The sequence below is a fragment of the Arachis stenosperma genome, chromosome 1, assembly GCF_014773155.1.
Source record: "Arachis stenosperma cultivar V10309 chromosome 1, arast.V10309.gnm1.PFL2, whole genome shotgun sequence".
In the NCBI taxonomy this organism is placed as follows: Eukaryota; Viridiplantae; Streptophyta; class Magnoliopsida; order Fabales; family Fabaceae; genus Arachis; species Arachis stenosperma.
Genome location: NC_080377.1, coordinates 60877316 through 60949404, shown reverse-complemented (window position 1 = coordinate 60949404; position 72089 = coordinate 60877316). Strand labels below are relative to the sequence as shown.

At 39.0% G+C, this 72089-nt stretch overlaps 1 non-coding gene and 1 pseudogene across 1 annotated transcript; both read right to left on the bottom strand.

Annotated features, from left to right (window-relative positions):
* Window positions 1–28578: 28578 nt before the first annotated feature.
* Window positions 28579–67228, bottom strand: LOC130980240 (ATP synthase subunit b', chloroplastic-like; annotated as a pseudogene).
* LOC130949759 (small nucleolar RNA R71) lies at window positions 57141–57248 on the bottom strand. The gene has a single exon (XR_009073455.1). It is a non-coding gene; the product is annotated as a small nucleolar RNA R71 (small nucleolar RNA).
* Window positions 67229–72089: the final 4861 nt, after the last annotated feature.

The window sequence follows — 72089 nt, the reverse complement described above, 5'->3', positions numbered from 1 at the left end:
ACTAAAAACTATATAAAAACAATGCCAAAAGCGCATAAATTATCCACTCATCAGTTACCAAATTTCATTTCCCCCCAATTTCATAAAACCTAGAATCTCAAAGCTGGGTTCTCTTCATTTTCCTCCAATTTCATGTGTCTGAATGTTGTTCTCACTCCCACTTTCGAAGCTGTAATACCACCTCTCGCTCCGCCTCTTCGAACTCTCGTTCCGCCTCTTCGATCTCACGATTCGTGAACCGAAACCACAATCCGGTGTTCTCACTTTCACTCCAGCTCATGTTGTCTCGTGGTGCACGAAATTGCAATAACACTTTTGCAATCCCGCACAACTAACCAGCAAGTGCACTGGGTCGTCCAAGTAATACCTTGCGTGAGCAAGGGTCGATCCCACGGAGATTGTCGGCTTGAAGCAAGCTATGGTTATCTTGTAAATCTTAGTCAGGATATCAGAAATTATCAGGATTGATTGTAAAAAGCAAAAGAACATGTAATGGTTACTTGTATTGCAGTAATGGAGAATGGGTTGAGGTTTGGAGATGCTCCATCTTCCGAATCTCTGCTTTCCTACTGTCTTCTTCATCAAACACGCATGTCTCCTTCCATGGCAAGCTCGTGTAGGGTCTCACTGTTGTCAGCAGCTACCTCCCATCCGCGCAGTGAAAGCTAATGCACACACTCTGTCACAGTGCTGCCAATCACCGGTTTGGTTCCCTCCCCTACCGGAATAGAATCACTCTTTTGCGTCTGTCACTAACGCCCAGTAGGTTACAGGTTTGAAGCACGTCACAGTCATTCAATCATTGAATCCTACTCAGAATACCACAGACAAGGTTTAGACCTTCCGGACTCTCTTGAATGCTGCCATCAGGTCCTGCCTATACCACGAAGATTCCGATTAAAGAACCCAAGAGATAACTACTCAATCTAAGATAGAACAGAGGTGGTTGTCAGGCACGTGTTCATGGTTGAGAATGATGATGATTGTCACGGATCATCACATTCATCCGGATTAAGAACAAGTGTTATCTTAGAATGGAAGCAAGCATGATTGAATAAGAAACAGTAGTAATTGCATTAATCCATCAAGACACAGCAGAGCTCCTCACCCCCAACCATGGGGTTTAGAAACTCATGCTGTGGAAGAAAATGTGTACAATGTCATAAGGTCACATCCCGTACTGATACAATGTCAAAAGATCCTATAAGTAGTAAACTAGTGTCCTAAGGTTTACAGAATTGAGTAAATGACAGAAAAATCCACTTCCGGGCCCACTTGGTGTGTGCTTGGGCTGAGCATTGAAGCTTTTATGTGTAGAGACGTTTTCTGGAGTTAAACGCTAGCTTTCATGCCAGTTTGGGCGTTTAACTCCAGTTTTTATGCCAGTTCCGGCGTTTAACGCTGGAATTTCTGTAGGTGACTTTGAACGCCGGTTTGGGCCATCAAATCTTGGGCAAAGTATGGACTATTATATATTGCTGGAAAGCCCAGGATGTCTACTTTCCAATGCCGTTGAGAGCGCGCCAATTGGGCTTCTGTAGCTCCAGAAAATCCACTTCGAGTGCAGGGAGGTCAGAATCCAACAGCATCTGCAGTCCTTTTCAGTCTCTGGATCAGATTTTTGCTCAAGACCCTCAATTTCAGTCAGAAAATACCTGAAATCACAGAAAAACACACAAACTCATAGTAAAGTCCAGAAAAGTGAATTTTAATTAAAAACTAATAAAAATATACTAAAAACTAACTAAAAGATACTAAAAACATACTAAAAACAATGCCAAAAAGCATACAAATTATCCGCTCATCACAACACCAAACTTAAATTGTTGCTTGTCCCCAAGCAACTGAAAATCAAAATAGGATAAAAAGAAGAGAATATACTATAGACTCCAAAATATCAAAGAAACATAGCTCCAATCAGATGAGCGGGACTAGTAGCTTTTTGCCTCCGAACAGTTTTGGCATCTCACTCTATCCTTTGAAGTTCAGAATGATTGGCATCTATAAGAACTCAGAACTTAGATAGTGTTATTGATTCTCCTAGTTAAGTATATTGATTCTTGAACATAGCTAGTGTATGAGTCTTGGCTGTGGCCCAAAGCACTCTGTCTTCCAGTATTACCACCGGATACATACATGCCACAGACACATAATTGGGTGAACCTTTTTTTGATTGTGACTCAGCTTTGCTAAAGTCCCAATTAGAGGTGTCCAGGGTTCTTAAGCACACTCTTGTTGCCTTGGATCACAACTTTATTCCTTTCTTTTTCTTTTTCTTTCTTTTTCTCTTCTCTTTTTTTTCGAAATTTTTTTTTCACTGCTTTTTCTTGCTTCAAGAATCAATTTGATGATTTTTCAGATCCTCAATAACAGTTCTCTTTCTCCTCATTCTTTCAAGAGCCAACAAATTTAACATTCTTAAAAACAACAAATTCAAAAGACATATGCACTGTTCAAGCATTCATTCAGAAAACAAAAAGTATTGTCACCACATCAAACTAATTCAACTAGTTTCAGAGATAAATTTCGAAATCCTGTACTTCTTGTTCTTTTGTGATTAAAGCATTTTTCATTTAAGAGAGGTGATGGATTCATAGGACATTCATAACTTAAGGCATAACTTTAATTTTATTAATTATGAATTAAGAACAAGACTAAAAAATAAATATAAGATGAAACAAAATAAAAAAACGAAAACAATAGGCTACTAATGATAGAGGTTTTCACAGAGTTAGGACTCAACAACCTTGATTTTGAGAAGTGGATGCTCCCTCAGCTTGAGAGGAGAGCTTTTGGCGTTTCAGCTCTTGGAGTTCACGCCCCTGCTTCTCTTGTTCCTTCAGCAATTTGCAGAGCATGCAGTTCTGATTCTGCTGTTCTTCCTTCAGTTGCTCCATAGTCTCTTGCAGCTTGTTAATAGATGCTTCTAGGCTGGACCAGTAGTCAATTCTTGGGAATTCAGGGAGGAATTCCTGCGCCCTCCTCTTGATGGAGTTGTCTTGCACTTGTCCTTCCATTGACTTCTTGGTGATTGGGTGTTCAATGGGTATGAACTCATCTACTCCCATCTTCACCCCAGCCTCTTTACAGAGCAAGGAAATCAAGCTTGGGTAAGCCAGTTTGGCCTCAGTGGAATTCTTATTTGCAATGGTGTAGATCTCACAAGCAATCACATGATGAACCTCCACTTCTTTTCCAAGCATAATGCAATGAATCATTACTGCTCTCTTGATGGTGACCTCAGAACGGTTGCTAGTGGGCAATATGGAACGCCCAATGAAGTCTAGCCAACCTCTTGCAATTGGCTTGAGGTCTCCCCTCTTGAGTTGGTTTGGGACACCCTTAGAATTGGTTATCCACTTAGTTCCAGGGAGGCATATGTCCTCTAGAACTTGATCCAACCCCTTATCTACTCTCACCATCCTCCTATTAAAGGAATCAGGATCATCTTGTAGTTGAGGCAACTTGAATATTTCTCTTATTTTGTCCAGATGGAAGTATATAACTTTCCCTCTGACCATGGTTCTATGGGTATGGTAAGCAGTTCCAGTCATTCTCTGCTTATCTGTTAGCCACAGATTTGAGTAGAATTCCTGAACCATGTTCCTTCCAACCTTTGTCTCAGGATTGGTTAGAACTTCCCATCCTCTGTTTCGAATTTGCTCTTGGATCCCCGGATATTCATCTTCTTTCAGATCAAACTTAACTTCCGGGATCACTGACCTCAGACCCATTATTTTATGATAATGGTCTTCATGTTCTTTGGTTAAGAACTTCTCTTCATTCCAAAGATTCTTTGGATTAGTCTCTTTCTTTCCTCTTGAGTTGGTTTGTTTTCCCTTGGGAGCCATGATCTTGATAGATTTTGGCTTAGTGATCACGGAAAAGCACACCAAACTTAGAGGTTTTGCTTGTCCTCAAGCAAAAAGAAAAGAAAGAAGAGAAGAGAGAGAGAGAGAGAGAGGATATTCGAATGGTGTGAGGAAGGAGGGGTGAGGAACGTTCATTTATAGAGTGGGGGGGAGGAGATTTTCGAAAACAAAAGAGAGATTTGAAAAGATTTTGAAAAAAATTTGAGAAAAGGGTGAGTTTTTGAAGAAGATTTGAGATTATTTTGAAATAGATTTGAAGAATGGTTTTGATTTGTGAAGATTTGAAAGTGAATGATGAAAGGTTGAAGTGCATTTATGTAGAAGATTATGGGTAAAAAGAGGAAAGTTTGAAAAAATTTGAGTTGAAAACGAAAATGTGGTCCCCCCACCTTTCTGGCGTTAAACGCCCAGAATGGTACCCATTCTGGCGTTTAACGCCCACTTGGCACCCTTTTTGGGCGTTTAACGCCCAGCCAGGTACCCTGGCTGGCGTTAAACGCCAGAAAACCTTCCTCACTGGGCGTTTTTCTGAACGCCCAGTGATGCTGCACACCTGGCGTTAAACGCCCAGAATGGTACCCATTCTGGCGTTTAACGCCCAAAATGGTACCATTACTGGCGTTAAACGCCCAGAATGGTACCCATTCTGGCGTTTAACGCCCAAAATGCCTCTTACTGGCGTTTTTTCGCCAGTAAGCTCATTTCCTCTGCTTTTTGAGCTGAATCCTTCTGTAACTCTGTGAATTCCTTCATTTTTGATACTTGCCTCTGTAAGAACAATTCATACAACTTCCTAATGACTGGGTTGCCTCCCAGCAAGCGCTTCTTTACTGTCTTTAGCTGGACTTTCACTGAGAATCACTCAAGTCTCAGTTTTGAGCATTCCTGCTCAAAATTTCCGTCAAGATAGTGCTTGATTCTCTGTCCATTAACAATGAACTTCTTGTCAGAGTCAGTATCTTGAAGCTCAACATATCCATATGGTGATACTCCTGTAATCACATACGGACCCCTCCACCGGGATTTGAGCTTTCCTGGAAACAGTTTGAGCCTGGAGTTGAAGAGCAGAACTTTTTGTCCTGGCTCAAAGACTCTGGTTGACAATCTCTTCTCATGCCATTTCTTTGCCTTTTCCTTATAAATTTTTGCATTTTCAAAGGCATTGAGTCTGAACTCTTCTAGCTCATTCAGCTGGAGCAGTCTTTTCTCACCAGCTAACTGTGCATCCATGTTTAGGAATCTGGTTGCCCAGTAGGCTTTATGTTCCAGTTCCACAGGCAAATGACAGGCCTTCCCATATACTAATTGGTATGGAGAGGTGCCTATAGGAGTCTTGAATGCTGTTCTGTATGCCCACAGAGCATCATCCAAGCTCTTTGCCCAATCCTTTCTTCGGGCTATCACAGTCCGTTCTAGGATTCTTTTTAGCTCTCTGTTAGAGACTTCAGCTTGCCCATTTGTCTGTGGATGATACGGAGTTGCCACTTTATGGCTGATTCCATATCTAACCATAGCAGAGTATAGCTGTTTATTGCAGAAATGAGTGCCCCCATCACTGATTAGCACTCTGGGGACGCCAAATCTGCTGAAAATGTTCTTCTGGAGGAATTTCAGTACGGTCTTAGTATCATTAGTGGGTGTAGCTACTGCTTCTACCCACTTAGATACATAGTCCACTGCCACCAGAATGTAAGTGTTTGAGTATGATGGTGGGAATGGCCCCATGAAGTCAATTCCCCATACATCAAACAACTCTATCTCTAATATCCCTTGTTGAGGCATGGCATATCCATGAGGCAGGTTACCAGCTCTTTGGCAACTGTCACAGTTACGCACAAACTCTCAGGAATCTTTATAGAGAGTAGGCCAGTAGAAGCCACATTGGAGGACTTTAGTGGCTGTTCGCTCACTTCCAAAGTGTCCTCCATACTGTGATCCATGGCAGTGCCATAGGATCCTCTGTGCTTCTTCTCTGGGTACACACCTGCGGATCACTCCGTCAGCACATCTCTTAAAGAGATATGGTTCATCCCAGAGGTAGTACTTGGCATCTGAAATTAATTTCTTTCTCTGCATGTAACTGTACTCCTTGGGTATGAACCTCACAGCTTTATAGTTTGCAATATCTGCAAACCATGGAGCTTCCTGAATGGCAAAGAGTTGCTCATCTGGGAAAGTCTCGGAGATCTCAGTAGAAGGGAGGGACGCCCCAGCTACTGGTTCTATTCTGGACAGATGATCAGCTACTTGATTCTCTGTCCCTTTTCTGTCTCTTATTTCGATATCAAACTCTTGCAGAAGCAACACCCATCTGATAAGCCTGGGTTTTGAATCCTGCTTTGTGAGTAAGTATTTAAGAGCAGCATGGTCAGTGTACACAATCACTTTGGATCCTACTAGGTAGGATCTAAACTTGTCAATGGCATAAACCACTGCAAGTAATTCTTTTTCTGTGGTTGTGTAATTTTTCTGTGCATCATTTAGAACACGACTAGCATAATAAATGACATGCAGAAGTTTATTATGCCTCTGTCCCAACACTGCACCAATGGCATGATCACTGGCATCACACATTAATTCAAATGGTAATGCCCAATCTGGTGCAGAGATAACTGGTGCTGTGACCAACTTAGCTTTCAGGGTCTCAAATGCCTGCAGACACTCATTATCAAAGATAAATGGAGTGTCAGCAGCTAGCAGATTACTCAGAGGTTTGGCAATTTTCGAAAAATCCTTGATAAACCTTCTGTAAAATCCTGCATGTCCCAGAAAGCTTCTGATTGCCTTAACATTGGCAGGTGGTGGTAATTTTTCAATTACCTCTACCTTTGCCTTATCCACCTCTATTCCCCTGCTTGAAATTTTGTGCCCAAGGACAATTCCTTCAGTCACCATAAAGTGACATTTCTCCCAGTTTAAAACCAGGTTAGTCTCTTGGCATCTTTTCAGGACAAGTGATAGGTGGTTAAGACAGGAGCTAAATGAGTCTCCATATACTGAGAAGTCATCCATGAAGACTTCCAGAAATTTCTCTACTATATCTGAGAAGATAGAGAGCATGCACCTTTGGAAGGTTGCAGGTGCATTGCACAGACCAAAAGGCATTCTTCTATAGGCAAACACGCCTGAAGGGCAGGTGAATGCTGTTTTTTCTTGGTCCTGAGGATCTACTGCAATTTGGTTGTAGCCTGAATAGCCATCCAAAAAGCAGTAGTAATCATGGCCAGCTAGTCTTTCTAGCATTTGGTCTATGAATGGTAAAGGAAAATGATCCTTTCTGGTGGCTGTATTGAGCCTTCTGTAGTCAATACACATGCGCCACCCTGTGACTGTTCTTGTAGGAACCAGTTCATTTTTTTCATTATGAACCACTGTCATGCCTCCCTTTTTGGGAACAACTTGGACAGGGCTCACCTAGGGGCTATCAGAAATAGGATAAATAATCCCAGCCTCTAGTAATTTAGTGACCTCTTTCTGCACCACCTCCTTCATGGCAGGATTTAGCCTCCTCTGTGGTTGAACCACTGGTTTGGCATTATCCTCCAACAGGATCTTGTGCATGCATCTAGCTGGGCTAATGCCCTTGAGATCACTTATGGACCACCCAAGAGCTGTCTTGTGCGTCCTCAGCACTTTAATCAGTGCTTCCTCTTCCTGTGGATTTAAAGCAGAGCTTATAATCACTGGAAAAGTGTCACCCTCTCCAGAAATGCATATTTCAGAGATGGTGGTAGAGGTTTGAGTTCAGGTTTGGGAGGCTTATCCTCCTCCTGAGGAATTTTCGAAAATTCCTTTACTTCCTCTAGTTCTTCTTGATCAGGTTGAGCATCTTTGAAGATGTCCTCAAGCTCTGATTCTAGGCTTTCAGCCATATTGATCTCTTCTACCAGAGAATCAATAATGTCAACGTCCATGCAGTCTTCTGGTGTGTCTGGATGCTGCATAGCTTTCACAGCATTCAACTTGAACTCATCCTCATTGACTCTCAGGGTTACTTCCCCTTTATGTACATCAATGAGAGTTCGTCCAGTTGCTAGGAAAGGTCTTCCTAGAATGAGAGTTGTACTCTTGTGCTCCTCCATTTCCAGCACCACAAAGTCAGTTGGAAAGGCAAATGGCCCAACCTTGACAATCATGTCCTCTATTATGCCTGATGGGTGTTTAATGGAACCATCAGCAAGCTGGAGGCATATCCTGGTTGGTTTGACTTCTCCAGTCAACCCAAGCTTTCTGATAGTGGATGCAGGTATTAGATTTATGCTTGCTCCAAGATCACATAAGGCTATCTTGGTGCAGGCACCTTCTAATGTGCAGGGTATCATAAAGCTTCCAGGATCTTGAAGCTTTTCTGGTAAGCTTTTCAAAATGACTGCACTGCATTCTTCAGTGAGAAACACTTTTTCAGTTTCTCTCCAATCCTTCTTATGGCTTAAGATCTCTTTCATGAACTTAGCATAAGAGGGTATTGCTCAAGTGCTTCTGCAAACGGAATCTTTATTTCAAGAGTCCTTAGATAGTCTGCAAAGCGGGCAAATTGCTTATCCTGTTCCGCTTTGCGGAGTTTCTGAGGATAAGGCATCTTGGCTTGATATTCTTCAACCTTAGATGCTGCAGGTTTATTCCTTGCAGAAGTGGTTGAAGAAGCCTTGTTAGGGGGATAATCATCAGAACTCTCAGGTGCCTGATTCTCCTTGGGCGTTTGAACGCCAGGAGTGGATGAAGTTTGGGCGTTAAACGCCAACTTCTCCCCCTTTTCTGGCGTTTGAACGCCAGAACTGGGCAGGGAATGGGCGTTTAACGCCAGCTTTCCTCCCTGTTCTGGCGTTTGAACGCCAGTATTGGGCAAGGAATGGGCGTTTAACGCCAACTTTCCTTCCCTTTCTGGCGTTTGAACGCCAATAATATTCCTCTCTGGGCTCTTACTGTCCTCAGAGGGATTTTGAACAGTGGCTTGGTCATCCTCTGTCAACTGTTCCTTAATTGACTTCTTGCTCTTTTGAGCAGTGGCATTTAGTGTTTTCCCACTCCTCAGTTGAACTGCTTGACATTCTTCTGTTATTTGTTTAGATATTTGCTGTTTTGCTTGATTCAACTGCAGTTCTATGCTCTTGTTAGCAACCTTAGTATCATGGAGCATTTCTTTAAATTCTGCTAACTGTTCTGTCATCAGGAGCAACTGTTGAGTAAGCTCATTCATCTGTTCCTGAGGATTAGGATCAGTGACTGATGCCATGACCTCCTCCTTTGGAACGAACTCATTGCTAGAATACAGATACTGGTTTCTAGCAACAGTGTCTATAAGCTCTTGAGCTTCTTCAATTGTTTTCCTCATGTGTATAGATCCACCAGCTGAGTGGTCTAAAGACATCTGAGCTTTTTCTGTAAGCCCATAGTAGAAAATGTCTAACTGTACCCACTCTGAAAACATTTCAGAGGGACATTTTCTTAGCATACCTCTATACCTCTCCCAGGCATTATAAAGGGATTCATTATCCTCTTGTTTAAAGCCTTGGATGTCCAGCCTTAGCTGTGTCATCCTTTTTGGAGGGTAAAAATGATTCAGGAATTTGTCTGATAACTGTTTCCATGTCTTTATGCTTGCTGTAGGTTGGTTATTTAACCACCTTTTAGCTTGATCTTTTACAGCAAATGGAAACAGTAATAGTCTGTAGACATCCTGATCCACCTCTTTATCATGTACTGTGTCAGCAATTTGTAAGAACTGTGCCAGAAACTCAGTAGGTTCTTCCTGTGGAAGACCGGAATACTGGCAATTTTGCTGCACTATGATAATGAGTTGAGGGTTTAGCTCAAAGCTGCTTGCTTTGATGGGAGGTACACAGATGCTACTCCCATATGCAGCTGTACTGGGGTTGGCATAGGACCCCAGAGTCCTCTTGGACTGATTAATTCCACTTAAGTCCATAATGGACAAAAGGGAAATGAGAATAGTTGCAAAGAGATAAATTTTGTTTATTTTTTTTTTTTGAAATAGCCGAAAAAAAAGAAAATTAAAATAAAATAAAATAAGATAAAAGAAAAATAAAATAAAATTCGAAAATCAAAAATAAAATAAGATCAGAGCAAATTGAGAACTGAATCAATTAGTAAAGAAAAGATTTTGAAAACAGCAATTAAGAAGATATGATTGAAAACTTTTTATGAAAAAGATTTGATTCTTAAAAAGAGGAAAGAGAAAAACACAAAAAGACACCAAACTTAAAATTTTAGAAAATCAAACACTAATTTTTTTCGAAAATTTTAAAGAGAAAAACATAAAGGGGACACCAAACTTAGAACTTTTATGAATCAAAAAGGGACTAAGAACATGCAAGAATCGAAAATTAAAAGAAAGACAAAAGCATGCAAATGACACCAAACTTAGAATATGAAACTAGACTCAACTAAAAGACTCTAAACCAACAAAAATAAAACAGTCCTAATCTAAGCAACAAGACAAGCCGTCAGTTGTCCAAACTCGAACAATCCCCGGCAACGGCGCCAAAAACTTGGTGCACGAAATTGCAATAACACTTTTGCAATCCCGCACAACTAACCAGCAAGTGCACTGGGTCGTCCAAGTAATACCTTGCGTGAGCAAGGGTCGATCCCACGGAGATTGTCGGCTTGAAGCAAGCTATGGTTATCTTGTAAATCTTAGTCAGGATATCAGAAATTATCAGGATTGATTGTAAAAAGCAAAAGAACATGTAATGGTTACTTGTATTGCAGTAATGGAGAATGGGTTGAGGTTTGGAGATGCTCCATCTTCCGAATCTCTGCTTTTCTACTGTCTTCTTCATCAAACACGCATGTCTCCTTCCATGGCAAGCTCGTGTAGGGTCTCACTGTTGTCAGCAGCTACCTCCCATCCGCGCAGTGAAAGCTAATGCACACACTCTGTCACAGTGCTGCCAATCACCGGTTTGGTTCCCTCCCCTACCGGAATAGAATCACTCTTTTGCGTCTGTCACTAACGCCCAGTAGGTTACAGGTTTGAAGCACGTCACAGTCATTCAATCATTGAATCCTACTCAGAATACCACAGACAAGGTTTAGACCTTCCGGACTCTCTTGAATGCTGCCATCAGGTCCTGCCTATACCACGAAGATTCCGATTAAAGAACCCAAGAGATAACTACTCAATCTAAGATAGAACAGAGGTGGTTGTCAGGCACGTGTTCATGGTTGAGAATGATGATGATTGTCACGGATCATCACATTCATCCGGATTAAGAACAAGTGTTATCTTAGAATGGAAGCAAGCATGATTGAATAAGAAACAGTAGTAATTGCATTAATCCATCAAGACACAGCAGAGCTTCTCACCCCCAACCATGGGGTTTAGAAACTCATGCTGTGGAAGAAAATGTGTACAATGTCATAAGGTCACATCCCGTACTGATACAATGTCAAAAGATCCTATAAGTAGTAAACTAGTGTCCTAAGGTTTACAGAATTGAGTAAATGACAGAAAAATCCACTTCCGGGCCCACTTGGTGTGTGCTTGGGCTGAGCATTGAAGCTTTTATGTGTAGAGACGTTTTCTGGAGTTAAACGCCAGCTTTCATGCCAGTTTGGGCGTTTAACTCCAGTTTTTATGCCAGTTCCGGCGTTTAACGCTGGAATTTCTGTAGGTGACTTTGAGCGCCGGTTTGGGCCATCAAATCTTGGGCAAAGTATGGACTATTATATATTGCTGGAAAGCCCAGGATGTCTACTTTCCAATGCCGTTGAGAGCGCGCCAATTGGGCTTCTGTAGCTCCAGAAAATCCACTTCGAGTGCAGGGAGGTCAGAATCCAACAGCATCTGCAGTCCTTTTCAGTCTCTGGATCAGATTTTTGCTCAAGACCCTCAATTTCAGTCAGAAAATACCTGAAATCACAGAAAAACACACAAACTCATAGTAAAGTCCAGAAAAGTGAATTTTAATTAAAAACTAATAAAAATATACTAAAAACTAACTAAAAGATACTAAAAACATACTAAAAACAATGCCAAAAAGCATACAAATTATCCGCTCATCAATCTTCTTTAATCTTTACGTAATAATTAATTTGATGTATAATTATTAGTTGATTTAAGTTTTTAATTGGTTATTTAGTAGTTAGGTTTGAATTTAGATTTTCATTTATCGATCTCGAAACATGTTTATTTTCTTATTAAGTTGTTAAAAATCATACATTATTAGGTTTTCATATCCTCTGTTTTCTAGTTGTTTTTTCTTATTAAGTTAGGATTCTAATTTCTAATTTCTATTTTGTTTGATATTATCAATTGGAAAAACTCATATATTGATTCTAGATGAAATTGTTGTATAGAGTAGTAATTAATTTGATACAAAATAAGAAGATTTAAAAAAGATTTTATGATAACAATTCTAGTTCAAATGAAATCAGACATGGTGGACTTGTTGTCAAACAGTGATAAGGTATGGTCTCTCACTCTTTCTTTAATTTATTTTCTATTTTTTCCCTTGAAAAATAGCAGATTAGGTATTTTCTTTAAAGCTGCTTCTGTTGTTATTCAAATCCTTCTGAATTTATTGTTTGTATTTACACAATTTTTCTGATGTGCTGCTGCGATGAGTTATGTTTTTTTTTAGTAGACTCTAGTTATGTTTTCTTCTCTTTTACCTCTTTAGTTTTGTTTGAATATTTTGACAAATAGAACTGGAATCTGTGTAATCTTAAATCCTCAATTTGATTGCTCCTGGCATAGAAGGACTCGTATATAGTTCTTTAAAATTGGACAATTTAATATCACTCTTAATCGGGTTTGCCTCTTTGTTAACTTTTTTTCCTTCCAATTTTCTATTTCTGTTTTTGTTAACCAATCTTTGCATAATGCTACTAGACTTGATTAATTAGTATGAGAGGATCAGAATGTTTATCTTGTTCTTTCAATTTTTCAAAAAAAAATCCAAATATTAAGGAGCTGAGTCCATGAAGGTGAATGAATGATAAAGTAATTAAACCTGTTGCTATACACAAAAAATGTGAACAGTTGAGCTAATTATATATGTGTCACACTTTTCTCATAGTCATTATTTTAAGCTACTTTTTAGAAGGTAATAATAGAAAGCTAATAAACTTTTTTGCTATAGCAATTATGTTTTGCAGCCAAGCTAAACTGATAAATAATGCTTTAGTTTCTATGATGAGAATAATGAAATATAGATGGAGATTCAGACTTGAGAGTACAGAAATTTAAAGATAAATGGATTACAATAAAGAAATAATATTGTTGAAATATAATAGTATGAAATAAATTGTTGGCATGTAGCTAGTGGGATTCACACTCTTATATCTTACTAGAAAGAGGTTAATAGTGTAGTGACCCGTGAACCTATCTTTAGGCTATTTTGTCATGTTCTTTTCAACTTGTATATTTATGTTGGATCCTAAATTGATGGTACTTATTGTTCCTTATTATTCACTTTGATACTCTGCATTCTGCAATGTTTGAGTGATCAATTCATCAAGTATGTGCTGTGCACTCACCTTACCTCATCTCCACAACTCTACACTCAAAATCAAAATCATTCATTCCCTGCTTGTAGCTTCTTGTAACTAACAAAAATTATTACTACATCCAGATTAATTGATAAATTTATTATCTAATATTTGTTCAACCTATTTAATTTCGGTTACTCCTTTCAATTTTTGCCACATAAGTTTCAGATTTTACACAGATTCGGTTACTCCTTTGATTTGGTGTTATAGTGAGTTGTCCTTGTGTTGGACTTTTGGTTGCTTGTAATTATTGCTCAGTCTATGAAGGTGGAAACTTTACTTCGAATTCCAGACCACCTGCAGAGGTGATTTCATGATTATTTTTCTAGGATTAGTATAAGGACTAAGTTTTTTATGTATAGTATCACTTTTTCTTTTCTTTTTTATATGGAATGTTTATAGAGTTTAAGTGTTATAAGTATTTTTTCTTTTTCCATTTTATTTGCATCACGAAGCAAATTTGTACAATGATTATTGATTAATGAAATAGGCTATAAAAGTTTCATTTTGTAAATTTGTGAATTTAATGAAATATTTCATGTTGTAGTAATTAATTTTAGTATATTTATATTATGTATAATATAAAACAAAAAATAAAAAATAGTATAATATAACTAAAAAAATGTTACTAAAGATCTTTTGTAATATTTTTTAAGTGTTACAAAAAATATCTATGGTAACATTTTTTGAAGTGTTACAAAAAATATTTATTGTAACATTTTTTAAGTGTTACAAAAAATATCTATGGTAACATTTTTCTAAATGTTACAAAAAATATCTGTGGTAACATTTTTCTAAGTGTTACAAAATATATCTATTGTAATATTTCTTTAAGTGTTACTAAGAAAGCTCTATTGTAACATTTCTCATAATATTACTATAGAAGATCTATTGTAACATTTTTATTAAATGTTATTAAATCTTTAGAAAAATGTTAGTAAAACTCTTTAGTAACATAGGGTATATTTAACATTTGTTAAAATGTTACTAATATACATAGTTAACATTTTAAAATGATTTATTAATATTTTTTAAATGTTAGTAAAAGTCAATTATGTAGTAGTGACTCCACTTTAAAGAAGTCGGGATCGAAGATTAGCTGGCAGACAGATAACCCTTATTCAAATAAGTAACTGCCCCTAAAATCTCTCAACTCACTTCCAGGAGCCATATCTCAACTTTCCTAAGATAAAGGGACGGTTATCCACCTGAAAAGGTGGAACTACTCCAACGGTGATTATTGGTTCACCACTATAAATACCCTAACACCTCTCAGGTATCTCCAAGTTCCAATATTCTCTAAACCTGCTAAAACCCTTTGCTGACTTAGGCATCAGAGTGTCTTTGCAGGTACCACCCCCCATTCCTTCATACACTCAAGTCGGACGGCGGCTCCTAGACGTAAACTAAGTCAGAGACCATCTCATCTTGATGTTTGGGCCAACCTTATAAGCCCAATCCATTAAGTGTAGGTTACCCACGTAACATTGGCGCCGTTGCCGGGGACATGAGAGATCAACTAGTAATGGCGGAAGAATTGCACGAAGATGGCAATACAGCATCCAATTCCGAGCAAGAGAACTAGGATGTTGGAAATGACGACAGGGATATAATCACTCATCAAGGGGTGACTAACCAGCATAGAAAAGGCACTTCAGGGGTAAAAGACCCGAAGGTAAACTCCTCTGAAGGGTGCGAATCAGGGAAGGAAGGACAGCCCCATGCGGCTGACTTCATGGGATTGTTCCACGGCCACCAGGGGCGCCTGGAGCAGCTGGAGCAAGAGCTAGAACGACACCGAGAAGCAGAGAGAAATTTGAGAAGTGAGATCAAGCGATGAAAGGAGCTTGAAGAAAAGCTCCTGAGACTAGAGTCTGCGCTTCGAAGTTGAAACTCTCGCAATGACCGAGAAGACTCTCCCTTGGGAGGGGAAGATCCATTCAGTGAGGACATAATGACGGCAAAAGTTCCAAGGAACTTTAAAAGCCCCGATATGAACCTCGACAATGGAACTACGAATCCAAAGCATCATTTAAGCAATTTTAAAAGTCGGATGTACCTAGCCGACGCTTCTGATGCTACTCGCTGCAAGACTTTCCCGACAACCCTAACTAAAGCAGCGATGAAGTGGTTCGATAGTCTCCCCTCGAGGTCAGTTAGTAGTTTCGACAACCTCTCACAGAAGTTCCTCATGCGATTCTCGATCCAAAAGGATAAAGTAAAGCACGCACCGAGCCTCCTGGGAGTAAAACAGGAGGTCGGAGAACCTTTAAGGGACTACATGGAAAGGTTCAACAAAGCGTGCTTGGAGATTCAAGACCTGCCCACGGAGGCAGTGATTATGGGCCTAGTAAATGGACTCTGAGATTCTTTCTTTGATCTTTCCAAGATCTTCGTCTACTTTGCGGAGGTTATATAGAAGTCGGATTTGGTATTTGGATATTCTTTTCAGTAACGATTCAATCAATGTAAATTGATAAATCAAAATCATCCTTACCTAAAATTTGGATAAAAAATGCATTTCTTTTGGATTTCGAATAGTATTCTCTATAGGATTCTGAAATGTTTATGTAATGTAGTAAGAGGGGGATTTGAGATTCATCAACACTGAGTATTTGACTTTTGGAGAGTATTGTTCTAGATAAGTAACTCAGGTTTAGATGTATATATAGGGAAAGCCGTGTGCAATGAAAAATGCAAGCACGGCTTGGGGAGAGATTTTTTATTGTTTTCCTTTTTCAATTCATTAACAAATCCAATTTCTACTCCATCCGACTAGTTCTGGGTTCGAGTCCCGGGCAACCCATATAATATATAGAATATATATATATATTAATTAATTAATATGGATATCATTCTCCCAGTCCATCTCGAAAAGGCACCCGACCTCCCTGAGTGATGTACAGGAAAGAGCTGAGAAGTACATCAATATGGAGGAAAATGCCAGGCTCCGAGAGCCAAGTTGGCGACTTGGGCACTCTCACTCATCAAAAGAGAAAGAGAAAGAGCCCAAGAAAAAAGAGGAAGTCGGCCCTGAAAATCCTAGGAGATACCACTCCTATACTCCTCTACGAGTTTCCCTAGTTGATGTCTACAGAAAAATTTGTCATATTGAAAGACTACCACCCCCAAGGCCCATCAAAAATAAAAGGGGGGGGGAGTCGTGGCGACTACTGTGAGTACCATAAGATATATGGTCACTCAACAAATGATTGTTACGACCTCAAAAATGTGATAGAAAAGCTGGCTAGAGAAGATCGACTAGACAGATATCTCATGGAAAGGTCGGACCATCACGACAAAAACTTGGTGCGGTATTTTATAACCCACACTACTAACCGGCAAGTGCACCGGGTCGTACCAAGTAATACCTTACGTGAGTAAGGGTCGATCCCACGAGGATTGATGGATTAAACAACAATAGCTGATTGATTGGCTTAGTTGGGCAAGCAGAAATTGGTTTTGAGATGTTCAAAAGGTTTAAGTTCGAATTCAAAATATCAAAAGTATAGACAATTAAATAAATTGGGAATAAAATATGGAGAAAATAGTTAAGGCTTCAGAGTTATCTATTTTTTTCGGATTTACTTTTCTTACTAACTATTTTAATTATGTAGGATTTAATTTATGGCAAACTATATGTGACTAGACCTTAATTTCTTAGACCTTTCTAGTCTCCTCTAAAATTCATTAACTGCCAATTTCTTGGTCAATTAATTCCAATTAGAAGCTACATGATCAAATTCCAGTTTGCATGCCACATAAATTCTAATTACCCAAAAATAGAAGGATTATATGTCACATATCCCGTTAAATAATCCAGATAATTAAAATTTAGGAGAATATGTTTTCAAGCTGTTGTTCAAGTAAAGAGCTTTTCCAAGTTTTACAAGAACTCAAATAGAAAGAGGGTCATACTTTCGTTCCACCCAAATTCATAAAATAAAGAGCGAAAATAATTCTTAAATTATAAATCCATGCATAAATTAAAATAGAAAAAGCAATAAAATCAATCCATACAAATAGACAGAGCTCCTAACCTTAACAATGGAGGATTAGTTGCTCATGGAATGTGAGATGTAAATTTGTATATAATTCCCTAATCGAATCCCCCTAATGTAATCTCTCTAATAGAAAAAAAGTCTCCCCTTTTTATAACTAATCCTAATTAATTTAAAATCTAATATTTAAAATTAAGATAATATCTTTTCCTATTTTAAAATCAAATTTGAATTTAAGTCAGAATTAACTAACTCCTCCGCGTCTTGTAACGTGGGGACCACTTGGCTTCACTGGATCTGCGCCTAACTTGGGTGCTAAAATGGGGCCCAGAAATCACCCCCTAGCAGTTTTTGCATTTTCTGCACGTGGTGCATGTCACACGTACGCGTCAATGGTCTTTTCCGCAAGTCGCGCGGACGCGTCGGTCACGCGTACGCGTCGCTGAGCAAATCTTCAAATCACGCGTACGCGTCAGTCAGGCGCACGCGTCGCCATGGATACCTCCAATTCACGCGAACGCATCAGGCACGCGTGCGCGTCGCTCCTCGCATCCATCTCTTTTGATTCTTGTGTTGCAGAAACTCCATCAAATCCAGCCGAATGTTACCTAAAATAAATAAAATTGCACAAAACTCAAAATAGCATCCATAGTGGCTAAAATATAATTAATTCTTAATTAAACTCAGAATGATTGGAATCCATAGGAACTCAGAATTCAGATAGTGTTATTGATTCTCCTAGTTCAGTATGTTAATTCTTAAACACAACTACTTTTATGAGTCTTGGCTGTGACCCTAAGCATTTTGTTTTCCAGTATTACCACCGGATACATAAATGCCACAGACACATAACTAGGTGAACCTTTTCAGATTGTGACTCAGCTTTGCTAGAGTCCCCAGTTAGAGGTGCCCAGAGTTCTTTAGCACACTCTTTTTACTTTGGATCATGACTTTAATCGCTCAGTCTCAAGCTTTTCACTTGACACCTTCACGCCACAAGCACATGGTTAGGGACAGCTTGATTTAGCCGCTTAGGCCAGGATTTTATTCCTTTGGGTCCTCCTATCCATTAATGCTCAAAGCCTTGGATCCTTTTTACCCTTTTATAGTTTAAAGGGTTATTGGCTTTTTCTGCTTGCTTTTTTTTCGCAAGCTTTGTGTTTTTCACTGCTTTTTCTTGCTTCAAGAATCAATTTTATGATTTTTCAGATTATCAATAACATTTCTCTTCTTTCATCATTCTTTCAAGAGCCAACAATTTTAACATTCATAAATTTCACTATCAAAAATATGCACTGTTCATGTCATGCATTCAGAATTACAGAAAATACCACCATATTTAAGTAAATAAGGCTACTCTTTAAAATTAACTCAATTTCTCATGCAATACATACTCTAAAATTTTTTTTCAAGCTCAGTGGGCAATACATGAGACACTTTCCAAATTAAAGCACTTAAGGAAAAACTAAACTAGTCCTAGGATTCTCACTAATAAAGGATCATGCAACAAACAAAGCAAAATAACAGATAACTGGAACATAACATAGAAAAAGAGGGGAGGAATAAAGATGAAAGGAACTCAACCACCTTAGTTATCCTAGCGGTCGCTTTATTCTTCAGGTTGTGTTCCTTAGTGAAGATGATTCGCCTCCCTTTTATGCCAGAAAACCAATAAGCGCAGCGTCAACACCAAACTTAAAGGTTTGCTTGTCCTCAAGAAAAGAAGAACTGAAAAATAAAAGAGATAAATATTATGAGGAGAGAAAAATAAAAGGATAAAAGAATATGAGAGATTTTGGATTGGGAGAGAGATAAAGAAAACTGGGCGGCGCAAGCGACGCATACGCGTGCTGCACGCGTATGCGTGGGTCGCGAATTTTTCATAATGATGCGTAAGCGTCAAGCACGCGTCCGCGTGCCCTTGATTTTGTGCGATTTGCGCGAAGCCAGCCACGCGCCCGCGCGACTCTCTGTTCGCATGGCTTGGGAGCCAAATTTTCATACGATGCGTTCGCGTCGTGCACGCGCTCGCGTGGATGGCCATATGTGCAACTGATGCGAATGCGTCAGTCACGCGTCCGCGTGCCCAAATTTGTGCTTTTAGCATACTTCCTGCCCCAAGCCAGCACAACTCTCTGCCGAAACACTCTTTTACATCGAATTTGCAGGTCACGTGTTCTCGTCGGGGACGCGCCTGCGTGAATGGCGAAAATCACAAACGACGCGAACGCGTGGGGTACGCGAACGCGTGGGATCGTTTGTGCGAAAGGCTCCATTCTGGCGCCACTCCTGCACAACTCTTGTCAAATTTTATTTTTCACACACATGCATATGACGCGTACGTGTCATGTGCTCTTCTTCTCTCTCTTTTTTTATCCGGTTCCTATTCTAAAATAGCTGCATGATCAGAAAATTAGTAAGAACTCAATAAAAATCAAATAAGCAAGAAAACTACTACTACGAAAAATAACTAAGAATGAAAAGGAACGATCATACCACGGTGGGTTGTCTCCCACCAAGCACTTTTAGTTAAAGTCCTTAAGTTGGACATGTGGTGAGCTCCTTGTCATGGTGGCTTATGCTTGTACTGATCCAGGAATCTCCACCAATATTTGTAATTCCAATGGCTACCAGGATCCCAAACTAGGCGCCTAACGCCTTTGAACAAGTTGAAGTAAGTGACAAGGCCCCAAGAGTGTTGATTGTGGGAATGAATTCCAGGGTCCTAAACCTTGCTTTTACACTCGTCTTCTTCTGGATCACCATTGTTCCCGCCGGGTGCAAGCAATTTGAATTCTCATAGAGATATCCAAACAACCTTCTAGGCCCATTCAAGTGAGCTCTACACCAATCCTTGCACTTCAATTTGGATCATGCAACCATATTGAACCTTGCTTGACATCTCTTGCCACTAACCATCTTCCTCTTACGCTTAATGCCACAAAGAGCTCTAAGTTGACCATCTGTCTCTAGTAGCCCATATTCAAATGGGAAAGCAAAGGTTAAGGATAGGAATTTTACCCACTTAAATGTTGTATTGGATGATGATGGCTTTGGAAGAGGTCTTGCAAGCTCCACTCCCTTGTGTTCTTCTTTGAATTCTTCTACCTCTTTGCAAGCTTCCTTAATTTCAACCTCTTCTTCTTGGTAGCTTTCTTCTAATTCAATCTCTTCTTCATTGCTTACCAAGGGCATGGGAGGTTGTGTATCTTCGTCTTCTTCTATATGTGAGGGTGGAAAGTTCTCTAATTCACTGGAGTATAAACTCCTTTGATTGGTTTCCTCACTTTCTTCCATAGGATCTTGCATTGTATCTCTTGGGAAGGAATTTGCTTGTTCCCCTTCCTGGTTCTTGATCATCGTCTGCACATAATACTCTACATTTTTGACACTCGTCTTTATATCATGTAGGAATTCATGCATGAGGAGCTCAAGATCTTATGGTATTTAAGATGAATAAGGAGATTGTGGCTCTTGATATGCATAAGAAAGAGATGCTTGTTCTTGATATGAATATGGAGGTGGTGGCTCTTGATAGTTGGAACATGGAGCATTAAAGTCTCTTTGGTTTTGACCTTGCCAACCAAAATTTGGATAGTTCCTCCATCCACCATAATATGAATCACTACTCACACCACTACTCGGGTGTGAGTAGTAACCCATGTGATCTCTCTCCATTATTTGTTCTTAGCACAAAACACCAAAAAGGATTAAACGCACCATGTGGTAAATAGGAAAGCAAAGAAGACAGAACATATTTTATTATTATTATTATTATTATTTTTTGAAAATATTTTTTTGAATTTTTTTTGAGAAAAATTACTACGGGGACACCAAACTTAATTTCAAACTTAATTTCTATCCTTGTTGGAATTTTCTCAAGTGTAGTATCAAAAGGTTGTTATTTTCACTTAGTTAACCCTTACTAAATAAAGGAAAGTCAAGTGATTGAGCTAACTCTTATTCACAAATCCTAATCCTCTCCCTTAGGAAGGACTAGCGTTAGTAAATAGAGAATTAGCCAACAACTTCCAATTTAACTAATCACTTGAGCATTCCAACTCAAGTGTCTCCTTTTAATCAACCCCCATGTCAAGTTGGGAATCTACTCTATCAACATGCATACCATCTTCATTGTTGGGAGAAGGGAGTAGAAAGGAGACATGATAATAAAATTGAAAGTAATTAAATAAATAATAAAATTAAATGAAAAAGTACTCTTTGAGAAAGCAGTTAAGGTTTCAGAGTTATCTAATTTTCGGATTAACTTTTATTACTAATTAATTTAATCATGCAAGATTTAATTTCATGGAAAACTATATGTGACTAGACCTTAATTCCTTAGACCTTCATAGTCTCCTCTAAAATTCATTAATTGCCAATTCCTTGGTCAATTAATTCCAATTAGAGGGTGATGATCAATTTCTAGTTTATATGCCAAAAGAATCCTAATTATCCACAAATAAGGGGATTATATGTCACGTTCCCCTTTAAAAACAAACAATTAAAAATTCAGTATAATATGTTTTCAAGCTGTTGTTCAAGTAAAGAGCTTTTCCAAGTTTTACGGGAACTCAATTAGAACATGGGTCATACTTCCATTCCACCCAATGTTCATAGAATAAAGAACGAAAATAATTATTGAAATAAAAATCAAGACATGAATTAAATTAAAAAGATCAAACGAATCAATCCATGAAAATAGACAGAGCTCCGAACCTTAACAATGGAGGATTAGTTGCTCATGGTTCAGAGAAGAAAAATAAGGGTTCTGGAAAAAAAGGTGTACTCCCTTTTCTAAATGTACAGAGTTCCTATTATATCTAATCCTCATAAATTTAAAATCTAATTATCTAATAATAATATCTTTTCCTAAAAATAAGATTTGAATTTAAATTCAAATTAATTAACAAGTCTTCAGCTGATGGGTGGGGACCACTTGATTTGTCCATTATGCAGCTTCTAATCTGTGTTTTCTGGGCTGGAAACTGGGTCAAAACGCGGCCCAAAATCCACGCCAGCAATTTCTATAATTTCTGCAGATCGCGCACGTCACGCGTATGCGTCAGTCACGCATACGCGTCACTGGTCTTCTTCACAAGTCACGCGGACGCGTCGGTCACGCGGATGCGTCGTTGAGCAAATCCTCAAATCACGCGTATGCGTCAGTCACGCGTACGCGTCGCCATGGATACTCCCTGATCACGCGCACGCGTCAGGCACGCATGCGCGTCGCTCCTCGCAGTTATCTCCTTTGATTCTTGTGCTGCAGAAACTCCGTCAAATTCAGCCGAATGCTACCTAAAATAGATAAAATTTCCCAAGACTCAAAATAGCATCCATAGTGGCTAAAATATAATTAATTCTTAATTAAACTCAACAATTTAAGTACAAATTCACTATGAAAAGATAGGAAAGATGCTCATGCATCACAGCACCAAACTTAAACTGTTGCTTGGCCTTAAGCAACCAAAACTAATATAAGCTTAGGATGTAAATTTGCATGAGAATAAGAGTTCGATTAAGCCCATGTCTCTTCTTATAGTGGGGTTTACAACTGCAATCTTGAATAGTTTTGGCATTTCACTTTATCCTTTGAAGTTCAGAATGATTGGAATCCATAGGAACTTAGAATTCAGATAGTGTTATTGATTCTCCTAGTTCAGTATGTTAATTCTTGAACACATCTACTTTTATGAGTCTTGGCCGTGATCCTAAGCATTTTGTTTTCCAGTATTACCACTGGATACATAAAATGCCACAGACACATAACTGGGTGAACCTTTTCAGATTGTGACTCAGCTTTGCTAGAGTCCCCAATTAGAGGTGCCCAGAGTTCTTTAGCACACTCTTTTTACTTTGGATCACGACTTTAATCGCTTAGTCTCAAGCTTTTCACTTGACACCTTCACGCCATAAGCACATGGTTAGGGACAGCTTGATTTAGCTGCTTAGGCCAGGATTTTATTCCTTTGGGCCCTCCTATCCATTAATGCTCAAAGCCTTGGATCCTTTTTACCCTTTTTTAGTTTAAAGGGTTATTGGCTTTTTCTGCTTGCTTTTTTTTGCAAGCTTTGTGTTTTTCACTGCTTTTTCTTGCTTCAAGAATCAATTTTATGATTTTTCAGATTATCAATAACATTTCTCTTCTTTCATCATTCTTTCAAGAGCCAACAATTTTAACATTCATAAACTTTACTATTAAAAATATGCACTGTTCATATCATGCATTCAGAATTACAGAAAATACCACCATATTTAAATAAATAATGCTACTCTTTAAAATTAATTCAATTTCTCATGCAATACATACTCTAAATTTTTTTTCAAGCTCAGTGGGCAATACATGAGACATCTTTCAGAATTAAAGCACTTAAGGGAAAACTAAACTAGTCTTAGGATTCTCACTAATAAAGGATCATGCAACAAACAAAGCAAAATAGTAGAAAACCGGAACATAACATAGAAAAAGAGGGGAGGAATAAAGATGAAAGGAACTCAACCACCTTAGTTATCCTAGCGGTCGCTTTATTCTTCAGGTTGTGTTCCTTAATGAAGATGATTCGCCTCCCTTTTGTGCCAGAAAACCAATAAGCGCAGTGTCAACACCAAACTTAAAGGTTTGCTTGTCGTCAAGCAAAGAAGAACTGAAAAATAGAAGAGATAAATATTATGAGGAGAAAAAAATAAAAGGATAAAAGAATAAGAGAGATTTAGGATTGGGAGAGAGAGAGAGAGAAAGAAAACAGGGCGGCGCAAGCGACGCATACGCGTGCTGCACGCGTACGCGTGTGTGGCGAATTTTTCATAATGATGCGTAAGCGTTATGAACGCGTTCGCGTGCCCTTGATTTTGTGCGATTTGCGCGAAGCCAGCCGCGCGCCCGCATGACTCTCTATTTGCATGGCTTGGGAGCTAAATTTTCATATGACGCGTTCACGTCGTGCACGCGCTCGCGTGGATGGCCATATGTTCAACTGACGCCAATGCGTAAGTCACGCGTCCGCATGCCCAAATTTGTGCTTTTAGCATACTTTCTGCCCCAAGCCAGCACAACTCTCTACCCAAACACTCTTTTACGTTGAATTTGCAGGTCACGCATTCGCGTCGGGGACGCGCCCGCGTGAATGGTAAAAATCACAAACGACGCGAATGCGTGGGGTACGCAAACGCTTGGGATCGTTTGTGCGAAAGGCTCCATTCTGGCGCCACTCCTGTGCAACTCTTGTCAAATTTTATTTTTCACGCACATGCATATGAAGCGTACGCGTCAGCGACGCTTGCGTGTTTTGTGCTCTTTTTCTCTCTCTTTTTTTTATCCGGTTCCTGTTCTAAAATAGCTGCATGATCGGGAAATTAGTAAGATCTCAATCAAAATCAAATAAGCAAGAAAACTACTACTACGAAAAATAAATAAGAATGAAAAGGAACGATCATACCACGGTGGGTTGTCTCCCACCAAGCACTTTTAGTTAAAGTCCTTAAGTTGGACATGTGGTGAGCTCCTTGTCATGGTGGCTTATGCTTGTACTGATCCAGGAATCTCCACCAATATTTGTAATTTCAATGGCTACCAAGATCCCAAACTAGGCGCCTAACGCCTTTGAACTCAATTAGAACATGGGTCATACTTCCGTTCCACCCAATGTTCATAGAATAAAGAATGAAAATAATTATTGAAATATAAATCAAGACATGAATTAAATTAAAAAGATCAAACGAATCAATCCATGAAAATAGACAGAGCTCCTAACCTTAACAATGGAGGATTAGTTGCTCATGGTTCAGAGAAGAAAAATAAGGGTTCTGAAAAAAAAGGTGTACTCCCTTTTCTAAATGTACAGAGTTCATATTATAACTAATCCTCATAAATTTAAAATCTAATTATCTAATAATAATATCTTTTCCTAAAAATAAGATTTGAATTTAAATTCGAATTAATTAACAAGTCTTTAACTGATGGGTAGGGACCACTTAATTTGTCCATTCTACAGCTTCTAATTTGTGTTTTCTGGGCTGGAAACTGGGTCAAAATGTGGCCCAAAATCTACGCCAGCGATTTTTGTAATTTCTGCAGATCGCGCACGTCACGCGTATGCGTCAGTCACGCGTACGCGTCGCTGGTCTTCTTCGCAAGTCACGCAGACACGTCGGTCATGCGGACGCGTCGCTGAGCAAATCCTAAAATCACGTGTACGCATCAGTCACGCATACGCGTCGCCATGGATACTCCCAGATCACGCGCACACGTCTGGCACGCGTGCGCGTCGCTCCTCGCAGCTATCTCCTTTGATTCTTGTGCTGCAGAAACACCGTCAAATTCTGCCGAATGCTACCTGAAATAGATAAAATTGCCCAAGACTCAAAATAGCATCCATAGTGGCTAAAATATAATTAATTCTTAATTAAACTCAACAATTTAAGTGCAAATTCACTAGGAAAAGATAGACAAGATGCTCACGCATCACCCACCACCGTAGACCCCGGAAAGACATATACATATAATCTCGGGTGGATTCGGTGGAGGCGGCCTCACAAAGTCATCTCGCAAGAGGCACATGAAGGAAGTCTACCAAGTCGGGGTGAAGCTCCCGACCTCCCAACCATCTCTTTTACTAAAGAAGAGGGGCAAGGCATCATTCCTAGACATGATGATCCAGTTGTAATAACCATGATCCTTGCCAATGCCCATCTTCACAGAACCCTGGTGGATCAGGAAAGCTCAGCCGACATCTTGTTCAAACCGGCATTTGATAAGTTGGGATTGGATGAAAAAGAGTTAAGAGCTTACCCTGACACCCTGTATAGGATGAGGGATGCACCAATAAAACCACTAGAATTCATACCCCTACACACAACTTTTGGAAAAGGGGAAAAATCCAAAACTCTGAGTATTGACTTCATAGTCGTCGATGTGGGTTCAACCTACAATGCCCTAATAGGCAGAACTACCCTAAATCGGCTCGGAGCAGTGGTGTCCACCCCCCACCTTTGCATGAAATTCCCAACACCAGAGGGAATAGCAACCATTAGGGGAGACCAGAAATTGGCAGGAATGCTACAATGAAAGCCTGAACCTGAGAGGAAAGGATAAGGAAGTGCACACAATTGAGCTTAGAGGGATCAGAGCTAAGGAAGAGTTGCGACCACAACCCGGGGGAAAAACTGAGGAGGTACAGGTAGGAGAAGAGGAAGGAAAAAACACTAATGTAGGAGCCAACTTGAAAGAAGATTTGAAGCAGAAGCTTATAAGGCTCTTACAAGAGAATTCCGACCTCTTCGCTTGGAAAGCCTCCGACATGCCATGGATAGATCCCGAACTCATGTCACATAAACTGTCAATATACTCCGGTTCGTGACCTGTTCAGCAAAGAAGACAGAAGCTCAGACTTGAACGAGCTCAAGAAGTGGAAGAGCAAGTAAAAGACCTCCTAGAAGCCGGCTTCATCGAAGAAGTCAAGTATCCGGCATGGCTTGCAAATGTGGTGCTGGTCAAAAAGCAAAACGGCAAGTGGATGCTGTGCGTCAATTAACTGACCTGAATAAGGCATGTCCTAAAGACCCATATCCACTTCCAAACATTGATACCTTAGTAGACTCCAGCTCGGGGTATCAGTACTTGTCGTTTATGAATGCGTACTCGGGATATAACCAAATTCTGATGTATAAGCCGGATTAAGAAAAGACATCTTTAATCACACCAAAAGCCAACTATTGCTATGTGGTCATACCTTTTGGATTAAAAAATGCAGGGGACACATATCAAAGGCTGATGGATAAGGTGTTTGCACCTCACCTTGGGAGTTTAATAGAAGTCTATGTAGACGACATGCTAGTGGAAACCAAGGATGAGGCCAACCTCTTAACCGACCTCTCACAAGTCTTCAACACCATTAGGATGCATGGGATGAGATTAAATCCTGCAAAATGTACCTTCGCAGTGGAGGCAGGAAAATTTCTAGGATTTATGCTTACACAAAGGGGGATTGAAGCCAACCCTGACAAGTGCAAAGCAGTCCTAGAAATGAAAAGCCCGACATGCTTAAGGGAGGTCTAACAGTTAAATGGCCGACTTGTCGCCTTCTCCAGGTTCTTGGCGGGATCAGGATTAAGATCCTTACCACTCTTCTCTCTACTAAGAAAAGGATGCCAGTTCGAATGGACTCCGGAGTGCGAAGAACCATTCAAGGAATTCAAAAGATTTTTAAGCCAACCTCCCATTCTGACCCGACCTAAAGTTGGGGAAGAACTCGTCCTGTATTTGTCCGTAGCCGACAAAGCTATAGCATCAGCTCTAATACAGGAAGACGAGGTCAGACAACATCTTGTGTACTTCACCAGTAAAGTCCTACAAGGCCCTGAGTTAAGGTATCAAAAACATGAAAAGTTTATGTATGCCTTGATTGTAGCCTCTCGAAGGTTACGGCCTTACTTTCAAGTGCACACAATAAGAGTTTGAACGAACCAGCCAATGAAGCAAATCCTTTAGAAAACGGATATTACGGAAAGAATGGTTCAATGGGCCATAGAGCTATCCAAGTTCGACCTCAAGTACGAAACTTGGACAAAAATCAAAGCCCAATGCCTCACTGACTTCGTGGCAGAATATGCAGGAGAGCAAGAGGAAGCCTCCACAGCATGGGAGCTATACATGGATGGATCCTCCAACAAAGTTGGAAGCGGTGCAGGCATAATACCAGTCAACCAAGAGGGAACTCAAGTGGAAGTCTCCATCAAATTTGAATTTCCAGCTTCTAACAATCAGGTAGAATATGAAGTCTTGATTGCAGGATTAAAGCTGGCAGAAGAAGTCGGTCTGACCAAAGTAGTCGTGTTCAGCGACTCTCAGGTGGTGACCTCCTAACTAAACAGAGAGTATCAGGCTAAAGACCCCAACATGAAGAGGTACTTAGATAAAACCTTGGAGTACCTTGGACAATTTACTGAGACCGAGGTTAAACACATAACTCGGGATCTCAACAATAGAGCAGACGCCCTCTCCAAGCTAGCTAGTACCAAGCCAGGAGGGAATAATAGAAGCCTAATCCAAGAAACTCTCCAAGAACCCTCAGTTACAAAAACAGAGGGCAGACAAGATGTCCTTGAAGTATCCGGATTGGACCTCGAATGGATGAACCCACTAATCGAATATATAAAATTCGACATCCTACCCAAAGAGGAAAAAGAGCCTAAGAAGATCTAGAGGGAAGTACTTTGTTGAAAAATATCCTTTATAAAAGGGGGATCTCAACACCATTATAGAAGTGTGTCCCGACCTCAAGGACGACAGAAGTCTAGGAAGAAATCCATAATGGTATCTGTGGAAATCATCTCGGAGCAAGGTCTCTGACTAGGAAAGTCATACGAGTCGGGTTCTACTGGCCCACCTTGCAAAGAGATGCCACTGAGTTCGTAAAGAGGTCTCAACCATGCCAAATGCATGTAAACTTCCACGTCGCTCCCCCCGAAGAGCTCATAAGCGTAACTTCTCCATGGCCTTTTGCAAAATGGGGATTGGACCTGTTGGGACCCTTTCCTCAAGCGCTTGGACAAGTAAAATACTTAATAGTGGGAGTAGACTACTTCACGAAGTGGATCGAAGCAGAATAATTGGCCACCATCACCACCCAGAGAAGCCGAAAATTCCTCTACAAGAACATTATCACAAGGTATGGGCTACCTCACTCCATCACGATGGATAATGGCACTCAGTTCACCGATTCTACCTTTAGGAACCTGGTAGCCAATATGAAGATCAAGCATCAGTTCATCTCGGTAGAACACCCACAAGCAAATGGACAAGTCGAGGCAGCCAACAAAGTTATACTGGCAGGGTGAAGAAAAGGTTGCAAGATGCAAAGGAAGCATGGGTTGAGGAGCTCCCTCAAGTACTATGGGCTTGGACCACACCTTAGTCTGCGACAGGAGAAACATCCTTCCGACTTGCTTATGGCGTAGAAGCCATGATACCAGTTGAAATCAATGAGCAAAGTCCAAAGGTAAGCTTCTACGACGAGGTTGGCAATATACAGGGCACAAAGAAGAACTCGAACTACTCCTCGAAGTCCGAGAACAAGCCCAGTTAAGAGAAGCAACTTTGAAGCAAAGTATGACAAACAGATACAACAAAAAGTCATTCGAAGAAGCTTCGCCCCGGACGACTTGGTCTTGATCAGAAATGGCATTGGAGTTAACAAGTCTGGGGATGGAAAGCTTGCTGCCAACTGGAAAGGGCCATACAAAATTAATGAGGTCCTAGGAAAAGGCTACTACAAGGTTACCGACTTGAACGGCACTGAATTACCTAGGTCGTGGCATGCTTGTAATATGAAAAGGTACTATAGTTAAAAGCGAACTCCACTCCCTGATGTAATCTTTTTCCCGACTTCATGGTTTTTTCCCAAAAAGAAGGGTTTTCCTGAAGGGAATTTTAACAAGGCATCAAAGTGGATGCTAAGGGGCAACAATTTTCAACCCCTTAGTAGCAAAAAGTACCTTTATGAATAAATAAAGATCTTTTTTCTACATCTCTTTGTAAATTCCATTTAAATTACTATCATTTTTCTACAAAACGCGCCGAACTTAAGCTCGACAAAACGTGAAAATCCCGTGACTGACTTAAGTGGTCGTCAGGATAAAACGACGAGGTACAAGTCGGCGTAAAGAGGTTATACAAGTAGATCATGATAACTCAAAAATATCACGACCAATAAGTCAGAAAAACTGAGAAGAATTAAAATGTATCGCGAAAATAACGTAAGTTATGAACAATTCTACTAAGAAAAATTTGAATTCATAAGGAATACCAAAAAGAGATCAAAAGGAAAAAACTTCAAAAAAGGCAGGAACTGTCTCAAGTCTTTGAAAAATCCAAAAACTTAGACAAAATACAGCCTGCAGGATAAAAGGTTTTTTCAGAGAAAAAAGATAATAGAGGTTTTCTATAAGAAATCTAGCAAAAAAAATATGGCAATAGCATAGGCACGCAGTATATTTCTTAAAAGCCCTTATCCAAAAAGGGCAGATTAATGAAGTAACTTTTTAGTTAATGGCCATAACAGGCCAGAAAAGTCAATAACAAACCATCACAAAAACAACAAAAGAAAAAATTGTTCAACAAGGGGCCCACAAGTCGGGCTCCAAATAGCTCAATTCAATTAAAAGAAGAAAAATTAAGAGTCACCCGAAGGGAGAAAAGTCGGATCAGCAGCAGGGGAGGACGGAGTAGTCTCTTCGGCAGCAAGGGTCGGAACATCCAGAGACGTCGGCTGAGACCCCTCCAGTTGTTCCTCATGAGAAGGAAACTCACAATTCTTTGGCCACGAGTCTTCAGCTCAGAGTCTGTCTCGGGTTGGGGAGGAGAAACATAGCCCCGTTCACAACAATCTTATCAGGATCAAGAGGGGAGAGATCCAGGCCAGGAGCAATCACTCCGACTTGCTCTTTAAAAATTCTCCAGGCCTCTTCCGAGCTCTCCGCCATGGAGTCCTCTAACTTTTGATAAGCCTCTCGACCTTTCTCCAACTCCCACTGGAGATTGATGTTCTCGGTAAAGACCCTCACATAATTCTGCTCCGCCTTCTCCTTCAGGCTCTCCGCCATGGCACACTAGCCCATCAACCTCTTCTCCCTCTCCTAGAGTCGGGTCCTCTCCTCCTGCAGCTTAGCAACCTCTTCCTTAAGCTTCTTCTCCTCTTCCTGATAAAGGAAAATTCTCCCTTCCAACTCCTCAACCTTTTGGGTTGAGCCCAAAGAGCTAAGGGGAGTTTTTTCCAAAATATCAAGGAGCTTCGTGCATACTCCAGCCGCCTAAACACTCTCCTGAACTAAGATATTAAGATGGTTTTGAATGGAAGCATCATCCATATTAATTCGCGTATGAGGATAGATGTGATTCCGAACGAACTTAGGGCCATCAAAATTAGCTTCCTCAGAAGAAGAAGAGCAAGACTCTGAAGTCTTGCGCTTCTTCTTCTCGGGTGCAGGAGGAGTTTGGATGGGGGGACAAAGAGAAGAGGCAGGACCAGAAGTTACTAAAATGGGACGAGAAGAGTTCCCCAGATCACGATGAGGAGGAGGAGGAGGAGGCCCTGGCGGCATTGACCCGAGCCCGAAACCTCCTCTTAGCATCCTGGACTTTCAAGTAGGAGGAGCTAGAACCTTTCTTCACCATTTCTAAAAAAGGAGAAAACAAAGAATTAGTCTACAAATTGGAAAAAGTAGGAAATAGCAAATAGGAGGATTACAAGTTGGAAGGGTATCTAAATCGACAACAAAGCTACCTAATTGGATCCGCACAAAACTCGAAGACCCTTGAAGAAACTCCTTGGTGTCCAGATTAGGGACCCTTCCCCAAACTTCTCAGAAGAATCCTACAACAGCCTCCTCAACCTCATCTAAGTCATCCAGACCATACTTCTCCATAGGAGAAGCCTCTAACCAGTATAGAGGAAAGCGGGGAGAAGAATTTTTGTACAGGAAAAAGGGATGGTGACCCTCTACGGCTTGAACTTTAAAGAAAAAGATTTAGAAATCATGAAAAGATTTATCAAAAATGGAGAAAACTTTCTAACCTTGAATGGCCCGGAAAGAAATCAACTATTGCTTATTATTTTGCCCACTGAAAGGCTTGGTCATATGAAAGAGATAGAAAAAGATCTTCAAAGAGGTTGGGAAGCCCAGCTCTCGACTAACAAGCTGGTAAATTTTCATAAAATCCCAAGAATTGGGGTGGAGCTTAGTGGGAGCAACTCGGCAATGGTTCAAAACCTCTATCTCAAAGTCAGAAAAAGGTAAAAAAAAAAACCCAGACGGATGAAAAGACTCTCATACATAAAAAAGAAATGAGGGTCAGCATCGGTAGCCCTCCCAAAACAAACCCGGTCTTCGGGACCTGGGGCCAATAACTTGTACTTAAGTTCATCCTCCTCTAAAAGGCAAATCCTATGAAGAACATGAAGTTTGGAGAGATAGTTGGTATCCACTAGGGGTTCTTCCCCAAGAACAGTAACATCCATCCATTGTGAAAGAAACTCGAGAGAAGACATCTTTTGCAGTAAAAAGAAGTAGGTAAAAAGACAACGAGACCTACAAAGAAAAACGAAAAGGAGATCAAACACAGTGACCCTAAAGGATCAAAGCAAGCCCCACAATAAAGCAGAATCACTAGGCTTATGGATAGACTCGCTATGAACACGCCAAAACTCCTTTAAAAATACAAAGTAGAGAATTCAATAATGAAGAGGAGAAGGCTAACCTTTGTATATGGAGGTAAAAGCAAGCAGGAACAACAGTGAAGCACTCCAAGAAGGAAGAGAAAAAGCTTTCTCCTTGAGAAAATGAGGATTCTGGGTAAGAGATTCCAGAAAATGAAAAAAACAGAAGAAAGAGACGGAAAAGTATTTATAAATACGCCAGGGGAAAAACAGTAAAACGAGGCTATCATTAAAGATATGCACTGTTACCAAAGTAACTGCTCCCCACGTGTAAATACGAAACCCCTAATAGATGCGACGTTTGATTAGACGCAACTGTTGAAAATTTTTAAAATCACGTCGGTTCTCACTTCACATCGGCTACAAGCCCGAGTTCAAATACTCGAATCCAACTCATACCTAAAAGAGATTGGATTCAAGTAGGGGCACTGTTCATACCCTGACCCAACATTAGGGCCCAAGTCCAAATGAGCCAAAAAGGCCCAATCCAAAGATTGGCCTTCGCTACTCACCGGCCTCCTCAGAAGAGGTCGGGTTCAACACGCACTCCACTTTAAGGAAGTCGGGATCGAAGATTAGCTGGCAGATAACCCTTATTCAAATAAGTAACTGCCTCTAAAATCTCTCAACCCACTTTCAGGAGGCATATCTCAACTTTCCTAAGATAAAGGGATGGTTATCCACCTGAAAAGGTGAAACTACTCCAACTGTGGTTATTAGTTCACCACTATAAATACTCTGACACCTCTCAGGTATCTCCAAGTTTCAATATTCTCTAAACCTGCTAGAATCCTTTGCTGACTTAGGCATCGGAGTGTCTTTGCAGGTACTACCCCCATTCTTTCATACACTCAAGTCGGACGGCGGCTCTCAGACGTAAACCAAGTCAGAGACCATCACATCTTGACATTTGGACCAACCTTACAAGTCTAATCCATTAAGTTCAGGTTACACACGTAACAGTTCATATCGTAGTTAATATTTTGAACTTGCGAATCACATGCACCTTAAAAAACATACAAGTTTATTTATAAATGTATATATCTCTTTAGAGAAGGTATTTATACTCAAATCTAATTAAAAATCAAACAAATACATTAATTCTTATCGTACACAGAGATATAATATTTGAATAAATTTGAATATGTTTGAATACAAATCTTTTCAAACAATAAAACATAGAGTGGCTATAACAAAATACAAGCACATTCGAAGACTAAATGAAAAATAAAAAATCAAATTTAAGAATAATCATTATATAATTAAAGAAATGAAAATATGGGTGAATTAATAATAACAAATGATGAATTCTCGTTTCTACTTTAAAAGGATTAACTTCGATTAAAAAAAATCAAAAAATAAATTATTATTATATGAAATAAGTAAAGAAAAAAAAACAAATTAAAAACTAAACAAAAGATTTTGAATCTTGAATATTTACACATTTACTCATGAACTATAAATATATAATGTTCAACTGTATATGGATTTAAAAGAGAATTGACAAAATTATTAAAAAGTTATGATTAAAAATATTGAAATTATTGACAAATTTTACTATAATTAATTATTAATTATGAACAAATTTTATAGTCAATATATAATATTTTTCATAAATAATATTTAAAAGAGAAACTCATAAAAACTAATACCAAAATGTGCTACATCAACATATTTGATGTCAAAATATTATGAGTTTAAAATATAAAAGTAATATATGAAAAAAGTTATTATATATTTTTGATGTATACATAGCATGTTGTTTGAAATAACAGTAAATAGTAATTTTTTGACAATGAAAAATTCAGACACTGATAAAAATTATCATAAAAAGTTGAAACTAAAATTATACTTATACAAGATAAGTTTCATTCAATAAAAATGATAAATTATTAAAGAGTAAAGTATCGTTTTTGTCCCTAACGTTTGGGGTAAGTCCTAAAGTTGTTCCTAACGTTTCAATCGTTCTATTTAAGTCCCTAACGTTTCAAAATTGACTCAATGTTGTCCTGTCGTTAGGGATCCGTTAACAGAATTGACGGTGGGATAAAATTGAGACAATTTTGAAACGTTAGGGACTTAAATAGGAATAAAATGTTGGGGACAAAAACGATACATAAAAATAAATTTTAATTTAATTTTATCTTTTAATAATATAAATTTTTTAATTACATCTAAGTAAATTATACTTAATGACATTACTTTCATTTTAAATAAATTTATTTTTTTATAATTTTAAAGAATTTTGATACATTAGAGACAAAAGGTATAATTTATATTTTATTGTATATATATTATTTTTTTCTTTTTTGCAAGTTTATATTCTAGTCATTCTACAAACATTTCATGATAACCAAAAATCTTTAAGAGTAAAATAAAGAAATTAATTTATTTAGGATGAAAGTAATATGATTAAGTGTAATTTACTTAGATGTGATTAAAAAACTAATTGAATACTATGTATAGTAAAAAATTAATATTATTGAAGGATAAAATTAAAATTATTTCTATGTATCATTTTTGTCCCCAATGTTTTCGTCCTATTTAAATCCCTAACGTTTTAAAATCGTCTCAATTTTGTCCCGTCGTCAATTCTGTTAACGGATCCCTAACGGCAGGATAACATTGAGTCAATTTTGAAACGTTAGGGACGTAAATAGGACGATTGAAACGTTAGGGACAACTTTGGGGCTTACCCCAAACGTTGGGGACAAAAATGATACTTTACTCATTATTAAATTTTTGTTCATAATTTCATAAATACCCCTCTCCTTTCTTTTTCCTTCTCTAATCTTAACCTTAACAAGTTAACCGCCACTCCCTCCTCCTACCTTCCATCCTTCTCTGCCACCATAATCCCTTCCACTGTCACCATCCCCTCCACCATCTTCACCCTCTCTTAGAATTGTATGCAATAATAAGTTTTTATCCAAAAATTAAAAAATGTAATTCAAGACCTTCAATCTATAATGAGATGATCCACAAGAAGACTTTAGTTCTTACTTCTTACACTAAACAGATAACCCAATCTTTTTTGACATATTATTACATACACAAATCTCAAATAGGAAAAAGTTACAATATTTTCAACTCTTCTTGTGAGTACATTGAATCAAAAGAGAAAGCTTAATCAAACCGAAGGAAGAATCTTCTTAACAATTTATGGCTAAGAACAGTTATCTGAGAATCAAGAGATTTAATGGTTTCTTCCTTCTGCTTTTCCAAATTAGCCAAAGCCTCTTAAAGCTCAACCTCCACCTTTTTCCTCCCTTCTGCAATCTTCAACTCCACCTCGGCTTGTGTCTCCTTCTTCATTTGATTCAATGTTTCCACTGATATCTTCGCCCTTGCCACCTTCATCATGGCCATGACCTGCTCTTCCAGCTCCTTCACCTCCTCTGACGTGTCATTCACGCTGCTCAGCCTCTCCCTAATGGCTGCATCTCTCTCATCCATGAATTTTTTTAGAGGAGTGAAGTACACCTTTTCTAATGCCACCATGAGGAGCAAGAACTCAACCATGATGATTGGAAGGATCAGAATGAAGTCAAAGAGTGTTGCCTTCTCGATCTTCTTCGTGAGTGACGGAGGCACGAGTGCCAGCGATGTGGCTGCCAGTATAAAGAGGAGACGAGGGCGGAGGGGGAGGTGGTGAGAGGTAGTTGGGGTGGAGAAGAAAATGGAGTGGTAGTGGTGTTGGAGTTGGTGATAGTTGAAGGAAAAGGAAGGGTGAGGAGAGTGAAGAGGATGGTGACGGCAGAAGAGATTGTGGTAGCAGAGAATGGTGGAGGGATAGAAGGTAGAGGAGGGAGGGGTGGTTAAATTGTTAAGGTTAAGGTTAGGGAATGAAAAAGAAAGGAAAGGGATATTTATGAAATTATGAAAAAAAGCTTTAATTATTGGTCATTTTTGTCGAATAAAACTTATCTTGTATGGGTATAACTTTAGTTTCATTTTTCAAGATCAATTTTGTCAGCGTCTGAATCTTTTACGATAAAAAATAATTATTTACTCTATGAAATAATATATGATTATGAATTATCAATCCGGGATTGTCCATAAGTAATTGAAGATTTCAATTAGGCATGCATTGTATAAATTTTATGAAAATTCGTCTTTGTTTTCCTTTAGGTATTACTCTTGGAATATAGCTATTCCGGCGTAGCCCAATAAGGGCTAGAGGTCCAACATGTGGGCTGCTGACCCGATAGGGCCTCGACCCGACAAGAAGGTGACCCGCACATCATTTCTCTCTTGAATGAAGACCTGGATAGCTGGCAGAAATTTCCAAACGAATGGGCCCAAGTCAAAGGGTCCAACTGGGTACAAGGTATAAATGGGAAGGGACCTACCCCTCCCTAGAGGTAAGTTAATTCTACCCTAATTAGTTGTCTCATCGTACGGATGCTTACTTTAGCATCAGAGTGTCCTTGTAGGTGGCCCCACCTGCCGACCCACAGACGATCGGAATAACACCTCTCCATAAAACTCACGGCCAGGTCCAGAAACAACCTCACTCAACCCGTTGCTCTTGACCTGACGTCTATCCGATCCATTAATCCAACGAGCAACTGAATATTGGCATCGTCTGTGGGAACCTGACCCAATTATGAAGCTCATATCTCGTACAGAAGAGGTACAAGTGAGGGAAGGAGCCCGTCTGCGGAGCAAGGTGAGTTTGGGGACCTCACAGGAACGTCCGAGGTCCCCGTCTCGCCAGGGCACTACCCACATCTGGTCTCCTCAGAAACACCCGTTTGGTGGTATTGGGAGTGATAGCTCTCGGATTATAAAAGAGCTCAGACACGGAATGCAAAACTTGGAGAGGGAACTGGCAGCAAGAGACTGTTATCATCCTAAACATAGCCAGGACTCTCATCCAAGCCTGTTACGAACTTGATCTCCCATGAAGAGGTCAGAAGACCATAGGAAGAGTCCTAGTAGGGATGATGATCGTGACCGAACTCACGTTTAGTCCCTCACCTACACTCACGGTAGGTCGGAGGACCGTGGGGAGTGAAGGATAGACAAAGGAAAGAAATAGTGAAATCCCATTATAATGATAGCTACTTCTTTCCACCCATCTATCCTCAAGGTTCGTAGTACAAAATTCAGAATCCACAAACTAATCGGCAAGTGCATCGGATCGTACTAAGTAATATCTCAGATGAGTGAGGGTCGATCTCACGAGGATTGATGGATCAATCAACAATGATTGAGTGATTTGTTTAGTTAGACAAGTAGAAAATGATGTTTTGAGGGTTTAATTGCATTAAACAGTAAATTCAGAGAATTAGAAAGCAAGTAGTAAACGGGTTGTGAAGATTATATGAGAGACAGTTAAGGTTTCAGAGTTGTTTATTTTCCGAATTTCTATTTCTTACCAACTACTTTAATCATGCAAGATTTAATTCATGACAAACTATATTTGAGTAAACCCGAATTCCTTAGTAATTTAGTCTCCTATAACCTAGTTAATCGCCAATTCCTTGGTCAACTAATTTTAATTAGAGGTTTAAGTCCAATTCTACTTTATCAACCACAAAAACTCTAATTACCCAAATATAAGAGGATTGTATGTCACGTATCCCATTAAGTATAGATAATTAGTTATTTAGGAGAAATTATTTTCAAACTATTGTTCAAGTAAATTATTTTTCCAAGATTTAACAAGAACAAAATTAGAATAAGGGTTATTCTTCCGATCTACCCAAATCCTTAAGATGAAAAATGAAAACAAATCCTTGAAATTGAAATCAATACATTAATTAAAATAGAAGAGTAATAGTATTAGTCCATAGAATAAATAGAGTTTTTAACTTTAATAGTGGAGGTTTAGTTACTGATGGCTCAGAGAGAAAACAAGAGTTTCAAAGTGTAAAGTGTAGAATGTGGTGCATAAGAGAGAAGAGAGCCCGAAGGGCTGAATTTTTTTCCTTTTTATATCTAACCTAATTAATGTAAAATATATTTTCTAAAGCTAAATAATATCTTTTTCTATAGTAAATAATATAAAGTTTTAATCAAAAAGTCCTTGAAGATCTCATTGCTAGCTCGTGGAGACATGGGGACCACCACAAAATCCTAAAGCTGGTGCCAAACATGGCCCGCGTGTGCTTATTGCTTTATCTTGATCTTGGCATCAAACTTGGAGATCCTAATTTTGGCTCCACCATGCCAGCATGAATGGGGAGCTTGTGATGATCTTGGCACCAAACTTGGAGATTGCCACTCCTGGGGTTGTAATGGCTCCATTTCTTCCTTCTAAACTCTGTCAAATCCACCCGAATACTACCTGAAATAAACCAAATTGCACACAACTCAAAGTAGCATCATGGTGGCTTAAAAATACTTAAATCTTGATTAAACTTAACAAATTCGAATGCAAATTCACTAGAAAAAGATAGAAAAGATGCTCACGCATCACAACACCAAACTTGAATTGTTGCTTGTCCTCAAGCAACCAAAACTAATATCAACTTAAGATATGAATTTGTATGAGAGTTGAGTGCTCAATTAAGCTCCTGTCTATCTCAAAGTGGAGTTAATAACACTGAAACTCTGAATAGTTTCGGCATCTCACTATCCTTTGAATCTTAGGAATGTCAATGTCATTCAAAATTAGAATCCTGATAATATTATGAATTCTCTTGCCTTTTTACATCGGATTAATCCTTGAACACAATAATTTTCTTTTCTTTAGTGCTTTGCACCTTGAGGCTAGCCGTGACTTTAAATATTTTGTCTCAAGCTTTACTTGACACAGAAAACACCACAAGCACTTAACTGGGGAACTCTTTTGAGTTCTGATTTCTCTTTTAATTGCTCCAAGATAGTGGTGCTCAAAGCCTTTAGCATGCTCTGTATTTGCACTTGGTCTCGACTCTTAGTGCTCTGTCTCAAGGATTACTTGACACATTCACACCACAAGCATATGGCTAGGAAAATAACTCTTTTGAGGTTTTAATCATACTTGACCTTCCTAGCCATTGATGTTCAAAGCTTTGGACCTTACCTTTTATTCTCTTTTTCTTTTTGCTGTTTCTTTTGCTTCAAGGATTAATTTCTTATTTAATTTGGAGAATTTATAATAGTTCCCTAAATTCTTGTTCCTCATGCATCAACATCCTTTGATTTAAATTCAAATATGCACTGTTCATATCATTCATTCAAAGTCACAGGTAACACTACCACATTTAAGCAAATAAAACTACTCTTAAAAATAAACTCAATTTCTCATTCAATACATCGCTTCTTTTCTTTTTCTTTTTAAATTCAAGCTCAGTGAGCGGTACATGAGACATTTTTTTTTCAATTTAAAAACAAACAATAGAATTAAACTAAAATCTAGGAATTGAAAATACTAAAGATCATGCAACAAAATAAACAAAGCAACAGAAAATAGGAATATAACATAATAGGAACAGAAAGAAAATAGGAAGTGAAAAGGGACTAAACCACCTCAGTCGCCACGGTGGGGGTCTCTCTGCTTAGGCTGTGGTCCATATGGTCCTCTCAAGAGCCCAAAGTCATGTCTTAGTTGAACAAGCTCATGGGGCTGAGTTTCTTGCTTTGTTGGCAACTGATGGAGAAGAGTATTTTGAATATCCTATGTTGCCCTCATCTGATCAAGGGAGGAAGTAAGCTGCTCCCAGCAGCTATCCTGTGTCATCCTCATCTGCTCAAGAGAGGATGTGAGCTGCTGCCAGTACTCCTGAGGTGGAAAATATTGTCCCCGAGGCAAGGGAGGCTGGTCTTGCTGAGCCTTTTCTTCGGCTTGCTCTCCTCTGTGAATCTTCTAGTATTCCCTGACCTATTTCATATTCTTCTTAGTGATAGGACTCTAAATTGGAATAGGGAAATCGTGATCCACCTTCACCCTAGCAATGTCACATAGGTGGTAGATGAGATGTGGGAAGCCCAGCCTATCATGCTTAGAGGAGTTGGAGGCAATGCTATAAATTTGTTGTCTAATGATGTCCTCTACCTCCACCTTCTCTCCCTTCATAATGCAGTGAATCATAATGGCCCAGTCCACAATGCATTTGGACTGGTTACTAGTGGGCATGAGAGACCTCCGGATGAAGTCAAGCCATCCCCTAGCCAAAGCAAGAAGGTCACTGCTCTTAAGTTGGTACGGTCTCCCTTCCAAACCTATTCTCCACTTGGCCCCTGGAATGCATATATTAGCGAGCACTTGATCTAATTACTGATCTCGGTTTACCCTCTCGCTGTAGGAATCTTCTTCCATGTGATCAATGAGTGGCAATCGGAAGGTTTGTCGAATATTCCTTAGACTGAAGTCAAGGATTTTTTCTCTTACAAAGCTTTGGTGGTTCTTGTCATTGACTCCAGTGACATCTTTGTCTGTGACACAAAGGTTGCCATAAAATTCCTGAACCATCAATTGTCCGACCTCAGTGTGCTGATTGCACAGAAATTGCCACCCTCGCTTTTGAATTTGGAACTGGATTTTCAGATACTCATTCGGTTGAAGTGCAAATTTCGCTTCCAGAATCACAGACCTCTTGAAAGTGACCTCAAAAAATGCTCCTTATGTAATTTATAGCCAAATCTCCTTGAATCATAAGAACCGGTAGCCTGTTCTTTTCCTTCCCTCTTTCTTGAGGTCTCAGTGGTTTTTGGTGCCATGAGAATAAACAAGCAAAGCGACAATACCAAACTTGAAGCTTTACTCGTCCTCGAGCAAAATAAAATAGAGCGAGGAGGAAGAAAGAGAAGAAGAGGGATGGAAGCAATGTGGACAAAAGAGGAAAATAAAATAAAAGGGAAAAGAAAATTGTAATATATATATATATATATATATATATATATATATGTTGGGGAATAGAGTGTGGGGATAGGGTTAGTGGGTGAAGATTCGTTCGAAGGGTGGGGGTATTGGGAATGGAAAAAGAGGGTGTGGATGGAATCGGGGAGAAGATTTGGGGAAGGAAAACTTGTCAAGGTGGGGGGTTGAACGAATCTAAGAGATTCAGTTTCACAATTGAAAAGATTTGGACAAAGAGGTCTAAAAAAACTTTGCTGGCGCCAAACTTGAAAAACCTGGCGTTTGGAGCTGCATGCCCAGCAACAATTTCCTTCTCTTAGCACCAAACTAGTTTCGCTAGTTTGGCGCCACCCTTGAATCTTTTTTTGGCCAGTGGTGGCACCAAACGCCAGGGGGACCAAGTTTGGCGCCACCGTAACAGTGAAAATTGGCACTTTCTTTCTTATTGGTAGCGCCAAACTCTAGAAACCTAAGTTTGGCACCACCCCTCCAGTAAAATCCTGCATCTTGTGCGCATCACCTGGCGCCAAACATGGAAATCCCAAGTTTGGTGCCACCCCTCCAAGAGAAATTCCTCAAAATTACGTCATACCTGGTGCCAAACTTGGAATTTCCAAGTTTGGCACCACCTCTCCAGGGAAAAATGGCTCCAATTCGCTTCATATGTGGTGCCAAACTTGGGCTGGCTAAGTTTGACGCCACTCTGCTTGAATCTAACTCCTCTAGGGTGTCTGAAATTCCTTCTGAGTGCACCTGTTCCTATTTTAATCACTCTGCATGAACAAAACACATATAAAACAAAGGAAAACTACAGAATTATCATCAAAAGATAAATATAAATAAAAAGAAAAGTAAACTGAGCATGAAATCAAAGGATACTATGGCTACGTTGCCTCCCAACAAGCGTTTCTTTACCGTCACTAACTTGATGGTCAGTTCTGCTAAGTCAGCAGATGAGTGGACCTTTAGCGATCAATCTCGCCTCTAAGATAATACTTCAACCTCTGGCCATTGACTAGGAATATTTGATCAGAATTCTATTCCTAAAGTTCCACGTGACCATACCGTGATACTTTGCTTACCACAAAAGGTCCGAACCTCCATGACTTCAGCTTCCCGGGAAAGAGCTAGAGCCTTGAATTGAACGATAAAACTTGCTGGCCTAGCTCAAAAGCTCTTGTGGCTATCTTCTTGTCATGCCACATCTTGGTCTTCTCTTTATAGAGCTTGGCATTGTCATAAGCAAATGCTCGTAACTCATCATGCTCATTTAGTTGGAGCAGCCTCTTTTCTTCTGCAGCCTTGGCATCAAAGTTTAGGAGCTGTATTGCCCAATATGCTCTGTGCTCCAACTCCACTGGCAAGTGAGAGGCCTTACTATATACTAACTGGTACAGGGACAACCCTATAGGGGGTCTGATGAGCGAATAATTTATACGGTTTTTGGCATTATTTTTTAGGTAGTTTTTAGTAGGATCAAGTTACTTTTAAGGATGTTTTCATTAGTTTTTATGCTAAATTCACATTTCTGGACTTTACTATGAGTTTTTTTGTTTTTCTGTGATTTTAGGTAATTTCTGGCTGAGATTGAGGGACCTGAGCAAAACTCTTATAAAAGGCTGACAAAGGACTGCTGATGTTGTTGGATTCTGACCTCCCTGCACTCGAAATGGATTTTTTGGAGCTACAGAACTCCAAATGGCACACTCTCAACGATGTTGGAAAGTAGACATCCAGAGCTTTTCAGAAATATATAATAGTTCATATTTTATTCGTGATTAGATGACGTAAACTGGTGCTCAAAATGCCAGTTCCATGCTGCATTCTGGAGTCAAACGCCAGAAACACGGCACGAACCAGAGTTGAACGCCAAAAACACGTTACAACTTGGCGTTCAATTCCAAGATCAAGCTCAGCCCAAACACACATCAAGTGGGCCCCAGAAGTGGATTTATGCATCAATTACTTACTTTTGTAAATCCTAGTAGCTAGTTTAGTATAAATAGAACTTTTTACACGTCTTTGATAGTCTAGTCTTTGATTGTATTTTTTTATCTTTTGATCATGTCTGGGGGCTGGCCATGCCTGGACCTTCATCACTTATGTATTTTCAACGGTGGAGTTTCTACACACCATAGATTAAGGGTGTGGAGCTCTGCTGTACCTCGATTTTCAATGCAATTACTACTATTTTCTATTCAATTCTGCTTGTTCTTATTCTAAGATATTCGTTGCACTTCAACATGATGAAGGTGATGATCCGTGACACTCATCATTATTCTCACCTATGAACGCGTGACTGACAACCACTTCCGTTCTACCTTAGACCGGGCGCATATCTCTTGGATTCCTTAATCAGAATCTTCGTGGTATAAGCTAGAATTGATGGCGGCATTCATGGGAATCCGAAAAGTCTAACCTTGTCTGTGGTATTCCGAGTAGGATTCCGGGATTGAATGACTATGACGAGCTTCAAACTCGCGATTGTTGGGCGTGATGACAAACGCAAAAGAATAAAGGGATTCTATTCCAACATGATCGAGAACCGACAGATGATTAGTCGTGCTGTAACAGAGCATTTGGACCATTTTCACTGAGAGGATGGGATATAGCTATTGACAACGGTGATGCCCTATATACAGCTTGTCATGGAAAGGAATAAGAAGGATTGAAGGAAGGCAGTAGGAAAGCAGAGATCCAACAGGGACAAGCATCTCCAGACAATTATCTGAAATTCCCACCATTGAATTACATGAGTAACTCTATCTTTATTTTCTGCTTATTTATTATTATTATTCGAAAACTCCATAACATTTACTATCCACCTAACTGGGATTTACAAGATGACTATAGCTTGCTTCATACCAACAATCTCCGTGGGATCACGTAAGGTATTACTTGGACGACCCAGTGCACTTGTTGGTTAGTTATGCGGAGTTGTGACTAAGTGTGATTCACGTTTGAGAGCGCTACCAAGTTATTGGCGCCATTGTTGATGATCACAATTTCGTGCACCAAGTTTTTGGCGCCGTTGCCGGGGATTGTTCGAGTATGGACAACTGACGGTTCGTCTTATTGCTCAGATTAGGTAATTTTCTTTTTATTTTTCTTTTCAAAAAAGTTTTCAAAAATATTTTTCAAAATTTATTCTTTGTTTTCGAAAAAATTATTCAAAATTTTTAAGAATGAATTCTAGTGTTTCATAAAGTATGTTGAAGCTTGGCTGGCTGTAAAGCCATGTCCAACTCAATTGGATTGAGGCTTCAAAACCATCAGCATAGAGGCAAGTTGGTGCACGAAATTGTGTATGCCAATATTAATGGACTATTTAACACAGCTTCGTACCACTAACCAGCAAGTGCACTGGGTCGTCCAAGTAATACCTTACGTGAGTAAGGGTCGATCCCACGGAGATTATTGGTTTGAAGCAAGCTATGTTTATTTTATTATTCTTAGTCAGGATATTAATTAAAATTATCAGTTGGAATTATTAGAAAAATAAAAGAGTGTGAAATAGTTACTTGTTGTGCAGTAATGGAAAATATGTTGGGGTTTTTGGAGATGCTTTGTCCTCTGAATCCCTGCAACATAATGCTTACTCACTTTCATAAATGCAAGGCTCCTTCCATGGCAAGCTGTATGTAGGGAATCACCATTGTCAGTGGCTACCTCCTATCCTCTCAGTGAAAACGGTCCAGATGCTCTGTCACATCACGGCTAATCAGCTGTTGGTTCTCGATCATGTTGGAATAGGATCCATTGATCCTTTTGCGTTTGTCATCACGCCCAGCAATCGCGAGTTTGAAGCTCGTCACAGCCATTCAATCCTTGAATCCTACTCGGAATACCACAGACAAGGTTTAGACTTTCCGGATCCTCAAGAGTGGCCGCCATCAGTTCTAGCTTATACCACGAAGATTCTGATTAAGGAAGATAAGAGATACTCATTCAATCTGATGTAGAACGGAGGTGTTTATCAGGCACACGTTCATGGATTGAGGAAGGTGATGAGTGTCACGGATCATCACCTTCTCCATAACTAAGCGCAAATGAATATCTTAGATAGGAACACGCATGTTTGAAAGGAGAAACAGAAATAATTGCATTACTTCATCGAGATGCTGCAAAGCTCCTCACCCCCAACAATGGAGTTTAGAGACTCATGCCGTCAAAGTGTATAAAATTCAGATCTAAAAATGTCATGAGGTACAAAATAAATCTCTAAAAGTTGTTTAAATAGTAAACTAGTAACCTAGGTTTACAGAAAATGAGTAAACTAAGATAATTGGTGCAGAAATCCACTTCTGGGGCCCACTTGGTGTGTGCTGGGGCTGAGACTTAAGCCTCTCACGTGCTTGGGCTGTTTCTGGAGGTGAACGCCAGGTTGTAACGTGTTTTGGGCGTTGAACTCCAACTTGTAACCTGTTTCTGGCGCTGGATGCCAGACTGCAGCATGGAACTGGCGTTGAACGCCAGTTTACATCATCTATCTTTGCGCAAAGTATGGACTATTAAATATTGCTGGAAAGCCCTGGATGTCTACTTTCCAACCCAATTGAGAGTGCGTCAATTGGACTCTTGTAGCTCCAAAAAATCCATTCCGAGTGCAGGGAGGTTAGGATCCAACAGCATCAGCAGTCCTTTTTCAGCCTAACTCAGATTTTTGCTCAGCTCCCTCAATTTCAGCCAGAAAATACCTGAAATCATAGAAAAACACACAAACTCAGAGTAAAGTCCAGAAATATGATTTTTGCCTAAAAACTAATAATATTCTACTAAAAACTAATTAAAACATGCTATAATCTACATGAAATTACCTCTAAAAAGCATATAAAATATCCGCTCATCACAACACCAAACTTAAACTGTTGCTTGTTCCCAAGCAACTAGATGAACAAAATAGGATAAAAAGAATTTAAGGAGTAATAAAATCTCCGAGTTTTAAGTGAAGCTCAGATTCTAATTTAGATGAGCGGGGCTAGTAGCTTTTTGTTTCTGAACAGTTTTGGCATCTCCCTTTATCCTTTGAAATTCAGAATGATTGGCATCCATAGGAACTCAGAATTCAGATAGTATTATTGATTCTCCTAGTTTACTATGTTGATTCTTGAACACAGCTACTTTATGAGTCTTGGCCGTGACCCTAAGCATTTTGTTTTCCAGTATTACCACCGGATACATAAATGCCACAGACACATAACTGGGTGAACCTTTTCAGATTGTGACTTAGCTTTGCTAGAGTCCCCAATTAGAGGTGTCCAGAGTTCTTAAGCACACTATTTTTGCTTTGGATCACGACTTTAACCACTCAGTCTCAAGCTTTTCACTTGGACCTGCATGCCACAAGCACATGGTTAGGGACAGCTTGATTTAGCCGCTTAGGCCTGGATTTATTTCCTTGGGCCCTCCTATCCATTAATGCTCAAAGCCTTGGATCCTTTTTACCCTTGCCTTTTGGTTTTAAGGGCTATTGGCTTTTTCTGCTTGCTTTTTCTTTCTCTCTCTTTTTTTTATTTTTGTAAAAAAAAATTTTTTTTTCACTGCTTTTTCTTGCTTCAAGAATCAATTTCATGATTTTTCAGATCATCAATAACATTTCTCTTGTTCATCTTTCTTTCAGGAGCCAACAATTTTAACATTCATAAAATTCAATATCAAAAATATGCACTGTTCAAGCATTTATTCAGAAGACAAAAAGTATTGCCACCACATATAAATAATTAGAATTTTCCTTATTAAGAACTCAAAAAAATTAAATTGCCTCTTTATTCTAAAAATCTACTATTTTATTCATGTTTGATGATGATGAGAAAAATAAATTATAACTTGATTGGAGATAAAATCAAAATAGAGATACTAATTACTACTACTAATATATAACTTCTAAGGTAAATTCATAATAAGAACAGTTATCACAGAGTTAAGGCAAAGATTAGGACTCAACAACCTTTATTTTGGGAAGTGGGGGTTCCTCTAGTCTGTGGGATGCTTAATCCTTCAAGAGATAATTTCTGACGCTTCAGTTCCTTCAAGTCACATCCTTGCTCTTCCTGTTCCCTTAGGTGCCATGATCTTGATGAGTTTTAGCTCAGTGATCATGGCAAATCACACCAAACTTAGAGGTTTGCTTGTCCTCAAGCAAAAGAAAGGATAGGAGAGGAATAGAGGGAGAGGTAATTTCGAAATCCAAAAGATATGATGAGTTGAAAAAGATTTGAAAAAAGATTTGGATTGGAAAAAGATTTGTGTTTATGAATTAAGATACATTTGATATTTTTGAAAAAGGGATTTTAGAAATTAGGGTTTTTAGAAATTAGGATTAAAATTTTTGGAATTGAAGGATGATATTTTGAAACATGTTTATGCAAGAAATCATGAATTGAAACATAAAAATTAGAAAAATTGTGAAGAAAAACGAATTTTACCTCCTCCCCACCATTCTGGCGTTAAACGCCCAAATGCTGCATGTTTTGGGCATTTAACGCCCAATTGCTGCTTCTCCTGGGCGTTCAACGCCCAGCTGTTGCTTCTTTCTGGCGTTGAACGCCAGGAAGTCCTTTGTCACTGGGTGTTTTTCTAAACGCCCAGGATGCTGTAATTCTGGCGTTAAACTCTCAGAAGGAGCTTCTTTCTGTCGTTTAACGCCCAGAAGATGCTCCTTTCTGGCGTTCAACGCCCAGATGGCTATCCTTACTGGCGTTGAATGCCCAGTGGATGCTTCTTTTGGGCGTTTAACGCCCAAAACGTTTCTTACTGGCTTTTTCATGCCAGTGAGCTTCCAAATTCCCCTGTAACTCTGTGAATTCAATCAATTGCTATTTTACCTTTTGAAGATACTTTGACATATACCTGTAAAAATCAATTAATTAACAAAAACAAATAAAATTAAATTTTGTGAATGGCTGGGTTGCCTCCTAGCAAGCGCTTCTTTATTGTCATTAGCCGGACTATTACTGAGCTTTAATCAAGCCTCAGTTTTGAGCATTCTTGCTCAAAATTGCCTTCAAGATAATGTTTGACTCTCTGTTCATTAACAATGAACTTTTTATTAGAATCATTATCCTGAAGCTCTACGTATCCATATGGTGATACGCTTGTGATCAAGTTGAAGAGATATGGTTCATCCCAAAGATAGTACTTTGCATCCGTGATCAACTTCTTTGATTGCTGCCTACTGTACTCTTTGGGTATGAACCTTACTGCCTTGTAGTTTGCAATGTCTGCAAACCATGGCACTTCCTGGATGGCAAAGAGTTGCTCATCCGGAAAGGTTTCAGAGATCTCAGTAAGAGGGAGGGACGCCCCTTCTACTGGTTCTATTCGGGACAGGTGATCTGCTACCTGATTCTCTGTCCCTTTTTCTGTCTCTTATTTCTATATCAAACTCTTGCAGAAGCAACACCCATCTTATGAGTCTGGGTTTTGAATCCTGCTTTGTGAGTAGATATTTAAGAGCAGCATGGTCAGTGTACACAATCACTTTTGATCCTACTAAATAGGATCTAAACTTGTCAATAGCGTAAACCACTGCAAGCAGCTCTTTTTCTGTGGTTGTGTAATTCTTCTGTGCGTCATTTAAAACACGACTGGCATAGTAAATGACGTGCAGAAGCTTGTCATGTCTCTGTCCCAACACTGCACCAATGGCATGGTCACTGGCATCACACATTAATTCAAATGGTAATGTCCAGTCTGGTGCAGAGATGACTGGTGTTGTGACCAGCTTAGCTTTCAGAGTCTCAAACGCCCGCAGACACTCCTTATCAAAGATAAATGGCGTGTCAGCAGCTAGCAGATTACTTAGAGGTTTGGGGATTTTTGAAAAATCCTTTATAAACCTCCTATAGAATCCTGCATGCCCCAGAAAGCTTCTGATTGCCTTAACATTGGCTGGTGGTGGTAATTTTTCAATTACCTCTACCTTAGCTTGATCCACCTCTATTCCTCTATTCGAGATTTTGTGCCCAAGGACAATTCCTTCAGTCACCATAAAGTGACATTTCTCCCAGTTTAAAACTTGGTTGGTCTCTTGGCATCTCTTTAGAACAAGTGCTAGATGGTCAAGACAGGAGCTGAATGAGTCTCCAAATACTGAAAAGTCATCCATGAAGACTTCCAAAAATTTTTCCACCATATCAGAGAAAATTGAGAGCATGCACCTTTGAAAGGTTGCAGGTGCATTGCACAAGCCAAATGGCATCCTTCTGTATGCAAATACTCCAGATGGGCATGTGAATGCCGTTTTCTCTTGATCCTGGAGATCTACTACAATTTGATTATAACCAGAATATCCATCCAGGAAGCAGTAGTATTCATGACCTGCTAGTCTTTCTAGCATCTGGTCTATGAATGGTAAAGGAAAATGATCCTTTCTGGTGGCTGTATTGGGCCTTCTATAATCAATACACATACGCCACCCTGTAACTGTTCTTGTAGGAACCAGTTCATTTTTTTCATTATGAACCACTGTCATGCCTCCCTTCTTAGGGACGACTTGGACAGGGCTTACCCAGGGGCTGTCAGAAATAGGATAAATAATCCCAGCCTCTAGTAATTTAGTGACCTCCTTCTGCACCACATTCTTCATGGCTGGATTCAGCCGCCTTTGTGGTTGGACCACTGGCTTGGCGTCACCCTCCAATAGGATCTTGTGCATGCATCTGGCTGGGCTAATGCCCTTAAGATCACTGATGGACCACCCAAGAGCTGTCTTATGTGTCCTTAGCACTTGAATTAGTGCTTCCTCTTCCTGTGGCTCTAAGGTAGAGCTTATGATTACAGGAAAGGTATCACCTTCTCCCAGAAATGCATATTTCAGGGATGGTGGTAATGGTTTGAGCTCGGGTTTGGGAGGTTTCCCCTCTTCCTGAGGGATTTTCAGAGGTTCTATTATTCTCTCTGATTCCTCCAAATCAGGCTGAACATCTTTAAAGATGTCCTCTAGCTCTGATTCGAGACTCTCAGCCATATTGACCTCTCTTACCAGAGAGTCAATGATATCAACACTCATGCAGTCATCTGGGGTGTCTGGATGTTGCATGGCTTTGGCAACATTCAATTTGAACTCCTCCTCATTGACTCTCAGGGTTACTTCCCCTTTTTGGACGTCAATGAGAGTTCGGCCAGTTGCTAGGAAAGGTCTTCCTAGAATGAGAGTTGCACTCTTGTGCTCTTCCATTTCCAGTACCATAAAGTCAGTAGGAAAGGCAAATGGCCCAACCTTGACAATCATGTCTTCAATCACACCTGATGGGTATTTAATGGAGCCTTCAGCAAGTTGAAGACATATCCAGGTTGGTTTGACTTCTTCAGTCAAACCAAGCTTTGTGATAATAGATGCAGGTATTAAGTTGATACTTACCCCAAGATCACATAGAGCCTGCTTGGTACAAGTACCCTCTAATGTGCATGGTATCATAAAGCTTTCGGGATCCTTAAGCTTCTCAAGTAAGCTTTCCAGGATAACTGCACTGCATTCTTCAATGAGGTAAACTTTTTCAGTTTCCCTCCAATCCTTCTTATGACTTAAGATCTCTTTCATGAACTTGGCATAATAGGGTATTTGCCCAAGTGCTTCTGCAAACGGAATCTTTATTTCAAGAGTCCTGAGATAGTATGCAAAGCGGGCAAATTGCTTATCCTGTTCCGCTTGGCGGAGTTTTTGAGGATAAGGCATTTTGGCTTTGTATTCCTCAACCTTAGTTGCTGTAGGTTTATTACCTGTAGAAGTGAGTTGGGAAGCCTTTTTAGAAGGGTTGTTATCAGCACTTGTATGTGTCTGATCCCCCACTGGCATTTGAATGCCAGGGGTGGAAGCTGGAGTGGCGTTAGACGCCAGCTCCTTGCCTATTTCTGGCATCTGAACGCCAGAACTGTGCTCCCTTTGGGCGTTCAACACCAAGTCCTTGCTTGTTTCTGGCGTTGAACGCCAGGAATGAGCATGGTTTGGGCGTTCAGCGCCAGCATTATTCCTCTCTGGGCTCTGATTCTCCTCAGAGGGATTTTGGTTAGCCATTTGTTCATTTCTTGGCTTCTTGCTGCCTTGAAGTGAGGTATTTAATGTTTTCCTACTTCTTAATTGAACTGCTTGGCATTCTTCTGTTATTTGTTTTGACAGTTGCTTTTCTATTTGCTTCAACTGTACTTCCATATTCATATTAGCCATTCTTGTTTCTTGTAATATTTCCTTGAATTTGGCTAGCTGCTGAGTTAGAAAATCCAGCTGCTGATTGAGTTCATTAGCCTGATCTACAGGACTGAGTTCAGCAGTTACTGTTTTAGCTTCTTCTTTCATGGAAGATTCACTGCTTAGGTACAGATGCTGATTTCTGGCAACTGTATCACTGAGCTCTTGAGCTTCTTCAATTATTTTTCTCATATGTATAGATCCACCAGCCGAGTGATCTAGAGAAATCTGAGCTTTTTCAGTAAGCCCATAGTAGAAGATGTCTAATTGCACCCACTCTGAAAACATTTCAGAGGAGCATTTTCTCAGCATCTCTCTATATCTCTCCCAAGCATCATAAAGAGATTCATTGTCTCCTTGTTTGAAGCCTTGGATGCTCAATCTTAGCTGTGTCATCCATTTTGGAGGAAAATAGTGAGTCAGGAATTTTTCTGACAGCTGTTTCCATGTCCTTATGTTGTTCTTAGGTTGGTTATTTAACCACCTCTTAGCTTGATCTTTTACAGCAAATGGAAACAGTAATAATTTGTAGACATCCTGATCTACTTCTTTATCATGTACTGTGTTAGCAATTTGTAAAAATTATGCCAGAAACTCTGTAGGTTCTTCATGTGGAAGACCGGAATACTGGCAGCTTTGCTGCACCATGATAATGAGCTGAGGATTCAACTCAAAGCTACTAACTCCAATGGAGGGTATACAAATACTACTCCCATATGAAGCAGTAGTGGGGTTAGCATATGACCCCAGAGTCCTCTTGGACTGTTCATTTCCACTTAGTTCCATAATGGAGCAAGGGATATGGTATGGATGTTGATATTGTCTATTTTATTATAAGAATAATTTTCGAAATAATAAAATAAAACAAAAACCGAAACAAAAATAAATAAAGAAAGAAAATTAAAAATTAAAATTTATAAAAATTTGAAAAAGTTTATGAAGATTTTCGAAAAATTTGAGGAAAAAGAGAAGGTGGTTAGGATATTTTTGAAAAAGATAATAAAATATATATTAAAAATACCCCTTTTTTAAAAAAAAAACTTAAAAAGATAAGAATTGAAAAATTTTGAAATTGAAATCTGAATTTTTATATAAAAATTTCGAAAAAGTAGTTTAAAATTAGTTAGAAAAGATATTTTTTTTGAATTTTGAATTTTATGATGAAAGAGAAAAACACACAAAAGACACAAGACTTAAAATTTTTAGATCTAATGCCCCTTATTTTCGAAAATTTTGGAGGGAAAACACCAAGGAACACCAAACTTAAAAATTTTAAGATCAAAACACAAGAAAGACTCAAGAACACCTTGAAGATTCACAAGAACACCAAGAACAAAAGAAAGAACACCAAACTTAAAATTTTTAGAAAACCAAGATAAATTTTCGAAAATTAAAGAAAGATCAACAAGAAAACACCAAACTTAAAGTTCGGCACAAGATTAAATCAAGAAAAATTATTTTTAAAAAAAAAAGATTTTAAAAAGAAGATACTCAATTGCCAAGAACATAAGCCAACGCTCTAACCAACTGAGCTAAAAATGTAACGTGTTTTAAAGATGTATTATCTTTATAGATAAGAATAAAATTTTTTTTGAAAACTAATGTTTTGAAAAAGCACAAGAAAAACAAGAAAAGACACAGAACAAGACAAACCAAAGATCAAACAAGAAAATTGACAAGAACAATTTGAAGATCAAGGAAAAACAAAGAACACTAATTCGAAAATTTAAAGGAAAATACAAGATATGCAATTGACACCAAACTTAAAACAAAACACTAGACTCACAAAAAATTAAAAATTAATAAAGAAAAATAATATTTTTGAAAAGAAAATAAAAGACTCTGACCCAATTGCCAAAATCTTCCTAATCTAAGAAATAAAATAAATCTTTAGTTGTTCAAACTCGAACAATCCCCGGCAACGGCGCCAAAAACTTGGTGCACGAAATTGTGTATGCCAATATTAATGGACTATTTAACACAGCTTCGTACCACTAACCAGCAAGTACACTGGGTCGTCCAAGTAATACCTTACGTGAGTAAGGGTCGATCCCACGGAGATTATTGGTTTGAAGCAAGCTATGTTTATTTTATTATTCTTAGTCAGGATATTAATTAAAATTATCAGTTGGAATTATTAGAAAAATAAAAGAGTGTGAAATAGTTACTTGTTGTGCAGTAATGGAGAATATGTTGGGGTTTTTGGAGATGCTTTGTCCTCTGAATCCCTGCAACATAATGCTTACTCACTTTCATAAATGCAAGGCTCCTTCCATGGCAAGCTGTATGTAGGGAATCACCATTGTCAGTGGCTACCTCCCATCCTCTCAGTGAAAATGGTCCAGATGCTCTGTCACAGCACGGCTAATCAGCTGTTGGTTCTCAATCATGTTGGAATAGGATCCGTTGATCCTTTTGCGTTTGTCATCACGCCCAGCAATCTCAAGTTTGAAGCTCGTCACAGCCATTCAATCCTTGAATCCTACTCGGAATACCACAGACAAGGTTTAGACTTTCAAGAGTGGCCGCCATCAGTTCTAGCTTATACCACGAAGATTCTGATTAAGGAAGCTAAGAGATACTCATTCAATCTGATGTAGAATGGAGGTGTTTGTCAAGCACACGTTCATGGATTGAGGAAGGTGATGAGTGTCACGGATCATCACCTTCTCCATAATTAAGTGCAAATGAATATCTTAGATAGGAACACGCATGTTTGAAAGGAGAAACAGAAACAATTGCATTACTTCATCGAGATGCTGCAGAGCTCCTCACCCCCAACAATGGAGTTTAGAGACTCATGCCGTCAAAGTGTATAAAATTCAGATCTGAAAATGTCATGAGGTACAAAATAAATCTCTAAAAGTTGTTTAAATAGTAAACTAGTAACCTAGGTTTACAGAAAATGAGTAAACTAAGATAATTAGTGCAGAAATCCACTTTTAGGGCCCACTTGGTGTGTGCTGGGGCTGAGACTTAAGCCTCTCACGTGCTTGGGCTGTTTCTGGAGTTGAACACCAGGTTGTAACGTGTTTTGGACGTTGAACTCCAACTTGTAACCTGTTTCTGGCGCTGGACGCCAGACTGCAGCATGGAACTGGCGTTGAACGCCAGTTTACGTCGTCTATCTTTGCGCAAAGTATGGACTATTATATATTGCTGGAAAGCCCTGGATGTCTACTTTCCAACCCAATTGAGAGCGTGTCAATTTGACTCCTTTAACTCCACAAAATCCATTCCGAGTGCAAGGAGGTCAGGATCCAACAGCATCAGCAGTCCTTTTCATCCTAACTCAGATTTTTGCTTAGCTCCCTCAATTTTAGCCAGAAAATACCTGAAATCACAGAAAAGCACACAAACTCATAATAAAGTCCAGAAATATTATTTTTGCCTAAAACTAATAATATTCTACTAAAAACTAATTAAAACATGCTAAAATCTACATGAAATTACCCCAAAAAAGCGTATAAAATATCCGCTCATCACAAGTTAATTGGAATATCAATTATTACATGCCTGATTTATATCTTCTAAAGCTGGCTGGCTATTAAGCCATACCCAACCGATTTATATATTCTTTTTTTTCTATATGTTTTTCGAAAAAAAATTAAAAGAAAATCCAAAAAAATCATAAAATCATAAAAAAACCAAAAATATTTTGTGTTTCTAGTTTGAGTCTTGAGTCAATTTTTAAGTTTGGTGTCAATTGTATGTTTTTAAAAAATTATGCATTATTTTTCGAAAATTCATGCATTCATGGTGTTCTTCATGATCTTCAAGTTGTTCTTGGTAAGTCTTCTTGTTTGATCTTGATGTTTTCTTGTTTTGTGTCTTTTATTGTTTTTCATATGCATTTTTACATTCATAGTGTCCATGCATTAAAGATTTCTAAGTTTGGTGTCTTGCATGTTTTCTTTGCATCAAAAACTTTTCAAGAATATGTTCTTGATGTTCATCATGATCTTCAAAGTGTTCTTGGTGTTCATCTTTACATTCATAGTGTTTTTGCATGCATCATTGGCTTTGATCCAAAATTTTCATGTTTTGGGTCATATTTGTGTTTTTCTCTCTCATCATTAAAAATTCAAAAATAAAAAAATATCTTTTCCTTTTTTCTCTCAAAATTTTGAAAATTTGGGTTGACTTAGTTAAAAAATTTTAAAATTAGTTGTTTCTTGTATGTCAAGTCAAATTTTCAAATTTTAAAAATCTTATCTTTTCAAAACTTTTTCAAAAATCAAATCTTTTTCATTTTTTATTTAATTTTCGAAAATTTAATGTTTTAGACTATTTTTCAAAAATCTTTTTCTTAATTTTATCTTTATTTTCGAAAATTATGCTAACAATTAATATGATTGATTCAAAAATTTGAAGTTTGTTACTTTCTTGTTAAGAAAGGTTCAAATCTTTAAATTCTAGAATCCTATCTTTTAGTTTCTTGTTAGTTAAGTAATTAATTTTAATTTTAAAAATTAAATCTTTTCCAACCATATCTTTTTAATCATATCTTTTATATCATATCTTTTTCAAAATTTTATCTTTTTCAAAAATTTGATTTTAAAATATCTTTTCTAACTTCTTAACTTCTTATCTTCTTATCTTTTCAAATTTGATTTTAATATCTTTTTCAACTAACTAACTGACTTTTTGTTTGTTTCTTATCTTTTTCAAAACCACCTAACTACTTCTCCCTCTCTAATTTTTGAAAATATCTCATCCCTTTTTCAAAATTCTTTTTAAATTAACTAATTGTTTTAAATTTTAATTCTATCTCACCTTTAATTTTCGAAAATCATTAACTGCTTTTCAAAATTAATTTTCGAATTATCCCTCTCTCATCTTCCTCTATTTATTTATTTATTCACTAACACTTCTCTTCATCTCAAATCACTACCTCTATCCTTACCCTTGTGTTTGGATTCTCCATTCTTCTTATTCCCTTTCTTCTTCTACTAATAATAAGGAACCTCTTTACTGTGACATAGAGGATTCCTCTTCTTTTTCTGTTCTCTTCTCTTTCATATGAGCAGGAACAAGGAAAAAGGCATTCTTGTTGAAGCTGATCCAGAACCTGAAAGGACTCTAAAGAGGAAACTAAGAGAAGCTAAATTACAACAATCCAGAGACAACCTTGCTGAAATTTTCGAACAACAAAAGGAGATGGCAGCCGAACCCAACAACAATAATGCAAGTGGGATGCTTGGTGATTATACTACACCTACTTCCAAGTTTGATAGAAGAAGCATCTCAATTCCTGCCATTGGAGCAAACAATTTTGAGCTGAAACATCAATTAGTTGCTCTAATGCAACAAAACTGCAAGTTTCATGGACTTCCATCAGAAGATCCCTATCAGTTTTTAACTGAGTTCTTGCAGATCTGTGAGACTGTAAAGACGAATGGAGTAGATCCTGAAGTCTACAGGCTCATGCTTTTCCCTTTTGCTGTAAGAGACAGAGCTAGAACATGGTTAAATTCACAACCTAAGGATAGCCTGGACTCCTGGGATAAGCTGGTCACGGCCTTCTTGGCTAAATTCTTTCCTCCTCAAAAGCTGAGCAAGCTTAGATTGGATGTTCAGACATTCAAACAAAAAGATGGTGAATCCCTCTATGAAGCTTGGGAAAGATACAAGCAGATGACCAAAAGGTGTCCTTCTGACATGCTTTCAGAATGGACGATTCTTAATATATTCTATTATGGTCTGTCTGAGTTCTCTAAGTTGTCATTGGACCATTTTGCTGGTGGATCCATTCACCTAAAGAAAACGCCTGCAGAAGCTCAAGAACTTATTGACATGGTTGCAAATAACCAGTTTATGTACACTTCTGAGAGGAATTTTGTGAATAATGGGACGCCTCAGAGGAAGGGAATTCTTGAGATTGATGCTTTGAATGCCATATTGGCTCAGAACAAAATGTTGACTCAGCAAGTCAACATGATTTCTCAAAGTCTGAATGGATGGCAACATGCATCCAACAGTACTAAAGAGGCATCTTCTGAAGAAGAAGCTTATGATCCTGAGAACCCTGCAATAGCAGAGGTAAATTACTTAGGTGAACCTTATGGAAACACCTACAATTCATCATGGAGAAATCATCCAAATTTCTCATGGAAGGATCAACAAAAGCCTCAACAAGGCTTTAATAATGGTGGACGAACTAGGCTCAGCAATAGCAAGCCTTTTCCATCATCTTCTCAGCAACAGACAGAGAATCCTGAGAAAAATACTTCTAATTTAGCTAATCTAGTATCTGATCTGTCTAAGGCCACTTTAAGTTTCATGAGTGAAACAAGATCCTCCATTAGAAATTTGGAGGCACAAGTGGGCCAGCTGAGTAAGAAAGTTATTGAAACCCCTCCTAGTACTCTCCCAAGTAATACAGAAGAGAATCCAAAGAGAGAGTGCAAGGCCATTGATATACTCAACATGGCCAAATGCAAGAAGGAGGGAGAGGACGCGAATCCCAATGAGGAAGATCTCATGGGACATCTCTCAAGCAGGAAGGAGTTCTCTATTGAGGATCCAAAGGAATCTGAGTCTCATATAGAGACCATAGAGATTCCATTAAATCTTCTTCTGCCATTCATGAGCTCTAAAGATTATTCTTCCTCTGAAGAGGATGAAGATGTAACTGGAGAGCAAGTTGCTCAATATCTAGGAGCCATCATGAAGCTGAATGCCAAGTTATTTGGTAAAGAAACTTGGGAAGGTGAACCTCCCTTGCTCATTAGTGAACTTGATACATGGGTTCAGCAAACTTTACCTCAAAAGAGACAAGATCCTGGCAAATTCGTAATACCTTGTACCATAGGCACCATGACCTTTGAGAAAGCTCTGTGTGACCTAGAGTCAGGCATAAATCTTATGCCACTCTCTGTAATGGAGAAATTGGGGATCATTGAGGTACAACCTGCCTTATTCTCATTACAATTGGCAGACAAGTCAGTAAGACAAGCTTATGGATTAGTAGAGGACGTGTTAGTAAAGGTTAAAGGCCTTTACATTCCTGCTGATTTCATAATCTTAGACACTAGGAAGAAGGAGGATGAATGCATCATCCTTGGAAGACATTTCCTAGCCACAGCAGAAGCTGTGATAGATGTTAACAGAGGAGAATTAGTCCTTAAATTGAATGGGGACTACCTTGTGTTTAAGGCACACGGCTATCCTTCTGTAACAAGGGAGAGTAAGCATGCAGAGCTTCTCTCAGTACAGAGTCAAACAGAGCCCCCACAGTTAAACTCTAAGTTTGGTGTTGGGAGGCCACAACCAAACTCTAAGTTTGGTGTTGAATCCCCACAACCAAACTCTAAGTTTGGTGTTGGGACTATACAACATTGACCTGATCACCTGTGAGGCTCCATGAGAGCCCACTGTCAAGCTATTGGCATTAAAGAAACGCTTATTGGGAGGCAACCCAATTTTTATTTATCTAATTTTATTTTTATTTTTTTGTTCTTTTATGTTTTATTAGGTACATGATCATGTGGAGTCACGAAAAAAATATTAAAATTAAAAACAAAATCAAAAATAGCAGAAGAAAAATCACACCCTGGAGGAAGAACTTACTGGCGTTTAAACGCCAGTAAGAAGCATCTATCTGGCGTTCAACGCCAGAACAGAGCATGAATTTGGCGTTGAACGCCAGAAACAAGCAACACCCTGGCGTTCAAATGCCAGAAATGCACCCTGAGGAGAGCTGGCGCTGAACGCCAGAAACAAGCATGGAACTGGCGTTCAACGCCAGAAACATACTACACATGGGGGTTAAACGCCCAGAACATGCATCACTTCGGCGTTTAAGTGCCAGAATTGCATGCAAAGGCATTGTACATGCTTAATTGGTGCAGGGATGTCAATCTTTGACACCTCAGGATCTGTGGACCCCACAGGATCCCCATTACCATATTCTCCCCTCTTCTCAACATTCATCCTCTCTTTCCAATAAACACTCTTCCCCATAAACCCCACCTACCTTTAAAATTCAAATTTCTTTCCCACCCAAAACCCTCTCCTCCATATTTTCTCTTCTTCTTCTTCTTTTCTTTCTTCTCTTGCTCGAGGGCGAGCAATATTTTAAGTTTGGTGTGGTAAAAGCATAAGCTTTTTGTTTTTCCATTACCATTGATGGCACCTAAGGCCGGAGAAACCTCTAGAAAAGGGAAAGGGAAGACAGAAGCTTCCACCTCCGAGTCATGGTAGATGGAGAGATTCATCTCCAAAGCCCATCAAGACCACTTCTATGATGTTGTGGCTAAGAAGAAGGTGATCCTTGAGGTCCCTTTCAAGCTCAAGAAAAATGAGTTTCCGGAGACCCGACATGAGATTCAAAGAAGAGGTTGGGAAGTTCTAACCAACCCCATTCAACAAGTCAGAATCTTGATGGTTCAAGAGTTCTATGCCAATGCAGGATCACTAGGAACCATGATCAAAGTATGAACCCGAATCCAAAGAACTATCTTACAATGGTTCGGGGGAAATACTTAGATTTTAGTCCGAAAAATGTGAGGTTGGCATTCAACTTGCCCATGATGCAAGGAGATGCACACCCCTACACAAGAAGGGTCAACTTTGATCAATGGTTGGACCAAGTCCTTAGGGACATATGTGTTGAAGGAGCTCAATAGAAAAGAGACTCCAAAGGCAAGCCAGTTCAATTAAGAAGACTGGACCTCAAGCCTGTGGCTAGAGGATGGTTGGAGTTCATCCAACGCTCCATCATCCCCACTAGCAACCGATCTGAAGTTACTGTGGATCGGGCCATCATGATCCATAGCATCATGATTGGAGAGAAAGTAGAAATTCATGAAGTTATCTCCCTTGAATTCTACAAAATAGCCGATAAGCCCTCTACTTTGGCAAGGCTAGCTTTTCCTCATCTTATTTGCTATCTATGTTACTCAGCTGGAGTCATCATAGAAGGAGACATTCCCATTAAGGAGGACAAGCCCATCACTAAGAAAAGGATGGAGCAAACAAGAGAGCCCACTCATGGAACCCAAGAGACGCATGAGGAAGCTCATCACCAAGAAATCCCGGAGATGCCTCAAGGGATGCACTTTCCTCCCAACAACTATTGGGAACAACTCAACACTTCTCTTGAAGATTTGAGTTACAATATGGATCAATTAAGGGTGGAACATCAAGAGCACTCCATCATTCTCCGTGAAATTAGAGAAGATCAAAGAGCAATGACGGAGGAGCAACAAAGGCAAGGAAGAGACATAGAAGAACTCAAGGACATCATTGGTTCTTCAAAAAGAAAGTGCCACCATCACTAAGGTGGATTCATTCCTTGTTCTTATTTTTCTGTTTTTTGGTTTTTATGCTTATTATGTCATCTATATTTGTGTCTCTGTTACATGATCATTAGTTTTAGTAACTATGTCTTAAGGCTATAAATAATTCCATGAATCCTTCACCTCTCTTAAATGAAAAATGTTCCTAATTCAAAAGAACAAGAAATACATGAATTTTGAAATTATCCTTGAATTTAGTTTAATTATTGATGTGGTGACAATACTTTTTGTTTTCTGAATGAATGCTTGAACAGTGCATAATTTTGATCTTGTTGTTTATGAATGTTAAAATTGTTGGCTCTTGAAAGAATGATGAACAAAGAGAATGTTATTGACAATCTGAAAAATCATGAAAATTGATTCTTGAAGTAAGAAAAAGTAGTGAAAAAGCTAAAGCTTGTGAAAAAAAAAAGAAAAAAAGGGGGCGAAAAAAATTAGAAAGAAAAAGAAAAAGCAAGCAGAAAAAGCCAATAGCCCTTAAAACCAAAAGGCAAGGGTAAATAGGATCCAAGGCTTTGATCATCAATGGATAGGAGGGCCCAAGGAAATAAAATCTAGGCCTAAGCGGCTAAATTAAGCTGTCCCTAACCATGTACTTGTGGCATGTAGGTCCAAGTGAAAAGCTTGAGACTGAGTGGTTAAAGTCGTGATCCAAAGCAAAAAGAGTGTGCTTAAGAGCTCTGGACACCTCTAATTGAGGACTTTAGCAAAGCTGAGTCATAATCTGAAAAGGTTCACCCAGTCATGTGTCTGTGGCATTTATGTATCCGGTGGTAATACTGGAAAACAAAATGCTTAGGGCCACGGCCAAGACTCATAAAAGTAGCTATGTTCAAGAATCAACAAACTTAACTAGGAGAATCAATAACACTATCTGAAATTCTAAGTTCCTATAGATGCCAATCATTCTAAACTTCAAAGGAAAAAGTGAGATGCCAAAACTGTTCAGAGGCAAAAAGCTACAAGTCCCGCTCATCTAATTAGAATTAATATTCATTGATATTTTGGGATTTATAGTATATTCTCTTCTTTTTATCCTAATTTATTTTCAGTTGCTTGGGGACAAGCAACAATTTAAGTTTGGTGTTGTGATGAGCGAATAATTTATACGCCTTTTGGCATTGTTTTTAGGTAGTTTTTAGTAGGATCTAGTTACTTTTAGGGATGTTTTCATTAGTTTTTATGCTAAATTCATATTTTTGGACTTTACTATGAGTTTTTGTGTTTTTCTGTGATTTCAGGTAATTTCTAGCTGAAATTAAGGGACCTGAGCAAAACTCTGATAAAAGGCTGACAAAGGACTGCTGATGTTGTTGGATTCTGACCTCCCTGCACTCGAAATAGATTTTCTGGAGCTACAGAACTCTGAATGGCACGCTCTCAATGGCGTTGGAAATTAGACATCCAGAGCTTTTTAGAAATATATAATAGTCCATAATTTATTCGTGATTAGATGACGTAAACTGGCGCTCAACGCCAGTTCCATGCTACATTCTGGAGTCAAACGCCAGAAACACGTCACGAACCAGAGTTGAACGCCAAAAACACGTTACAACTTGGCGTTCAACTCCAAGATAAGCCTCAGCTCGTGTAAAGATCAAGCTCAGCCCAAACATACACCAAGTGGGCCCCGGAAGTGGATTTATGCATCAATTACTTACTTCTGTAAACCCTAGTAGCTAGTTTAGTATAAATAGAACTTTTTACACGTCTTTGATAGTCTAGTCTTTGATTGTATTTTTTTGATCTTTTGATCACGTCTGGGAGCTGGCCATTTGGCCATGCCTGGACCCTCATCACTTATGTATTGTCAATGGTGGAGTTTCTACACACCATAGATTAAGGGTGTGGAGCTCTGCTGTACCTCGAGTTTCAATGCAATTACTACTATTTTCTATTCAATTCCGCTTGTTCTTATTCTAAGATATTCGTTGCACTTCAACATGATAAAGGTGATGATCCGTGACACTTATCATTATTCTCACCTATGAACGCGTGACTGACAACCACTTCCGTTCTACCTTAGACTGGGCGCATATCTCTTGGATTCCTTGATCAGAATCTTCGTGGTATAAGCTAGAATTGATGGCGGCATTCATGGGAATCCGGAAAGTCTAACCTTGTCTGTGGTATTCCGAGTAGGATTCCGGGATTGAATGACTGTGACGAGCTTCAAACTCGCGATTGTTGGGCGTGATGACAAACGCAAAAGAATCAGGGTCTTAAATGCAGTCTGGTATGCTCAGAGAGCATCATTGATGAGCGAATATTTTATATGCTTTTTGGCATCATTTTCATATAGTTTTTAGTATGTAAGTTTTATTATATTTTCATAGGATTTAGTGCAAAATTCATATTTTTGGATTCTACTTTGAGTTTTGTATTTTATGATGATTTCAGGTATTTTCTGGCTAAAATTGAGGAGCTTGAGCAAAAGTCTGATTCAGAGACAGAGAAAGGACTGCAGATGCTGTCAGGATCTGACCTCCTTGCATTCGAAGGAGCATTTCTAGAGCTACAGAAGTCTAAATGGAGCACTCTCAATGGCTATGCAAAGCTAACATCTAAGGCTTTCCAGAAATATATAATAGTTTATACTTTGCTTTGAAAATAAAGGTCCAAAACTGACGTTCAACGCCAACCACTGATAAACCCCGTTTTTAAGGTTTATCTTGTGTTGAATTTAGAGGGTTTTGTCAACTTTTCTCCCAAGTATCCAATGAAATAGCATGGTTTTGTAAATTCTCCTTTAATTGCGCTTAAGAGTGAAAACATGCTTTTTGGGATTTAAAATAGCTAAATCTAATTCTCCTTGATTCTATTAGATGCCTTGATATGTTTGCTAAGTGATTTCAGATTTAGGAGGCAAGGATTGGACCAAGGGAATGAAGAAAAAGCATGTAGAAATGGAGAACACATGAAGAAATGATGAAATCGCAAAAGCTGTCAAGCCGACCACTTCGCACTCAAACCATAGTTTCATCACGTATAGGGGCGCGTACGCGCACGGTGCGCGGAGGCGCCGATGGTGGCACATGATCCACTTAATGCAACTCATGGCCAGAGATTTTAGAAGCCTTGTGGGCCCAATCCAACTCATTTCTGATGCTACTTAAGCCAAGGATTGAAGGGGAATCATGATACTTTTGATCATTTGTCATAGTTTAGTTTTAGAAGTAGTTAGAGTTAGTTTCTAGAGAGAGAAGCTCTCTTTTCTCTCTAGAATTAAGATTAGGATTAGGTTAGAATTTCATAGATCTAGATTTTAATCTTTGCTTCCATCTACTTTTACTCTTCAATTCCTTGTTGTTGCAATTATCATTCTTCTATTCTTTTGTTGTAATTGATAAACGAAATTTGTCATGCCGATATAGAATTCAATAATGGATATAATCGTGAGTATAGTCTAGTTGACATTCAAACTTCGCATCAAACAATCCTACAATCTATAACCGAGAGTACTAGTCTCCCGAGTCGTCCTCCCTTGGAATTGCTAGAGCATGCATCTTATTGATTAGAAAGCCTTGTTATGATTCTTTGAAGGTTTAGCAAAATAGATGACAAACAATCAATCTTTAAAAGACTTGGCCTAGGGTTGGCATTAGAAATTCTATCCTTATAGTTCCTTCAATGATGACAACAATTAGGCCTTGCTTCATTTAGTTAACCCCTAGGTATAGGGGAAAGTCAAATGAGAGTAACTAACTTGAGTCACAAGTTCTAGTTTTACCTTAGGAAAATCTAGCTTTAGTGCACTCCAAGTCAACTAGCAATTTCTAATTCCAAATCAACAATAGACATAAACTATTCAACTCCTTCTAATGGCCCAAATCCTATGCCAAGTAAGAAACTTTTACTCCATAACTAGTGTTGGAATTTTATCAAACAATTGATGAGCAAGAATGAAAGACATAGTAAGAATGAGAAGAAAGTAGAATTAAAAGTGCTTCAACACAAGAAATTAACAATAATTAACAAAGAACAACAATGGAAATGAAATTCTCAAGAGCTTGATAAAATTCAAAACTACAAAGTTGAATCTAGGATCTATGAAAATTGAGCAATTACAAACACTAATTGAGATTGGAGAAGAAGATCTATGACATGAACAAAGTAAATTGAGAATTGCAATGGATCTCACCAAAGAGTGATTGAAAATTCAGAAAATGGATGAAGATGAACCCTAATGAGAGCTTGCAATCTCTCTCTCCATCTCCAAGAGTGTAACTAACCATAGCCAAAAATATCTAGAACAATCTAAAATGAGCTAAAGTCCCTTAACCCTTCAATCTTTGGTCTTCTTAAGCTCTTCCCGCCAAGGCACTTCCCCAAGATGAGATCCCCAACTGTCTCCATGCCCAGGTCACGTGACTCTTTAAAAAAAATCATATTCGAACATCGGCGTGCACGCGTGCGCGTCACTGGGGCATCTTGTAATGTGCGCGGAGGCGTAATGTACGCGTACGCACCCATGGAGATCATGGCCTAGCCGCTACACAAGCCGGCTCGTGGCTTGGCTCTTGGCTTTGACTTCTAACTGCTCAATCCACGCGGGCGCGCCAAGTGCGCGCACGCGCCCTTGCTGAAGTTTCCAAAGCTCAATTTCTCATGCTCCCTTCCTTTGCGCCCGTTCTCCTTCTCTCTTCCGGTTCATCCCTGCCCTATATTCTGAAACCACTTAGCACACAGGTCACGGCATCGAATGGCACCAAGAGAAGATTAGAAATGTATCTAATTTAGTGCAAAATAAGCATGTTTTCATCCATGAGGCAAAGATTAGGAAAGGAACACAAAGTCTCGTATTTTCATATAAAAAGCGTGTGGAATCATTGATAAAACCCCTGAAATCGATACAAGATAAACCCTCAAAATGGGGTTTATCAGTAATCCTTCCTACTTTGTTTTTATACTTTGTTGTAGATCTACTCTTGTTCCTTCTCTTTTCTTTCAATTCAATTTGAGGTAATTCATAATAATTGTGTTTCTTTTTATTGTTGTTGTTAATTCCTTGCAATAATTGTTGTTAGATTCTATTCTTGTTGTCAATTTGCTTTGCTTTTCTTTTGTACCTTCCAAGTGTTTGATGAAATGCTTGGTTGGATTTTAGTATAGATTTTGTTCCTCTTGCCTTTGGTTGAGTAACTAGCGACTCTTGAGTTATCTAATTCCTTTGTTGATTGATAATTAGAATTTGCTAATTGATTTGAATGCCTCTAACGCTAGTCTCTCCTTTAGGAGTTGATTAGGACTTGAGGAATCAAATTGATTCATCCACTTGACTTTCCTCCATGGTTAGAAGTTAACTAAGTGGGAGCAATGAACAATTTGTGGTCATAATTGAGGAGGATAACTAGGATAGGATTTCTAGTTCTCATATCTTGCCAAGAGCTTTGTTAGTTGTTAGTTTATTTTCCTTGCAATTTACATTCTTTGTCTAATATCTTAAAAACCCCAAACATACCTCATAACCAATAGCAAGGCACTTTATTGCAATTCCTAGGGAGAAAGACCCGAGGTTCAATACTTCGATTTATAAATTCTAGGGGTTTGTACTAGTGACAAACAACTTTTTGTACGAAAAGATTATTGATTGGTTTAGAAACTATATTTGCAACGAGAATTCATTTGTGAAATTTTAGACCGTCAAAGATTTGTTCATCAAAATGGTGCCGTTGCTGGGGAATTACAATGGTGTTGTGTTATTGGTTATTGTATATATGTGAATATTGTGAATAGCTTAATTTTTAGATTGTTTGTTAGTTTTTGCTAGCTTTAGGATTTTGTTTCATTATTTCTTATTAGCTTTTATTTCTTATTTTCTCTTTTCACTATGAATTCTCACTTTGGCTATGAGTTTGGTTCTAACTATGTTGTAGGAAAGGAGAGCTTCAATGAGGATGTGTATCAAGGATGGGATAACCAAAGGTGGGAGGAGCCATATGCATATGATCAATCTTCATGGCAACAACCTCCACCAATGCACTATGAAGAAGAGCCATTCTTTGATGCATGTCCATCCAATGGGTATGGTGAATCCACTTGTGACTTTCAAGAACCACCACCATATGCCTATGAGCCATATCCTCAACATAACCCTCAACCATACTCACAAGCCCCTTCTTACCAATCACCTTCATATGACCCTAATCCATATCCACCATACCAACCACCTTTTGAGCCATGTGAGCCACATTGAACCACCACCATTCCAACCTTAATACTTCCAAGAGACACCTTCTCCATATTATGACCAAGATGAACCACCTCCAATTTGTGAAAACTTTCAACCACAAGATGAATTCTACCTTCTACCACAACCCTCCATGGAAGAATATCCATGCCCATCTTTCAAGGAAGCAATGGATCGACTTCAAGCAACCGTCCATGAAAAGTTAGATGCATGGGACTCATACTATATGTCCAAGGATGATTGTGGAGGAGCAACCAAAGAGGGAAGCATGAAGGGGATTGTAGAATCTCAACTTGAGAACAATAGATTGGAGTGTGTTGAGCAACAAATGGAACAAATGGAGTACATAGAACCACCACGTCATTACTATGATGAACCACCTTCCTATTATGAACCCTTCTCCCAAAATGATGAACCCTTCCACCCACCCCAATCTCTAATGGATGAAACCCTTGGTATTCTTGTTCAAGGGCAAGAAGAGATAAAAAGGGATGTGCAAAATTTCATGGCCGCCTTGGATGCGGTAATAATCAATTAGCCTCCTAATGCTTGAACACTCAAGGAACTCCCATGGCTACATGTGGAGAGTCGAATGAAGAACATAGCATGAAGGAGAGATCGGAAACTCCGGTGGAAAATGAGGGAAACTGCTTTGTGTTGAAACAATTGGAGGAAGCTAGGACTATCAAAGAAAAGAAAGAAATGGTTGAAGACTTAAGAGATGCGAAACCTCCATGGGAACCTAGAGTTGAAGAAGACCCCTCCAAGAAGATTGAAATTGATGTTGAGGAGGGATGTGCACAACCTCCAAGGCATATTCCATATGAAGACTTAGATGTGATAGAACAAGAATTGAGTTCCTATGGCAATGAAGAGCAAGCATCAAATTCTAGTGGTGGTAGATCCTTTGAACTTGAAGAACCTTCTCCCGATGAGATGGAAAGTAATGTTGAGGTAAATTTCTCTCACCCTCCCATTTATGAATTGAATAAGGGAAAAGGCTTAGATAAAATTGTTGAACAAAGGATTGAGATTAAGGGATCTTGTGAGGAGATGGAAGTTCTTAGAAATAGAAGGATGGGAGTGGAATACGCTTTGTCAAGGACCTTGGAATCATCTTTGCCTAGGTTGCCATCTACTCCTTCACTTGAGTGGGTAAAACTCATTTCTATTAGCTTTATTGTCCCACTTGAGTATGGCTTGCTTGAAACGGATGGTCAACTTAGGGAGCTTTGTGGGATGAAGCGTAAAAGAAAAATATTTTGTGGTTGGCGTTGCAAATTCAGGCTCATTATGGTTGATGCTTTAAACATGAGATAGAAAGGTTGGAGTAATGCTCAACTAGATGGGTCTAGGAGGATTGTTGGCCACTATATTGAGAATTCATCATGCCTACCACCCGGATGGACTAATAATGATGATCAACTTCAAGACGGGTGTGAAAATAAAGTGTGGGATCCTGGATCGCACAATGGGGATCAACTTTGGGAGCCCCAAGCTTGTGAAGAACTCCATCCACACTTGGTGCAACAAATGAGAAATCTTGGGGCACAATGGAGAACCAAGCATTGGTGGGAGTTCCAAGATGAATTTAAGCACAAGCCACCTTGAGAGGAGCACCCCATAAGTCCAACTTAAGGACAATAAACAAAAGTGCTAGGTGGAAGACACCCCAGCATGGTAACCCCTTTTCATTTTCCCTTTTGTACATATTGGTAATTAGTTTAAATTCATGTTTTTGGTTAGTTTGTTGAGTATATTTAGTAGTATAGTATGTTAAATAAGGTTTTAGGGTGTTTTGGTAGCTGTTTGGAGGTTTGGAAGGGTTGGTTTGGTGCAAGAACTTGGAAAAATTTTGAAAAACAGAGCACCATCCACGCGCACGCGCACCTGGCGCGTACGCGCAACCCAGCATTTTCGACCATCCATGCGCACGTGCACTGTACGCGTACGCGTGGATGCAAAAATTTCGCCCCCAGCCAAAAATCCGAGAGTTAGGCCGGTACTGTGCGAATATTGGGCCTCAGGCACAGACCAACCCACGCGTACGCGCATCTCGCGCATACGCGCCCTTGAAGCTAAATGCGCAATGCACGCATACGCACGCAATGCGCGCGCGCGTCGATTGCGCCACCTACCCTCCTGGTACATTTTCCAGAGAGTTGGGCCAATCTTGAGATGACATTGTGCCCCGCGCCCAACCTCGCTGGTGCACGAATTTGTAATCCGCACAACTAACCAGCAAGTGCACTGGGTCGTTCAAGTAATACCTTACGTGAGTAAGGGTCGATCCCACGGAGATTATTGGTTTGAAGCAAGCTATGTTTATTTTATTATTCTTAGTCAGGATATTAATTAAAATTATAAGTTGGAATTATTAGATTTGATTGGAAAAATGAAAGAGAATAACAGCGTTACTTGTTGTGCAGTAATGAGAAATATGTTGGAGTTTTGGAGATGCTTTGTCCTCTGAACTTCAACTCTTCCTTGAAATCCTTCAACACACGAAAAGTCCCTTCCATGGCAAGCTCTATGTAGGGTATCACCGTTGTCAATGGCTACCTCCCATCCTCTCAGTGAAAACGTTCCTATGCTCTGTCACAGCACGGCTAATCATCTGTCGGTTCTCAATCAGGTTGGAATAGAATCCATTGATTCTTTTGCGTCTGTCACTAACGCCCAGCCTTCAGGAGTTTGAAGCTCGTCACAGTCATTCAATCCCAGAATCCTACTCGGAATACCACAGACAAAGTTTAGACTTTCCGGATTCTCATGAATGCCGCCATCAATCCGGCTTATACCACGAAGATTCTGCGTAATGAATCTAAGAGATACTCATTCAGTCTGATGTAGAACGGAGGTGGTTGTCAGGCACACGTTTATGGTTTGGGGAAGGTGATGAGTGTCACGGATCATCACCTTCTCCATAATTAAGCGCGAATGAACATCTTAGATAAGAACAAGCGTGTTTGAATGGAAAGCAAAGGAATTGTATTAATTCATCGAGACGCTGCAGAGCTCCTCACCCCCAACAATGGAGTTTAGAGACTCATGCCGTCAAAAAGTATGTAATTCAGATCTAAAAATTTCATGAGGTACAGAATAATTCTCTAAAAGTTGTTTAAATAGTAAACTAGTAACCTAGGTTTACAGAATATGAGTAAACTAAGATAATTGGTGCAGAAATCCACTTCTGGGGCCCACTTGGTGTGTGCTGGGGCTGAGACTAAAGCTATCCACGAGTAGAGGCTTTTCTTGGAGTTGAACTCCAAGTTATGACGTGTTTTGGGCGTTCAACTCCGGATCATGACGTTTTTCTGGCGTTTAACTCCAGACAGCAGCATGTACTTGGCGTTCAATGCCAAGTTACGTCGTCTATCTTCGCGCAAAGTATGGACTATTATATATTGCTGGAAAGCCCTGGATGTCTACTTTCCAACGCCATTAAGAGCGCGCCAATTGGACTCCTGTAGCTCCAGAAAATCCATTTCGAGTGCAGGGAGGTCAGGATCCAACAGCATCTGCAGTCCTTTTTCAGCCTATGTCAGATTTCTGCTCAGCTTCCTCAATTTCAGCCAGAAAATACCTGAAATTATAGAAAAATACACACACTCATAGTAAAGTCCAGAAATATGATTTTTGCTTAAAAACTAATAAAATTCTATTAAAAACTAATTAAAACATACTAAAATCTACATGAAATTACCCCCAAAAAGCGTATAAAATATCCGCTCATCACAACACCAAACTTAAACTGTTGCTTGTCCTCAAGCAACTAGATAAATAAAATAGGTTTTATCAGAAATTAAGAAGTAATAATATTTTAGAGTTTTAAATGAAGCTCAGATTCTTTTAGATGAGCGGGGCTTGTAGCTTTTTGTTTCTGAACAGTTTTGGCATCTCCCTTTATCCCTTGAATTTCAGAATGATTGGCATCCATAGGAACTCAGAATTCAGATAGTATTATTGATTCTCCTAGTGCAGTATGTTGATTCTTGAACACAGTTATTTTATGAGTCTTGGCCGTGGCCCTAAGCACTTTGTTTTCCAGTATTACCACCAGATACATAAATGCCACAGACACATGACTATGTGAACCTTGTTCAGATTGTGACTTAGCTTTGCTAGAGTCCCCAGTCAGAGGTGTCCAGAGCTCTTAAGCACACTCTGTCTGCCTTGGATCACGACTTTAACCACTCAGTCTCAAGTTTGTAACTTGGACCTGCATGCCACAAGCACATGGTTAGGGACAGCTTGGTTTAGCCGCTTAGGCCTGGATTTTATTTCCTTGGGCCCTCCTATCCATTGATGCTCAAAGCCTTGGATCCTTTTTACCCTTGCCTTTTGGTTTTAAGGGCTCGTGGCTTTTTCTATTGCTCCTTCTTTTTTTTTTTTGACTGCTTTTTCTTGCTTCAAGAATCAATTTCATGATTTTTCAGATCATCAATAATATTTTTCGTGTTCCTCATTCTTTCAGGAGCCAATATTCATCAAATTCAAAGTACAAGTTATGCACTGTTCAAGCATTCATTCAGAGAACAAAAAGTATTGCCACCACACATAATTAATTATAATTTTTATTATTAAGAACTCGAAAAATATAGATTACTTCTTTATTCTAAAAAAAAATTCTACTACTTTATTCATGCCTGATGATGATGAGAAAAATAAATTATAGCTTAATTGGAAATAAAATCAAAATAGACATACTAATTACTACTACTAAATATCTCCTAAGGTAAATTTCTATAATACTACTATCACTAAGTTAAAGCAGAAAAATTGGAACTCAGCAACCTGTTGTTTTGAGGAGTAGATGTTCCTCTAATCTGTGGGGTGCTTTTCAAGGATTAATTTCTGGCGCTTTAGCTCCCTTAGATCACGCCCTTGCTCTTCCTGTTCCTTAAGCAGTTTGCAAAGCATGCTACTTTGATTGTTCTGTTCTTCCTTTATTTGGTCTATAGCTTCTTGCAATCTGGAAATAGAAGCCTCAAGATGTTCCCAATATTCGAATTG